The sequence below is a fragment of the Cebus imitator genome, unplaced genomic scaffold, assembly GCF_001604975.1.
Source record: "Cebus imitator isolate Cc_AM_T3 unplaced genomic scaffold, Cebus_imitator-1.0 Scaffold38, whole genome shotgun sequence".
Taxonomy (NCBI): Eukaryota; Metazoa; Chordata; class Mammalia; order Primates; family Cebidae; genus Cebus; species Cebus imitator.
The window spans coordinates 5,057,448-5,129,536 of NW_016107353.1; the positions used below are offsets into that span (position 1 = coordinate 5,057,448).

At 38.8% G+C, this 72,089-nt stretch overlaps 2 protein-coding genes across 3 annotated transcripts in view; both read left to right on the forward strand.

Annotated features, from left to right (window-relative positions):
- The first annotated feature begins 21,194 nt into the window (after positions 1–21,194).
- On the forward strand, positions 21,195–57,423 carry CR2 (complement C3d receptor 2). Of its 2 annotated transcripts, XM_017525517.1 has the most exons (20): positions 21,195–21,438; positions 36,305–36,697; positions 38,283–38,471; positions 38,556–38,655; positions 38,906–38,988; positions 39,454–39,861; positions 40,498–40,674; positions 40,754–40,844; positions 41,149–41,225; positions 42,199–42,606; positions 42,975–43,151; positions 43,231–43,315; positions 43,659–43,741; positions 44,530–44,910; positions 45,923–46,108; positions 47,528–47,713; positions 48,830–48,853; positions 49,542–49,617; positions 54,060–54,168; positions 56,677–57,423. In XM_017525517.1, the coding sequence occupies exons 1-19, from the start codon at positions 21,381–21,383 to the stop codon at positions 54,148–54,150; spliced, it is 3,273 nt and encodes a 1,090-aa protein (XP_017381006.1). In that variant the 5' UTR covers positions 21,195–21,380; the 3' UTR covers positions 54,151–54,168; positions 56,677–57,423. The 2 variants fall into 2 exon arrangements, with proteins under 2 accessions (XP_017381006.1, XP_017381007.1); XM_017525518.2 differs by lacking the exon at positions 42,975–43,151 and having other exon boundaries at positions 56,677–57,419.
- Positions 57,424–63,055: 5,632 nt separating this feature from the next.
- The window catches only part of CR1 (complement C3b/C4b receptor 1 (Knops blood group)), a 182,812-nt gene continuing 173,778 nt past the window's right edge, over positions 63,056–72,089 (forward strand). The window contains exon 1 of the mRNA XM_037737442.1: positions 63,056–63,339. Coding sequence (XP_037593370.1) covers positions 63,204–63,339 — 136 coding nt within the window. The 5' untranslated portion in view covers positions 63,056–63,203. The remainder of the gene's footprint in view (positions 63,340–72,089) is intronic.

Sequence of the window (72,089 nt, forward strand, 5' to 3'; positions counted from 1 at the left end):
AGGGTTACAGGCATGAGCCACACTGTGCCTGGCCTTAGAAACACTCTTGTATGGATAGGAAATGGATGACTCTTCATCTGGACTGAATAATGCAGTAGAGGAGAAATATCCAGTCCGATAGGTAGAAATGTGACTGCATACTTGTAGCATCCACTGTGCACTCCCTTCTAGCTCCAATAATAGTTCAATCAGTTAAGTAGTAAAAGCACTAATCTAGCCTTGGGGAGTAGAGAAGCATCCCCAGGAAATGTGAGATCCAAACTGAGACCTGATGAATTCAGAATCTGTCCAAAAGAGCAGTGGTGATGGTAGTAGCAGAAAAGGAGGCGGCAGACTATCCCAGGCAAGGAAACAACTCATTCAAGAGTGAAAGCTCAGAGACTTGGCAAGTCCAGGTGACAATGCAAGAAAATCAGTACTTCAGCAGGGAAGATGAGGGAAGCTGAAGGATCCTGATCATTAGTCTTTCAGGTCATGTTACAATATTTGGGGTACATGGAGTGATGGGATTGGGTAGAAGAAAGGGTAAGATGGTGAGAAAACCAGGCTGGCTCATCACCCACGCAAGATTTCTCAAGGTTAACATATGTGTCCCCATGTTCCAAGCCTCATCCCTGACTTCACAATTTCAGAAAGTGGTTTCCATCAGCCTAAGGACTATGGATTGTTTCCTAGCGGAGAGATTCACAGAAAGAGAACTCCCAAGCAGCTGTTTTTATAAACTGTATGGCTTTTCCAGTGACCAGGACATTCATGTCTCCTATGGAGACTCTCCTCTCTTTTCCTAACCAGCATCTAGACATCAGAAGACTACTTCTCAAGTTGGAATCAAAGAAAAGATACATGGAAAGTATATTGAGTACATTCATAGAAAGGACACTAATACATAGAAAGCCACTGATCTCACCAGCAAAACCCCAGGTTACACCAGGGCCCAGATCAGTGGCCAAGCATTAGAATCATGAAGGAAGCTTACAAAAATAAACTGAGGCTCACTCTCAGACATTTTGATCTATCAGGTTGGTGCAAAAGTAATTGCGGTTTGTGCAGTTACTTTTAATTAAAACCTCAATTACTTTTGCACCAACCTGGTAATTGGTCTCAGTGGGGAATCGGTAACTTTAAAAAGCTCCCCAAGTGATTCTAATGTACAGCCAGGGTTAAGAGTCACAGCCTTGCATGACATTGGGCAAAATCTCTCTCAACAGACTTTCCTTCTATCTTTTCTTTGATTACAATTTGAGAAGTAGTCTTCTGATGTCTAGACGCTGGTTAGGAAAAGAGAGGAGAGCTTCCATGTAGGAGACGTGAATGTCCTGGTCACTGGAAAAGCCATACTGTTTATAAAAACGATTACTTGGGAGTTCTGTTTCTGTGAGTCTCTCCACCAGAAAACAATCCATGGTCCTTATGCTGATGGAAACCACTTTCTGAAGCTGTGAAGTCAGGGATGAGGCTTGGAACATGGGGACACATATGTTAACCTTGAGAAATCTTGCGTGGGTGACTAGCCAGCCTGGATACACAATGCCAGCTTTCTTGTCTCTGGCCCTAGGTTTTCTAGTTTCTGTTGCAAACCACCTCTATTCTATTGAAAAATTTTTTAAATAAAATATTTCAAATATACGGGAAAATCAGAAGAACAATGACCGACTATAAGCCCAATACCAAATGTTGCCATATCTCACCATTTTGAACATTTGCTTTGAATTTTTAAAATAAAATAACAGCCATGAAGCCCTTTGTCCAATCCAAGTTCCCTCCTTCTACACTTGGAGGTAAGCACTATCCATAAAGTGGCACTTATCCTTTCTATGAATATTTTATCCTTTTACCAAAAACAGATACATTTTAAAACAAATGTATTTTGTTAAAAAAAATGTTTGCAAAACAGTACTGCTTTGTATAGCTGTGACTTTTATATAAATGGCACCATCCTTTATGTATCCTCCAATTTGCCATCTTTGCTTCAGTATGCCTTTGAGCTCCATGCTAATACATGTAGCTTTAATTTAATTATTTTCACTGATGTATAAATCATTAAAAATTGTATAAATGCTTGAATTTCTCTTGAGTGTGTATAGAAGTATAATTGGGTCAATACAGATAGACATCTTTAACTTTACTAGATATGAAAAAATTATTTTCCAGAGTAGGTCTAATTTTATGAAACTCCTTGATAATTCTCAAATTCTACAAGACTTTCCCTTATACAATATATGAGTGCTGGCAGAAATCGTTTATAAAGCAGCATATACAGACACAATATTGAGATGAGGAAAGGGGCTAAAAGTAAGTTAGCCATTAAGGAAGATGCTGTGCTAGGATAAATGGTGTAATACGCCATTGCATGTTGAAACTGGAAACTGTCTTTCAACTCAGTGGAAGCATCCTTATTTTTTGAAACAGACTTCAGCAAAGAGAAGTGGAAGAATTATGATGAAATTTACTGACAATTTAATGAATTTTCAACAGTTTAAAATTAAACTGAAATCAGAGAGTGATACGATGTGAGAGTAAATAATAATGAAGGAGAAGAGAGAAATAAACAAACAACAACAATAAAATATTTTACTGAGCCCTGAAGCAGAGCTTCTTTGTGTGATTATGCCCTTTTGTTTTGCCCAAAAGCTAAAGTAGAGACTGAAGTCCAATACAAATTAGATTTCCCAGTACTGGGCTCTTTCTGCCTGGAGTTGGGGCCCTGTTCTGGAAGTTATTACAAGGTGCTACAAAGTACACTGACAAGTTTTCATAACTGCTATTAAGCTTTCAAAACCACCAGACAAAGAAATAGCAATGGATTGTAAATATCCTAGAAAAAAATTGCATGTCTAACTCCTTCGAGCAAATCCACATTTTATTACTTATATTACTTTTTATACAAAATACTTTGGAGAAATAAAATTGTCAGGATGTATAATAGACAATATACTAGAGAATTATTACCTGTAATTTAGGAGGGCTGAAAACATTTACTATGTTAAAAGAGAAATAGTTACTAATAGAAGTAGTTAATATCTTTAGATACAATGGTTTCTTATTATTTTCATGCATTATTAATCTTTGACGTATGAACTGTTTAACACTTAGGAAGGAAGAAAGATCTTCTTTCCTTTGATTGGCTATATACTGGTAGTGGAACTTGAAATTACTTCTAATTACCACTTTACAAGTTATCTGGCAAGAATTTCTAGACTTTCTTGGAGGTTAACAGTTGGGGAATGAAACTGATTTTATGTATCTTTGCTCCCTATTAACTGGAATTAAAAGCGAGATTGAATGTGTGTAAACGTATTTCAGTATATTGACTCACTATTGTCTTGTGACTATAAGTTACAGACCTTTCTGAACTTTGACCTTTTCATATATTTGCTATATATCCAAATATTAGCTGTTATTGTTCTACTTCCACCATATATATGGTATTTTTATATAAATGGCACACACACACACACACACAGAGAGAGAGAGAGAGAGAGAGAGAGAGAGAAATCAAAATTGCAAAGTATTTTGTGTTACCAGTGATCTAGAAAGTTTGCAAGGGGATCTTTGGAACTGTTGGTAAAACAAAGGTTTTATTAGGTATATTGTTGTGTTGTTTTTATTGCTTTTGAGTTTAGAAAAAAAATTTTTTTAATCTTCAGATCATGTAAGCCAAAGTGAACATACTCATTTGGAGCCTTTCCCAATGTGTTAAACTTGTTTTAATAAGTTTATCAACTTTCAAGGTATATTGTTAATCCTGTAACAAACAAACTATATTTTTAGCTTGGTTAGTTGTGTTATTTGTCACATATTAATATGTAACTTTACAGCTTATTAATTTTGAAGAAATTCAAAAGTACTTCACTTGATTACGCTATCTTATTTCCAGTATTGAGAATAATTATTTCTAATGCCTCTTAATTCCCAAATCGAACTCCAACATATGAAAATCATTTTGCTTCCTATCAAAATACCAAACACTCTTGTGCTTTAAAAATGCCTTTTCAAGTTCCCACTTTGGACTGGGCATGATGGCATGAGTTTGAGACCAGCCTGAACAATATAGCAAGATCCCATCTCTAAAAAAATTAAATTAATTTAAAAAATAATAAGATAAAATTTGACTTTGTAAAATTGTAAAATTTTGCTTGGTAAACTTATATGTATATTTCAGTTAACTACCAATTATCTGTGTATCTTGGCAGTGTCTTTTATCAGTCTTCAAACCTTCAGTAAAAACGTTTTTAAAAACTTGGCTGATGATAAATCAGGGAAGGGAAAGTAATTTATTTTTAATAAAATACTATTCTAAGTGTTTCATATTGAGTTTAGTGTCATCACTAAATTAAATTAAATTATATCACTAAAGTAAATTAGTTTATTAAAGTTGTTTTTAAACTGAATTCTAGGTAAAGAAGATCAGCTATAGGACTTCACATGTCAGGGAGAAGTAGAAATAAAGATCATGAGACATGACTAATCCTGTGTCTTCTTGAAGCCAAAGATATTTGTTTAAATGAAGATTTGTATAAACTCCAAGAGAAACAAAAGAGCTATTAAGAAAAGGTAGGGAAGTCTGGAAGGAGTGTGAAAGGACACCCTCTTCCACTACTTACTGGCCCCTCACTGTTCTGCAGAATCATGGCCACCTCTGGAGGCAGACATAGGATGCCCAATGACAGCAATCAGTCGCTGTTCCCATAGGGGATTCTGCATCCCCGAAAATTGTGATGGGTCAAGCCTTTGTTTCAATGCCTCATAAACACAAGATTGGAAATAGGTAAAACACAGTTAAAGATGATATGCAAATCCATAAGTTTGCAGGAAGGCAGGTCCAAATGGCAGGAAAATCTCTTTCTGCTTTGACTGGAAGTAATGAAAACAGAAATGGTGATGAAATGCCTGCAAAGCATTAAGCAGTCTGGAAAGTCCCTGCAAAAACTGTCCCTGTACCCCATCCTCCAGACCACCCCACACCATTATCACCACTACAGCACTACCAGGTCACATAGATGTTTGACCACTTTTGTAGACTGTTCATTGATTAGCATTATGTGGCAGAAGCATTCTGAGTCAGCTTACTGCTTACTGTAGAGGGGCTGGTTTTCAACGAAGTCAGTCAAATGGTTTGGGAGGGAAAGGAATTATCCTAGCTGGGATCCAGACACTAATTCTGCTCATTCTGATACCACATTAATTCTGCTTTGCAAAGGTGAAAGGACATCCCTTCTTATGTGACTCCTGAATGAACTTCTTTCACTAGTGAGGGCCCAACATCCCACACACCCCAGGCCAGTGCGGAAACCCCCCAAAGGGAGTAGTTCCTCTTCTGCTTTTTGGATAACTGACCAGATTTTTTTTTCCAGGAAATCCCTAGAATTAATTTTGTTTGTTTACATATGACCTTTGTGTTGTATTAAAGATACCCACATTCTAAGTAATATAAGTTTAATTACATTGCAAAACATTGCAACTGTTTTAAAACTCCACGTTAGTGTCATGACAGGAAACTGTAACTGGTTTTTACAATACTTGAACTGGGAAAAATTAAGTCTCATGGAGAGTGACTCTCTTCTCTTGCAGCCACCTACATGGTCTCTACCATCCCGCTACACCTGCTATGTGTTCTTGGCAATACCCCAGGAGGTTCAGGCAATAGCTCATCAACACTGAGAACCACAACTTGCAGATGTGTTCACCGCATTTACACAATGGCAATTGCTTTGTGCTGGAGCAAGGATCCCATCCGCAACCTAGGGTCTAAGGGTAACCTGTGGATAAACAGAATTCTGCTATAAGGCAGGAGGACTAGAAAGAGATAGTTTAGGATGGCTTGATATCAATATCTTTTATAACTCACCAGAAGCTAGGAAGTTCCAAAACTGATCATAGCAACAGACAGTATCTTTGGATAAATCAGACTGGGAAACATTTGACTAAGGACTTCTGGTTGGTTCATTCTGGTTGCTGTTGACAGCAAACATACCATGTCTTCTGGATCCATCTGCAGTAATGACCCCTTATACCTTTCTAATAGTCATCATTACTTTTATTTTTATCCTTCTCTTTATTCTTGATTATTCTCACTAGTCATTTGCCAAATTAATTAGACTTTTTAAGAACCCAACTTGGCTCTTGTTTGTTTTCGATTTCACTGATTTTTCATATTAATTTTAATATCTCCTTTCTTCTACTTTCTTTGGATTTTCTTTTCTGACCTCTTAAGACAAGTGCTTTTCAGATTTTCTTTTTTTCAAATAATCTAATATCTCTTTCTAAAACCTGCATTAGCTATATCCCATAAATTTTAATATGTTATTTTTTCTGATGGCTCAGTTTGAAAAACACACTGATATATGTTCATTTCTATTATGATTTTTTTTCTGGCCTATGTATAATTTAGACATGTCTATCTTAATTTTGAAACATACAGACTTTTAAAAGTATCTATTAATTATTAATTTCTAGCTCTACGGCATTGAGATCAGAGAACATATTCTGCATGATTTCAACCTTTGAAGTTTTTTGAGACTTGCTTTATGACTTAGCTTGCAATCAATTTTTGTGCATTAGCTTTCTGTACCTGAAGAAAAGGTGTTTTCTGCATTTATCAGCTACAGTGTTCCTTAAGCTCCCTATGCCTTGCACGTTAATCATGTTGTACAAATTCTCAATTTATTTGCTAATTTTGTCAACTTATTCTATCAGTTATCAACAGATAAACTAAAATGTGTCTGTGAATTTAAATTTGCATTGTAAATTTGTCTGTGTCTTCTTGTAGTTCTGTTGAACTTGCCTTAAATGTTTTGAAGATGCGCTATTATATGCAGAAAAAGACTTATTGTATCATCTGAGTGAATTGTTCTTAAATTCTATTTTGTCAACAATCAATATAATTACATATATCTTTTACTACTGTTTACATAATATATCTTTTTCCATTACTGATTTTCAAATTTTCTGTATCTTTAGGATTTTTAATACAATTTTATTAAACCATAATTCATACACCATACAATTCATCCATTTAAAGTGTACAATTCAATGGCTTTTAGTATATTTATAAATATATTTAGCCATCACCAGAGTCCATTTTAAAACATTTTCATCACCTGAAGATGACTTTTCAGTGTCACCCTCTATTCACTCCCTATTTTCCATCCTCCCATTGTCTTCCCTCCACTGCTAAGCAATCACTTATCTATTTCCTGTCTCTATAGATTTTCCTGTTGTGGACTTTCACATGAATGGAATCATACAATGTGTGGATTTTTGTGACTGGCTTCCTCCACATAGCTTAATGTTTTCATGGATCATCCAAGTTGTAACATGTCAGTACATTATTCCTTTTTGTAGTTGTTTCCGTTATATGGATGTACCACACTTTGTTTATTCGTCAATCAGTTGATCAACATTTGAGTTATCTCTACTTTTGGCTGTTATAAATAATGCTGCTATGAACACTTACATACAAGTTTTTGTGCAAACATATGCTTTCATTTCTCTTGGGTATATACCTAGGAGAGGAATTGATGGGTTTAATCATTTAAGAAACTATCAGATTGCTTTCCAAAATAACCTGCACCATTTGACATTCCCACCAGCAGTGTATGAGGTTTCCTATTTCGCTACCTCCTCATCAGCACTTTTTATTATCTGATTGTTTAATTTTAGTTATCCTAGTGAGCTTTGATCTTCGTTTCTAGTGGCCTAAAATTCTACAAGAATCAAAGCTCAAGTTCTCACATACCTCTAAAATGCCCTAGTGGATTTCCACTTTCTCTTTTATGTTACCCTATAATTTCATGTATACATCCTGTTTATATATATTTATAGGGCTATTTAGATAGATGATAGATAGATAGGCAGGATGGATAGATAGATACATTAGACAGATACACAGATGCATAGACAGATCCAAAACACACACACACACACACACACACACACACACATACACACACTTCAGCCCTTACGGTTGTTTTCAGTGGAATAATTCATCCAGTTAACCTAGGACATAATATTACTGAAAATAGAATTCCATTCTTTTGCCCATTCTAATTGGTTTATCATTCCTATTGATATGTAGTAGTTCTTTCTATGTTCTACATAACAATCTCTTTTTTAGTTATATATGTTGCAGATGACTTATATCTTATGCAGGTTATGTCGTTGTGCTCTTGCAATAATGTATTTTAACAAATGAAGCTTTTCGTGTTAATATACTTGAATTCATCAATCTTTTCCTTTATCATTTGCATTTTTATGTCTATTATAATAAATATTTCCTTACCCAAGGTCATAAAAACATTCATGTACAGGTTTTTCTACATTTTTTAATGTCTCACCTTTCATATTTAAGCCATCATCCATTGGGAATAGAATTCATATGTATGAGGTTGGGATTGATTTTATTATTCCATTATATGTAATGAGTTGTCCCCAAATTATTTGTTGAATAGTCTCATCTTTCACCAGCAATCTTCAGCGCTATCCATGCCATGAAGCTAGTTTCTCTATATAAAGTCTTTCCCTTTTTTCTTATTAATTTATTTTTCTACTCATTCATAAATACCACACTATCCTAAATACTAAGAATTTAGGTCTTGATATCTACTAGAACAAGTATCACCAACTGTCACTTTGCCTGTTTGTGTCCCTTTGCTATGGTGTATTTTAGAATGACATTGTCAGTTTCCTTTAAAAACATTATTAAATTTTGACTAAAATTATATTTGATCAGTTTGTAGAGAGCTCATATATTTTTGAATCAAGTCATCCTATAAATAAATGTGCTTATTTATTATTTTCTTAGGTCATATTTAGTTTATCTGAATAAAATGTTATAATTTTCTCCATAAAGATTCCTCAATTATTTTGTTAGATTTATTCCTATTCTGCATTTTAAGTAAGCATCCTAACTTCTTCAGATTTAAAATGAGCTCATTCCAAAGGATTATAAATCATTCTATTATAAAGAAACATGCACATGTATGTTTATTGTGGCTGTTCACAATAGCAAAGACTTGGAACCAACCCAAATGCCCATCAATGATAGCTGGATAAAGAAAATACACCATGCAGTACTACGCAGCCATTAAAAAGATGAGTTCATGTCCTTTGCAGGGACATGTATGAAACTGAAAACCACCATTCTCAGCAAACTGACACAAGAACAGAAAACCAAACACTGAATGTTCTCACTCATAAGTGAGTGTTGAACAATGAGAACACATGGACTCAGGGAGGGGAACATCACACACCAGGGCCTGTTGGGAGGTGGGGAGCTAGGGGAGAGATAGCAGAGAGTGGGAGAATAAAGGAGGGATAGCATTAGGAGAAATACCTAATGTAGATGACGGAATGATGGATGCAGTAAAACACCATGGCACATGTATACCTATGTAGCAAACCTGCATGTTCTGCACATGTACCTCAGAACTTAAAGTATAATTTAAAAAGTAAATCAAAAGAATGAGCTCAGTTGAAAATAGAATGCTTCTAATATTCTACCATAAAGAAAGATATTTTCTCTAAGTATTTTTTTGCAAATATCGTTATAAGGCTAAGGGTCCCCTTTTCTATTTCTCTTTAGTTAAAAGGGCTTTTAAAAATTGACTAAATGTTATTAAATCTTTTGTGAGTTTATGTTTGTGGTAGATTTTAATCTGTGAAAAATCTGTGTTTTTAGTCCCAGCACTTTGGGAGGCCATGGCAGGAGGACTGCTTGAGACCAGGAGTTTGAGACCAGTCTGGGAAACCAGTGAAACCCTGTCTCTGCAGAAATCTTTAAAAATAGCCAACTGACAGGAGGTTGGGGAGGATCCACATGGCCAAATAGGAACAGCTCTGGAGTGTAGTTCCCAGCAAGAACAACACAGAGGGTGAGTGCCCACTGCATTTCCAAACAAATTTTCACTGCCCACAGACCAGGAGATTCCCGGGCTGAAAAGCGCCACGAGTTTTCAGCCTGGCAGTTCAGCTGGTGCTGGGTTGGTGCACAGCAACTCACACAAATCTGGGCAGCTGTTTCAACTGGCACCTGGAACGCCTAGGAGACAGAGCCACCCATTCAACTGAAAGGGAGGGGGCAGACGCAGGGAGCCAGGTGACCTGGCTTGGCAGGTAACACCCCCACAAAACAAGCAATCTGAAACACTCTGGATTGAAAGTTTTGCAGCACAGCTGGACCCAGGATGGTCCAGCTCACTGGGGGGAAGGGCAACCACCACTACTGAGGCAGTTCCCATAGTAGCGGGGCAGAGCCTACAGCAGCTCAGCAAAGCCTCAGCTGGCAGACTGTGGCTAGACTACTCCGTGTGGGACAGGGCATCTATGAAAAAAGGCAGCAGCATGACAAGAACTTATAAATAAAGCTGACCTTCCTAGGACAGAGCACCTGGGAAAAGAGATAGTTATGAGTTATGCTGCAACAGACTTAAAAGTACCTGCCCATCAGCTCTGCATGCAACAACAGAGCTCCCAGCACAGCACTTGAGCTCCTATAAGGGACAGACTGTCTCCTTAAACAGCTCCCAGACCTTGTATACCCAAAGAGACGCCTCATAAAGGAGAGCTCAGGCTGACATGTGGCAGGTACCCTTCTGGGAAGAAGGTAAGAGAAGAAGAAACTGACAGCAACACTTACTGTTCAGCAGCCCCCGTGGGTGATCCCCAGGCAAGCAGGGTCTGGAGTGGACCTCCAGTCCTGCAGCAGAGGGGCCTGACTGTTCGAAGGAAAACTAAGAAACCGAAAGAAATAACTTCATCGTCAACAAAAAGGACATCCACTCAGAGACCTCATCCGAAAGTCACCAGCTACAAAGACCATGGGTAGATAAAGCCACTAAGATGGGAAGAAACCAGTGCAAAAAGTATGAAAACACCAAAAACCAGAATGCCTCACCTCCTCCAAAGGATCACAACTCCTCACCAGCTAGGGATCAAAGATGGATGGAGAATGAATCCAATAAATTGACAGAAATAGGCTTCAGAAGGTGGGTAATAACAAACTTCTCAGAGCTAAAAGAACATGTGCGAACCCAATGCAAAGAAACTAAGAACGTAGAAAAAAGGTTAGATGAGATGCTAACTAGAATAAACAGCTTAGAGAAGAATATAAACAACTTGATGGAGCTGAAAAACACAGCACAAGAACTTCGTGAAGCACACAAAAGTTTCCATAGCCAAATCAACAAAGCAGAAGAAAGGTTATCAGAGATTGAAGATCAACTCAATGAAATAAAATGAGAAGGCAAGAATAGAGAAAAAATAGTGAAAAGAAATGAACAAATCCTCCAAGAAATATGGGATTATGTGAAAAGACCTACTCTATGTTTTATAGGCGTACCTGAATGTGACAGGGAGAATGAATCCAAGCTTGAAAACACCCTTCAGGATATTATCCAGGAGAACTTCCCCAATCTAGCAGGCCAGACCTACATTCAAGTCCAGGAAATACAGAGAACACCACAAAGATATTCCACAAGAAGAGCAACCCCAAGGCATATAATTATCAGATTCACCAGGGTTGAAATGAAAGAAAAAATACTAAGGGCAGCCAGAGAGAAAGATCGGGTTACCCACAAAGGGATGCCCATCAGACTCACAGTGGATCTCTCTGCAGAAACCCTACAAGCCAGAGAAAGTGGGTGCCAATATTCAACATCCTTAAAGAAAAGAACTTTCAACCTAGAATTTCATATCCAGCCAAACCAAGCTTCATAAATGAAGGAGAAAGAAAATCCTTTATGGACAAGCAATTGCTGAGAGACCAGCAGGCCTGCCTTACAAGAGCTCCTGAAAGAAGCACTAAACAAGGAAAGGAACAACTAGTACCAGCCACTCCGAAAATGTACCAAATGGTAAAGAGCATCAACACAATGAAAAAAATGTGTCAACTAACCGGCAAAACATCCAGCTAGCATCAAAATGGCAGGATCATATTCACACATAACAATATTAACCTTAAATGTAAATGGGCTAAATGCCCCAATCAAAAGACACAAACTGGCAAATTGGATAAAAAGTCAAGACCCATTGGTGTGCTGTATTCAGGAAACCCATCTCACATGCAAGGACACACATAGGCTCAAAATAAAGGGATGGAGGAAGATTCATCAAGCAAATGGAGAGCAAAAAAAGTAGGAGTTGCAATCCTAGTCTCTGATAAAATGGACTTTGAACCAACAAAGATCAAAAGAGACAAAGAAAGGCATTACATAATGGTAAAAGGATCAGTGCATCGAGAAGAGCTAACGATCCTAAATATATATGCACCCAGTACAGGAGCACCCAGGTACATAAAGCAAGTTCTTAATGACCTGTGAAGAGACTTAGACTCCCATACAATAATAGTGGGAGACTTTAGCACTACACTGTCAATATTAGACAGATCAACGAGACAGAAAATTAACAAGGATATCCAGGACTTAAACTCAGATCTGGATCAAGTGGACCTAATAGACATCTACAGAAATCTCCACCCCAAATCCACAGAATATATATTCTTCTCATCACCGCATTGCACCTACTCTAAAATTGACCACATAATTGGAAATAAATCACTCCTCAGCAAATGCAAAAGAATGGAAATCACAACAAACAGTCTCTCAGAACACAGAGCAATCAAATTAGAACTCAGAATTAAGAAACTAACTCAGAACCGCACAGCTTCATGGAAACTGAACAACTGGCTCCTGAATGTCGACTGGATAAACAATGAAATGAAGGCAGAAATAAATATGTTATTTGAAACCAACGAGAATGAAGACACAACGTAACAGAATCTCTGAGACACATTTAAAGCAGTGTCTAGAGGGAAATTTGTAGCAATAAATGCCCACATGAGACGTGAGGAAAGATCTAAAATTGACACCCTATCATCAAAATTGAAAGAACTAGAGATGCAAGATCAAAAATCTCAAAAGCTAGCAGAATACAAGCAATAACTAAGATCAGAGCAGAACAGAAGTAGAAAGAGACACAAATAACCCTTCAAAAAATCAATAAATCCGGGAGCTGTTTTTTTAAAAAAGATCAACAAAATCGACAGATGGCTAGCCAGATGAATAAAAAAAGAAAAAGGGAGAAGAATCAAATAGATGCAATAAAAAACGGTAAAGTGGATATCACCACTGATTCCACAAAAATACAAACTACAATCAGAGATTACTACTACAGACAACTCTATGGACATAAATCAGTAAACCTGGAAGAAATGGATAAATTCCTGGACACATGCACCCTTCCAAGCCTAAACCAGGAAGAAGTTGAAACCTTGAATAGACCAATAACAAGGGCTGAAGTTGAGGCAGCAATTAATAGCCTACCAATCAAAAAAAGTCCAGGTCCATATGGGTTCACAGCTGAATTCTACCAGACATACAAAGAGGAGCTGGTAACATTCCTTCTGAAACTATTCCAAACAATACAAAAAGAGGGAATCCTTCCCAAATCATTTTATGAGACCAACATCATCCTGATACCAAAACCAGGCAGAGACTCAACCAAAAAAGAAAACTTCAGGCCAACATCCATGATGAACATAGATGCAAAAATCTTCAATAAAATACTAGCAAACCGATTGCAACAGCATATCAAAAATCTTATCCATCACAATCAAGCAGGCTTCATCTCGGGAATGCAAGGCTGGTTCAACATACATAAATCTATAAACGTAATCCACCACATAAACAGAACCAAAGACAAAAACCACGATTATGTCAATAGATACAGAGAAGGCCTTCAACAAAATTCAACAGCACTTCATGCTAAAAACTCTCAATACACTAGGTATCGAAGGAACATATCTCAAAACAATAAATGCTATTTACAACAAACCTACAGCCAATGTCATACTGAATGGGCAAAAACTGGAAGCATTCTCTTTGAAATCCAGCACTAGACAAGGATGCCCTCTCTCACCACTCCTATTCAATATAGTATTGGAAGTTCTAGCCAGGGCAATTAGGCAAGGAAAAAAAAATGGTGTTCAATTAGGAAAAGAGGAAGTCAAGTTGTCTCTATTTGCAGATGACATGATTGTATATTTAGAAGACCCCATTGTGTCAGCCCAAAATCTCCTTAAACTGATAAGCAACTTCAGCAGAGTCTCAGGATACAAAATCAATGTGCAGAAATCACAAGCATTTCTATACACCAATAACAGCCTAACAGAGAGCCAAATCATGAGCAAACTCCCATTCACAATTGCTACAAAGAGAATAAAATACCTAGGAATACAACTAACAAAGGATGTAAAGGACCTCTTCAAGGAGAACTACAAACCAGTGCTCAAGGAAATAAGAGAGGACACAAACAGATGGAGAAACATTCCATGCTCATGGTTAGGAAGAATCAATATCATGAAAATGTCAATACTGCCCAAAGGAATTTATAAATTCAACACTATCCCCATCAAGCTACCAATGACCTTTTTCACAAAACTGGAAAAAAACACCTTAAACTTCATATGGAACCAAAAGAGAGCCCACATAGCCAAGACAATCCTAATCAAAAAGAACAAAGCTGGAGGCATCACGCTACCTGACTTCAAACTATACCACAAGGCTACAGTAATCGAAACAGCATGGTACTGGTACCAAAACAGAGATATAGACCAATGCAACAGAATAGAGGCCTCAGAAGTAACGCCACACATCTACAACCATCTGATCTTTGACAAACCTGACAAAAACAAGCAATGGGGAAAGAACTCTCTGTTTAATAAATAGTGTTGGGAAAACTGGCTAACCATGTGCAGAAAGCAGAAACTGGACCCCTTCCTGACACCTTACACTAAAATTAACTCCAGATGGATTAAAGACTTATACATAAGACCTAACACCATGGAAACCCTAAAAGAAAACCTAGGCAAAACCATTCAGGACACAGGCTTAGGCAAGAACTTCATGACTAAAACACCAAAAGCATTGGCAACAAAAGCCAAAATAGACAAATGGGACCCAATTAAACTCCAGAACTTTTGTACAGCAAAAGAAACAATCATTAGAGTGGACCAGCAACCAACAGAATGGGAAAAAATTTTTGGAATATCTGCCCATCTGACAAAGGACTAATATCCAGAATCTACCAGGAACTAAAACAGGTTTACAAGAAAAAAACAAACAAACCCATCCAAAAGTCAGTGAAGGATATGAACAGACACTTTTCAAAAGAAGACATATATGAGGTTAACAAAAATATGAAAAAATGCTCATCATCACTGATTATTAGAGCAATGCAAATCAAAACCACATTGAGATACCACCTCATGCCAGTTAGAATGGCGATCATTAAAAAATCTGGAGACAACAGATTCTAGAGAGGATGTGGGGAAACAGGAACACTTTTATGCTGTTGGTGGGAATGTAAACTAGTTTAACCATTGTGGAAGACAGTGTGACACTTCCTCAAGGACCTAGAATTAGAAATTCCATTTGACCCAGCAATCCCATTACTGGGTATATATAAAAAGGATTATAAATCATTCTATTATAAAGACACATGCACACATATGTTCATTGCGGCACTCTTTACAATAGCAAAGACCTGGAATCAATCCAAATGTCCATCGATGATAGACTGGACAAGGAAAATGTGGCACATATCCACCATGGAGTACTATGCAGCCATAAAAAATGAGTTTTTGTCCTCTGTATGGACGTGGATGAATCCGGAAACCGTAATTCTCAGCAAACTGACATAAGAACAGAAAATCAAACACCACATGTTCTCACTCACAGGCGGGTGATGAACAATGAGAACACATGGACACAGGGAGGGGATCATCACACACTGGGGTCTGTTGCAGGGGGCAAGGGATGGACAGTGGGGAGTGGGGAGGTTGGGGAGGGACAACATGGGGAGAAATGCCAGATGTAGGTGATGGAGGGATGGAGGCAGCAAACCACATTGCCACATGTGTACCTATGCAACAATCCTACATGATCTGTACATGTGCCCCAGAACCTAAAGTACAATTTTAAAAAATAGCCAACCATGTTCATATCCTTTGCCCACTTTTGGATGGGGTTGTTTTTCTCTTGCAAATTTGCTTAAGTTCTTTGTAGATTCTGGATATTCGCCCTTTGTCTGATGGGTAGACTGCAAATTTTTTTCCCATTCTGTTGGTTGCAAATTCACTCGAATGATAGTTTCTTTTGCTGTGTAGAAACTCTTTAGTTTAATTAGATCCCATGTGTCTATTTTGGCTTTTGTTGCCATTGCCTTTAGTGTTTTAGTCATGAAGTCATTGCCCATGCCTATGTCCTGAATAGTATTGCCTAGATTTTCTTCTAGGGTTTTTATGGTGTTCAGTCTTATGTTTAAATCTTCAGTCAATCTGGAGTTAATTTTTGTATAAGGTGTAAGGAAGGGATCCAGTTTCAGCTTTCTGCATATGGCTAGCCAGTTTTCCCAACACCAGTTATTAAATAGGGAATCCTTACCCCATTGCTTGTTTTTGTCAGGTTTGTCAAAGATCAGATGGTTGTAGATGTGTGGCATTATTTCCAAGGCCTCTGTTCTGTTCCATTGGTCTACATCTCTGTTTTGGTACCAGTACCTTGCTGTTTTGATTACTGTAGACTTGTAGTATAGTTTGAAGTCAGGTAGCGTGATGCAGCTCTGTTTTTGTTTGTTTGTTTGTTTTGTTTTGTTTTTGTCTTAGCTATGCAGGCTCTTTTTTGGTTCCATATGAAGTTTAAGGTGGTTTTTTCCAATTCTATGAAGAAAGTCAATGGTAGCTTGATGGGGATAGCATTGAACCTACAAATTATTTTGGGCATTGTGGCCATTTTCATGATATTGACTCTTCCTAACCATGAGCATGTTTTACCATCTGTTTGTGTCCTCTCTTATTTCTTTGAGCAGTGGTTTGTAGTTCTCCTTGAAGAGGTCCTTTACAATGTTTACAATGCTATAAACAAAGTCAAAAGACAACTGACAAACTGGAAAGAAATATTTGCAAAATACATCCAGAATAACAATCTTAATATATATATAAATAAGTATCAAACATTGAGAGAGGAAAAGGCAAATATCATGATAGGAAATATATTTTAGAAATGTTCAGACTTACTCATAATAAGCAACACATATTAAAAATACACTGAGATAAAATGTCTCATTTATTAGATTGGCTAAAATTTAAAACCATGATGACAGCACATTAGATTAATGAGGTGCTTTAACACAGTCTTGTAGGAATGTAAATGGTACAACTCTTATTGAGGAAACTTGGCAATATCTAGCAAACCTACATATGTGTTTACCATTTGACCCAGAAGTCCCACTTCTAGGAATTTGAACTGAAGACATGCTTTCAACAATAGAAAAATAAAATGCACAAGGTTACTCTTCAGAGCGTTAAAAACAACCAAACTGTCCATACATAGGAGATGGTTGAATTAACTATGGTATATCCACACAATGAAGTAGCATGCAACTATAAAAATGAATGAGGAATATTTGAATTTGTATGGAGGACAGGATTCCAGCATATTTGTTAAGTTAAAAAAGTAAAGTGCAAAAGAGTATCTATAGCATGCTTTTCAAAATGTAATAAAAAAGGAGAACTAAGAAGACGAGTGTAGCGGCTCATTTGAGCAAAACTAAAGACAAACCAGAAACTACTGAAATTGAGTACCTATGGTGGGGAGGATAGAAGTGATGGAGAGAAGTGACATGTCTTTTATTGTATCTTTTTATATCAATATGACATTTGGAACTGTTAATGTTTCACTTAAGCAAAAAAAAAAATCAAAAGCAGTGGGGGTGAAACTAAAATAGAATACAAAGAGAAACAAATTAACAGTATTTTGAATGAATAACAATCAGACTGAAGAGGAAGAATAATTAATCTGAGTAACTTTTGAACACAGTGATGCTGTTTTTATGCTTTCAGGCTATAAACAAAATAAAACATTAAAAATGAGTAGATTTTACTTCCACCATGGTATAGAGTTCGCAATTTTAAACTTCTTTCTGTATTTTCTAGGATTGAGCAAATAAGTAAATATACTGTGGATCTAGGTGTCTCACTGTTGAAGATAGGAGTTACACATATGAAAATAGGGAAGGATAGAATGAACTCTATGCTAATGAACTGAAATTGGAAGAATTGCTATGAACTCATGACATATATAAATATAGATATGGGAATGGATATACATACATATAATACATATCCTTGCAGTGTCTGCTGAAGGGGTGCAGAAGCAATGATACTCCAGTGAAAATGAACACACTTAGCATCTAATCCTAGCATCTAAATGCCATTCTGTGCCAGAAAGAACCAGCATTCCTTGGAGAAATGACAAATTCCAGTGTCAGGTCTAGAAAAGTACAAGATGAGTCTAGAGCGTCTTTCTTTCTTTCTATTTTTTTTTTTTTTTTTTTGGTGCCAGAAAGTAAGGAAGTGCTCAAAGAACAATAAGAATAAGTCAAAATGACACAGGAACTATTTCTGAGGACTCCCACTGGCCCAATCAAGGAGAATTTGAGCATCAAAATAAATAATGGTAGTCATGAATTATGACCCACTGAGTAAATAAATAAAATTCATATTGATATAGATTGTGCTGATATAGATAAATGAATAAATAGAGAAGGTAAAGCTTTTATTAACAGTAAAATGCCAATGGATGAATATAAAAGCAATTATTAAATTACAAAAAACATCCTTTGACAACCATCATAGTAAAAATTAAGTCAAGAAAGGGTCATCAATGGCTACTAAAATTTTGGGGTAAAAATGTGATGAAAAAATGAGGAATTTACATAGTTTTAAAGTATATCCCTACAAAATGCTTACTAATTACAAAGGGAAAAATACTAAGTCTACACTAAGAAACATGGCAGACACCATCTTAACTGAGTGATCAAAGTTACCACCATAATTGGACAATTAGACAACATATGCCTCTCCATAAGGATACAACATCCTTTTCTGGTATTCCTGTCAAATAATTAGATTCAATAATCTGAATCTATCATGGAGAAATGATAGACAAAAATTGTGCGGTGTGATTCTGTCTCCTGATATTCCCATCCACATATACTGCCCTCCTACATTGAAAACGGCTGATCTGTATAATCAATAGGATATTCTGGAGATAATATATTGTGATTTCTGAGAACAAAGGACATTGTAGCTTCTGCCTTTCTTGTTCTTGAGAAGCTAGCTGCCATGTCACAAGGACACTCAACACACAAGCATCAAGCCCTATGGAAAAATCCACGTGGTGAAGAATGAAGCATCCAGCCACGGGCCTGGTAAGTGAGCCATCTTAGATAGGGATTCACCTGTCCCAGTTAACCCTTCAGATGCACCTCTAGTTGATGTCTTAACTGCGATCTCCTGAGAGATTCCAAGCCAGAACCGCCTAACCAACCCACAGAAACTCTGAGATCATAAATGTTTCTTCTTGCTTTACACCACTAAATTCAGGGTAATTTGTTTTTATAATAGATAATGGACTTAAAAGTCATTCTCCAAAAATAACTGCTGTATATTCTTCAAAAATGTCAAAGTCATGCAATACAAAAAAGGCTGAGGACATTTTCCCAGATTAAAGAAGTGGGGGGAAAGACAAGATGATCAAACACAATCCATGATCCTGAAATGATTCTGGACCAGAAAAAACAAAGGATAGCTATTATTGTCATTGTTTTTACTTTAACAGATTATTGAGATGACTGTCAAAAGTTGAATACAGATGGTAGCTTATAAAATAGCATTGTGTCTGGCAATCATTAAAAAATCAGGAAACAACAAATTTGCTGTTGTTTCTCTACATCCTGGAGAGGATGTGGAGAAATAGAAACACTTTTACACTGTTGGTGGGAGCGTAAATTAGTTCAACCATTGTGGAAGACAGAGTGGTGATTCCTCAAGGATCTAGAAATAGAAATGCTATTTGACCCAGCAATCCCATTACTGGGTATATACCCAAAGGATTATAAATCATTCTATTATAAAGACACATGCACACGTATGTTTATTGAGGCACTGTTTACAGTAGCAAAGACTTGGAACCAACCCAAATGACCATCAAAGATAGACTGGATAAGGAAAATGTGGCACATATACACCATGGAATACTACACAGCCATAAAAAAGGATGGGTTCATGTCCTTTGCAGGGAAATGGATGAAGCTGGAAACCATTATTCTCAGCAAACTGATACAAGAACAGAAAACCAAACCCGCATGTTCTCACTCATAAGTGGGTGTTGGACGATGAGAACACATGGACACAGGGAGGAGAACATCTCACACTGGGGCCTGTCAGAGGGTAGGGGGGCTAGGGGACGGATAGCAGGGGGTGGGGGATTGGGGAGGGATAAAATTAGGAGAAATAGCTAATGTAGATAACAGGGGGTGGGGGGATGGATGTAGCTAACTGCCAAGGCATGTGTATGCCTATGTAACAAACCTGCAGGCTCTGCATATGTACCCCAAAACTTAAAGTATAAAAAAAAGTAAAATAAAATAGCATTGTGTCAATGTTAAGTTCTTATTTTTGATCACTGTACTCTAGTTATAGAACAGAAAGTCCCTGCTTTTAGGAACTACACAGTGACGCATTTAGACGAGGGATAAATGCCAGATGGTTCCAAAGTAATAGTTACATTATTATAATTATATAATCACATATATGTACATGTATATGTCTATAGAGAAAGAAGAGAGAATGGTAAAGAAAATACAGTAAAATGCTAACATGTTAACATGCAGAGAATCTGGATGACAAGAATATGGGAATTATTTGCAGTATCCTTGAAACTTTTCTGCAGAAATTACTTCAAAATAAAAAGAACTCAATAGCAGAAGTGGCTGCTGTTCCTAAATTTCCTAAGTGAACTTACACTGTTTTTTCAAACTGGGGGATGAATCCACTAATAGGTTTTGAAATGAGTTTGGTGGATTTCTAATAGGAATTTCTAATAAGAATAGGAGAGCCTAGCCTAGGATAGCGTAACACAACATAGCACAGAAGACAAACATTGTAGATCACTAAGGGTGAGTACTATTTTGTGAAAGTTTCAAGATCTAGAAAGAGAAACAAGCGAGTGTAGTGGGTTGCGTGGTCAAAAGAGTGGGGAAGCCACCGCACCCAGAGGCGAGTCAGCCAAAGAGGGGTTCCGAGCTCCCCGCCCACCTCGTGCCGGGCCGCCCCTCTCGCCTGTCTCACCCGCTCCGGCGCCGCATCCGCCCCCAGAACGCCTGCAGGTGTGCGCGGAAAACCAGCACATGTGCGCGACACTATTTAAGGGCCCGCCTCTCCTGGCCCGCAGCTGCATGCTGCTCCAGCCCTGCCCTCCCGGAGCTGCCAGACTCTCGTGGGTCTTGGAAAGCATCCCGCCGCGGGGGGCTGCGGCCGTGGCATGGGCGCCGCGGGCCTGCTCTGGGTTTTCTTGGCTTTCGTCGCACCGGGGGTCCTCGGTGAGCTGGGAGAGGGAGCACGGAGGTGGGGACACGTCCCGGGCAGGGACGGCTTCTGTGCCGCGATGCAAAGCGGGGGCCAAAAGCGAGACGGTGGAGGCAGCGCTCGACGCTTGTCCGCCTCTCGCCAGCTTTGAGGGACCCCTGCACTTAGACCCCTGCAATTAGACCCTGGTCCTGATTGTCCCCACTGGCTCCTCCGGGAGCGGGGACCTCCGGCACTGGAGGCTGCGCCACAGAGGGGCGCTGTCTGGTCGGCCTGGTGCGGCGGGCGCGTGCTGGTGCTCGCGGTCTCCGGGATTCTGCAGGTGCGCACCGCGCTGGCTGAAGGTCTGCGGGCGCCGCCGCTCGCCACCGGAAACCTACCCACTGCATGGGGCACCAGATCCCCGCGTGAGGCTGTTTCTGTGCCTCCGAACTGCGCTCCTGCCCCGAAAAAGCGGCAGAGCTTCGACTCCCTTCCCTAAATAAGAGAGTAAGACCTGGTTCCCAAGCATGGGTCTCAGATTTTCTGAACTCTGATGTGATACTGGTAAAGAGATCTTAAACGTTAACCATCTGTAGTTATTTTTATAAGTTGAGGCGTGGATTAAAATTGTTGTTTTCTTCTTGTTATTAACCTTCTTTAATAGTGTGGGCGTCCACAAAGGCCTCATTCGGCGTTTATTGTACCTTATTTTCCTCCAGATTGGCTTGATTTTAAAGAAATATAATTTGTTAAGATTAGAGTTTCTTGGCTACAGGATGGGTCTAAGTTTCTATATCTCCAGGGTACAGTGCATTCCTAGTTTATAAGATGTTCACTGCATGCAGACCTCAGTAACTGGGTGACTTTTGGCAAGTCATTTAGCTACCTGATCTTCAGTTTCTTCATCTGTAAAATGAAACTAGTAATAAACTGGCCTTCCACCTCACTGAGCTGCCCTGGGTACAGATGAAACTAAGCAAAGAAAGCTAGATGTTAGTCATTACTACTAAATACCAGTAATAAGCCTTCTGTATAGACTTGTCTTTATGGAGCCAGCATTTAAGCTAACAAGCTGGGTGTCCACTTGTTTTTATGGACACCTAGCTTGTTAAGGTGTCTGGAATTATTGCACCTTTCGGTTTATTACAACTTACTGTTTGCTTTCCTGGCATTTTACTGTCTCCTGACCTTTAAACCTTTATCAAAACCTTTATCTTCAAATCGCTTTGCTTTTTCTACATATTAACTCCCTTTGAATGAATGCACATTCACTTTTTCTAAGAGCAGAGTGCAGTCCCTGACTTCTCACATATTTCTAAATTTCAGAGAGGATATTATCAACTGAATATCAAATTCTTCACCAGCCCTGCCAACTCAATCATCTAGGTCACTTAACTGGAGACCTGTGAAAAACCAGGTCTACCTATCTGCCAACCTTCCAAGCTACTGTGCTTCCACTGTTTGTCCATTTATCATTCTTGTTCCAGTATTCCCATCCTAAGCATTATAATTACTTGTGTAACAACCTCATCTCTTTTAAGAGATTTTGGTTCTTATGATTGGAAAGGTTAAAGGGTGACCTATAGATCACTTTCCAATTATGAAAACAAAACTTTAAGAAATATATATTTTTTCATTACTTTAGCCCCTTGTTCAAAAATCTAAAAGGCCTCCAGTGGAAGAAAATCTAATCTATTCAGCCTTCCTAACCCTTTGGAAGGGGATCTCACTGAAGTTCGCACCCCCTAATTTCTCCTGCTCCCTGTCATGTATGCACTGCTCATTGTCTTCCCCACCTGTCTCCCATGGCGCATGTCTTGCCCACTCCCCCTGCTGACTTTTACTGCTGCTGTGTGCTCGCCACAGATCATCTCTTGGCTTTTGGCCAGTTCCTGCACTTGAGTGCGCTTAAGAAACGATTACAGTACCTTTATAAAATGTAGGTTCCTGGTTCCATGTCCCGTTCCAAAGCTTCATAGGTTTGGAGTTAGCACAGGAAAGCTGAGGTTTAACAATCACTCTAGAAGATTCTGCAGCAAATATCTATAGGGCACACTGCTATAAGCAAAGTCAATGGGAAGCAAATTTCCTTTTTAGTGTTTTCCCATCTTTTCCTTTTGTCTATTTGCATAAACAGATTCAAGTTTCCTACACTTCTAGATTTTACCCAAGCCTTCACTGGCCACCTAACTTTTTCCTGTGCTGAGAAAACAAAACCATGAAACAGGAATGCTCTCATTTTCTAATCAGCTACAAACCTACCAACTTACAAACTTACTTCCCTCTGGGATCAGATCCTGTTCTCCACTGCAGAAAACCTGCTGAGGCCTTCTCATCACATTAGAATAAAATCCATGCCCCTTAGTCTCCGATCTGAGGCCTTCTCCCTCTCCCTGAAATTCTGTACACCCTGCTCACTCTCTCTGCTCCAGCCACACTGGCCTTCTCTTTATTCTTTGAGCACAGTTGCACTAGGTATTCTCTCTTTTCAAATGCTCTTCCTACAAATTATTGCCTAGCTCCTTGCCTTGCCTAGCTCCTTCTTGACATTCAAGGCTCAGCCCCCTGTTGTGCTTCTCTGACTCTTGTCTGAAATATTCGCCTCCCAGGTCCCTCTCCAATACAAAATCGTGTTCTACTTTCCACAGATGACCTCTCACCATCTGAAACCTTCTTGCTTATTTATTTACCTGTTTGTTTGTTGTTTGTTCCCTCACTAGAATACAAGTTCTATGAGTGCAAGACCTTAATCTGTCTTATTTCCTGATTTGAGTTCCTATCAATATCCTGTAACTTGGAATTCAATAATTATGAATTGAAATATTGGTATGTTTCCTCCTATAACAATGAAAGAAATATCCTTTCTGCTGACAAATTCAGTTCTTCTTCCTGTTTTCATGATCATGTTCCATCCCCTCTTACCTTTGCAAGGACTTTACTTCTGCAGATATCTCCTGCTTTGTATCATCCATGTGCCTCTTTTTAAACAATCATCACCACTAGCATTTAAGTATGCCACAGGAAATCCTTTATGAACCTTCTTACAGCCCACTGGAACTCCATTTTCCTGTCCCTCTTCTTGTCCTTCTCAGCAAAATTTCTCCTTGACTGCTTGCTCAGATTTCCTTATCTCCTTCTCCACTTCAGACAGGTTTCTTCCCTACCAGTCTCCTGAAGCTGCTTCTTGAAACGTCACTACTTACCCTTATGCTGATAAATCCAATGGTCATTTTTCTATCTTATTCTTTCTCAGTCTTTCAGCAAGAGCTAACTACTTCCTTTCTCTTGAAACTGTTTTCATTCTCATCTTCCAAACCAGGACAGTCTTACCTGTTTTTTCCATACTTCTTTGGTGATGTTTAGTCTTTTTTGTTCTATCTCTAAATATTAGAGTGTGTTGGAGCTCAACCCTAAGCCTCTTCTGTCTTTCTTCATTTCTTCTTCCTAAAATACCTCATCTCATCTTTTAAAAATATATATACTTTAAGTTCTGGGGTACGTGTGCAGAATGTGCTCATTTGTTACAGAGGTATACACATACCATGGTGGTTTGCTGCATCCATCGCCCCATCGTCTGCATTAGGTATTACTCCTAATGCTATCCTATCCCCTTACCCCCTCTTTTCCCTCCCTTAGTCCCCTCCCACCAACAGGTCCTGGTGTGTGATGTTCCCCTCCCTGTGTCCATGTGTTCTCATTGTTCAGCACCCATTTATGATGAGAACATGCAATGTTTGGTTTTTTGTTCTTGTATCAGTTTGCTGAGAATGATGGTTTCCAGTTTCATCCATGTCCCTGCAAAGGACATGAACTCATTCTTTTTTAACCTCATCTCATTTTATCCCATGACTTTGAATATTATTTATATGTTGATGACTCATATTTATTATCTATAGTTCTAGCCTCTCTCCTGAGCTGCAGACTTGTACATCCAACTGCATACTTGGCATCTTCATGTGGATGCCTAGGGGGTATATTAGATATACCAAGTCTGAATGGAAATGATTCTGAACACAACTCCCCACCCCAAGGCCACAACACACACACACACACACACACACACACGCACACACACACGCACACACACATTCCTTTTTCAGGCTTTCCATCCTCAGTACAAGGTAATTCCATCAATTGTGTAGCTCAAGTCAGAAGTCTAGAAGTCATGAATCCTCCCGTTTCCTCAGCCCCACAAGTAAAACAACAAAAAGTCTTACCAATTCTAAATATATATTTCTAAATATATCCACTTGCCGATTTCTAAAATATATCCACTGCTCACTCCTTTGGTCCTCATTTTTTTTTTTTTTTTTGGCCATAAACTGCCCTTTGCTTCTCAAAGTAGCAGTTTGACCCACTCTCCACCCAATTGCCAGACTATTCTTTTAAAAAAGTAAATCAGGCCATGTGATTCTCCTGCTTGAATTCTCTCTCAATGACTTCCACTCAGGATAATTTACACACATCTGTGGCCTAAGAAGTCCTGCATGATCCCTCCTACTGAGTGTTCTGACTTGATCATGTGCCACTCTGCTTTGCTCATTGCGTCCCAGCCACATTTGCCTTCTGTCTGTCCCTGGAGCATACCAAATCCATTTCTCCTGTTAGGCCTCTGCCTAAAATACCTGTACCCAGCAATTTGCCTGGCTGCTTCCTTCTTCCTGCTTGTCCTTCAGTCACAACTTAAATGTTGCCTTTCACAGGCCTTCCTTAACCATCATAACTGAAGTTGTATGCCACCCTGTCCCATCTCCTTCCAGTGCATTACACTGTGACATATCACTCTATTTCCTGTTCAGCACCTTTTTATTTATTTCCGGGTATGTATTTACAGTCTGTCTCTTTCTGTTGTATTATAAATTCTATGAGGGTGGGAACCTTGTCTCCAATTATCACAGATACATCTCCTCTACTTAGGACTGTACCTTGGTTAATATGCCTATTGTTAAACTATATAACAAACAGAAAGACTCTCTAAAAGAAAAAGGTATTTGTTTGGGAATAGAACATTGCAATGGGAATATGTGTGAGATCCTGACTGTGTGTATATTCAAGGAAGTAAAAGAAGACAAAGGTTTTTAAAGGAAAAATATAAGGATTGTATAATTGTTTTAGAATAATTATCCTTGGCTACAAAGAACAATAACAAGAGTGATGCCAGTTTGAGGTTATATAGGCAGATGCTAGAAGGATGTTCTTGTAGGGTTGCAGTGGCCTTTGTGCACAGTTGTGGTTTTTTTAGCCTTTTATGTTAGTTTGGGTTAACAGGCATACAAGCATGAGAACGCTGTTTCCATAACCTTCCCTGGCTTTATTTTTCAAGGTGTGTATTTTTGTTCTGTTTTTTTTTTTTACATTAATGACTCTATTTTGATTCTGACAACTTTCGCACCATCATTCAAAACTTGCTTATCACATAGCCAGGAAACCCAGTATTAAGGTATTTGATTCTATGAATTATCATTTTCAATACTGATTTCCCCTCCTGCCTGCTTTCTGACTAAAATTTCAGTTTTATTTTTATTATCCTATGTGTTTGTTCTTCATTCACTTCAAATGGATTTCCAAGCCATTCCAGGTAAAGTCCCTGGGCCCAAGTAATTAAATATATCCCTGTTGTTTGAACTCAGAAACTGGTAATTTTTAACATGGTTTGCCGGATGTGTGTCTGAATGTCAAGTCACCATCTTCCATTTTTCATCCAGTCGTGATCTCCTCTGATTTTTACTCCTGGTTGCAGAAAGATGTGAAGAGGGTACAGTGACCCTCAAGAAAATTCATAGTTTTTGATGGCCCATGGATTAACCTTCCCTTTTCTGATATGGAAGAGAAATTCTGACTTGTGGCCTGGGATTTTGGCTTTCATTACTAATGAGAATTAATGTCCCCAAAGGAAGACAGCCCTTAAATGGAAATGAGATTTTCCCATTTTTTCTCATCCAGAAAGTGTGATCCTTATCTCCTTTCACTGTAGAAAGTTAGACTGTGAAGCATACTTCTGCTTTTGCTGTTTCCAGATCTTCATTCCATCTTGGTCCATATCATTGCTACTGATTAACTCTTGTAAATTTAAATTAGTCTTCCAGCTTGTGGAGGATAATTTGATGTTGTCCTTATTTACATTTGATAATTACAAATTAAGCCACTTGACTAGAGTCACTAATATAAGCAGTATCAGGATCATGAAGTTTGTCTTCATTGAGGTCAAACCTTGATATTCCTTATAGAATCTTGCTATTTTGCACAGAGTAAGCCCTTGGAGACTTTTGTAGTTTTAATGGAGAAAACTAACTGAGGAAATAAATTGAAGGGTACCTATAGTTATATCTGGGTCCCAACAATGATGCCTATTCTTAGAACCAGTCTTTGTGACTTCTCCAGTAGCATTGTGGGGTCATAGGTAAGGCCTGGCTGTATCTTGGGAGCTCTGTGTGTGACCTTGTGTCAATTGCTCCATGTTTATGCTTTGACTTTCACCTGTACCTGATATTGAGAAAGACGACCTGTTTGAGAAAGAAGGAGATCTATAGATTTGATATTTAAATATACTGCTATTCTAGGAGCGCCTCACAGCTGGGCACTTTTTTTTGACTGGACTACCATCTGATCTGGAAGAAGAGTTAACTTCTTCTGCTTATCAGTTTAGGGAGTTGAAACTTGAGCTCATTCTCATACCTAGAAAAATGACTTTTCCAGGTATATCCCTAAGCATATCATTGCTATAGTTTCTTACCTCTCTCCTAGAATAATTTCTGTTCCATTATTAAGAATAATATTGTTATTTTAAGTCACAGGAAACTGTCTTGAAATGACTGTATCCCTTTATCTAGTTCCCATCAGAAAGTATTTACTAAGTTCTCTTTGGGGGCATATTACTCTACTAGACTAACAGAATAAAATAAGAATAATAAACATAGTTTCCTCTCTCTAGGCATTAAAGGTTTAATAGCTAAGATCGTTATGTAAATTTATTAAAGTAATTTTACAGGATCATATATGTACTGAGGTTTTACAAGATCTCTTGTATACTTTAGTTTCTTATGCTATCCTGGGAAAGTTTTTGTTCAAAGATTTTTTTACTTTTTTTGTTTCACAAACTCACCAAATGGTGTACATTAGTTGCGTGCAGTTGTTGTGCAGTTGTTTTGCGTACAAATAATACCTCAATGAATCTGGGAAAAATATTAATACCCATTCCCCCAATAACCTCAATAAAAAAAAAAATCAAAACGTGTACTCATCCTTCAAGGCCCTTGCACATGCCTTTCCTGATTTTCCCAGACTCTGACCTCACTGTGAAAAAACAAGCAAACAAACTAAAACCACGAATGTTTACTTGTAAAGGGGAAGGAGATGGAACAATTCTGAGGTTTTCTGAAATTTTATGAGAAATTATTTTCTCCCTCTGTTCCACTGAAGTATACTCTAAAAATTCTCTGAATCTCTGAGCTTATTTCTCTGTATATGCATCCATACTGCAATGATATACGTTCTTCATTCCACAAAATAGTGCCCCATTTTCTACTTGCATTCTAAAGATCAGAGGTTTCAGGATAATTGGTAACAAGACAGAAGCAGAGGAGAGGTTTTAGCCTCTCTTGGTTTTGATGTTCCTGTGGCCTTTGTCTCTAGGTCAGGGTAAGTTTCTGCCTTTTGCTAAGCCTAAAATTCAGAGTAACCAGTCTTAAGTTTGCTGTTGGGATGTCTTGTGAATAAAATGCTTTATTGGGTATATGAAGAGGCATTCTTTATCACCTCCCTAGAGATCTTCAAGTGGTCAGATGCTCAGCGGTTCTGTAAACATGAGCAATCCTGTAATAGAGCTATCTTTGGGTCTGTCGCTGCATCTGGATGAGATAACCTATTATGTTTAGCATAAAAGACCAGTAAATTTGCATGTTATTGCAAGTGTAGGGGACTCCTGGTTGCTCCATGCTTCCTTTTACTCCTGGGGCACTGGGAATGAGGGTTAAGTCATAATACCTGATTGAACCTATTTATCCTGTGATATTTATGACTTTGATTGATGGTCTCCATGCTGTATCAGGGAGAGGTTAAGAGTACAAGGAATCTTAACTTTACCTCATCCTCATCCCATTCAATTAAAAAAATAATTTTGAGTAACTACTAGATATGAAGCTCTAGACCAGACATTGGGGCTTGGGAGTGACATAAAAATTAATCTGATAGTCTTTGCCTTTGATAAACTCCTGCACTAGTAATAAAGACTGACTCTTAAATATATACTGTACTATAATGTAGTTCTCTTATTTATGATGTGCTATGAGGTCATAGAGAAATCAATCATAAATGCTACCTAGACGAATTAGAGAACTATAGGTGTTTGGAGCAGAGGCTTTTGGGGCATTGGCAAAAGCATAAATGTACAAGAACATGATGTCTTTGGAAAAAATCGTTGGAGTATGAGGAATGGTAATTAATTAAATGGATTGGAGCTTACTTGTAAAATATCCGTGCATTTTTGCATATAAAAATGGCAAGCAATAGTAAGTTCTTCAATGTGAGGAGTGGGATGACAACATTTGTGCTTTAGAATGATTTGTGCAGCAGTATAGAAGATGTACCAACTCAAGGGAGAACAATTAGAAAGGTAAATTATGTCACTCGATGCAGTGAGAGACTACTGCAGTGACAAAATAGTTGGTTTGTAGAGAGATTTCTGGAATCTGGTCACTAAACTTTGGTAACTAATTGAATGAAGAGCAGAGAGTAGAAAATGAATTACAAAAAAGGAATGGTCACTGTGAGGTTTTTTAAGGCAGAAGACTTGGTAGATGATACCATCAATTAACAGAATATATATAAAAATGGAAAATGAAGATTATAAGTTATAATTGACCACAAATAAAGTTGGCATCCACATGCAGAAATACAGACTATGTGCATTAAACAAATAGTGTTGACTGATCCTTTGGAAAATTTTGTAAATGTAAAGATTTCTTTGAGTAATCATAAGCAGGCCTGTCAGCAAGTCCAGTCAGGCTGGGATTTAATACAAAATACAAAAAATCTCCAAAAAGTCTCCTGAATCCCAGCCCCAAATTCTGTTCGTTTTAGTTTACTTTTGTAGGTAAATCATATATGAATCGTAGAGCACTCCTTCAGGACTCTGTGATGACACTCATGGTGTTGCATTTGGGCCAACAATTACATATTCTTGTAATAAAGAGTGAGTTGGCAGGAGACATCTCCAGGGTACATGGATACTAGAACAGCAGTTCCAACCAGAAACCATTACTCTTCCAAAAGAGATCTGAGTAATTGCTACCTACTTTTTAAAATAAATAAACAATCAGGAATCACTTCCCTGATCCATTCCAGAAACACTGCTTCAAGATTATCAGCTAGAGAGCACCCTTAGAAGATAAAAAAGTTTTGGCGACTCTCTTCCAATTTTAAATCTCCAGTGCTATTGACCAGGAGGCTGAATTTCATTTGGCGCTTTTTTTTTTTTTTTTTTTTTTTTTTTTTTTTTTTTTTTTTTTTTTTTTTTTTTTTTTTTTTTTTTTNTTGCCCAGGCTGAAGTGCAGTGAGGCAATCTTGGCTCACTGTAACTTCTGCCTCCCAGGTTCAAGCGATTCTCCTGCCTCAGCCTCCCGAGTAGCTGGGACTACAAGCATGTGCCACCACTCTCGGCTAATTTTTTGTATTTTTGGTAGAGATGGGGTTTCACTGTGTTGGCCAGGATGGTCTTGATCTCCTGACCTCCTGATCCACCCGCCTCAGCTTCCCAAAGTGCTGGGTTACAGGCGTGAGCCACCGTACCCAGCCCATTTGGCTTTAAATTGTATGAGTCCTTAATCTACCACCCCTACTTGTCATAAATGATATTCTGTTCTTTGCTAGTCTTTCAATAAAGAACTAAGATTTTCTGCAATGTAAGTCTAGCTGGGAAATGATCACTCATCTCTTTTTTTAAATTTTTATTTTACGTTCTGGGGTACACGTGCGGGATGTGCAGGTTTCTTACATAAGTAAACGTATACCATGGGATCTCTCATCTCTTTGTCTTTAGATATCCACTCCTTGGTGGCTCATCTGCTACATGTATTATCTCAGACAAAATTGTAGTGACATGGCTTTCTACAAATGTAAAGTAAAATAATCTCTTTATTTCACCTTATTTAATTCCTCTTGTCCCCTTCCAGAGGGAAATTGGGCATCTGCACATCAAAGTGAGTACCCAGGAGGGTTACACTTGCTTTGAGTAGCTGTAGGCACACAGCTATGACTTACCCATCTTCCTCGTGGCCCCCAATCCTACCATAGTTTCCTTTGGTTGCTGTCCTTTGATTGTAAGTTATTTCATAGCGAATGAATGCTTATAATCTAAAACATTCCAGATTACTCACTTACGACTTTATTCTATGCAAAAAGTAAGCCATCCTAGGTGCCTTTTATAACAATTTATCTGTGGTCTGGGTGGGGACTGGTGACCAGCTCATAGCTTTTCAGTTTTTATCAGCTAGTTCCATATATCTTTCAACCTTGCTACTTCCTATTTAGAATCATCTTTGAGATTAGGATACAGAATTTCAACAAAATGGGTAAATTATAGGCTGATTTGCAGTTTGGGTTCATAAGAATGAACACAAAATTCTCAGAAAGTATAATATTCTCTCTTTCCCCACCTGCTCCTCAAAAAGCTATTTCTTGTAAGTCACTCCCAGCCATCCCCAATGAAACTTTGACAACAGCAGCAGAGAGGGTTTGCTATGAAATCATCAGTGCCATATTGGATATAATAGGGAAAAGCTGTCTGACCTCTTGGGTCAGAAGTCAATGCATTGTACCAGCAAAGATAATCAAGTTGGCATCTGGAGCAAGTCTCCCCTTCAGTGTATCACCCTTACTTGAATGCCCAATTACAGAAGTTGAAAATGGAGTTGTGGAATCTGGGTTATGCTAACTTTTTGAAAATGATTCAGTGATATTTAAGTGTAAGCTTGTTCTACCATGACAGGCAGCAACATAATATGGTGTCAACTAAACAGCAAACAGAATCCTCTACTGCCAAAGTGCTTTAGGGGTGAGTTAGGTTGAAACTTCAGGATCTAGAAATAAAACGAGGTTTTTTTGGGAAACATATATATGGTACCTATGGGGAGAGCAGAAGGAAGATAGTATATGTGGTTGAGTTTTCTAGTTAAAGAGGTTTTTTTATTGTTGTTTGGTTGGTTTTTGTTTTTGTTTTTTCAAGATAGAATCTCGCTCAGTTGCCCAGGCTGGAGTGTAACGATGTGATCTCAGCTCACTGCAATCTCCACCTCCCAGGTTCAGGGGATTCTCCTGTCTCAGCCTCCAGAGTAGCTGGGATTACAGGCACCTGCCATCATGCCTGGCTAATTTTTGTATTTTTGTAGAGATGGGGTTTCACCATGTTGGCCAGTCTGGTCTTGACCTCCTGACCTCAGGTGATCCACCCACCTCCGCCTCTCAAAGTGCTGGGATTGCAGATGTGAGCCACCACACCTGTTCTAGTTAAAGAGTTTAAAAGTAAACTTTGAAAGTAATATATAAATGTTGCAGATGTAGAATTTTTTAAATGTATTTTTGGGCAGTGCTAGATCTGTGTTAATGTAGGAGAAATTAAAAGATACCTTTTTAAAAAGTAGATAGCACCAAAGTGAATGATTAGAGATTTTTTCCAATATATATATATGGCTAGATTTTATTTAAATGAAGATATATCTATCTATCTATATATATAGATACATATGTGACTAGATTTTATTTAAACATATATATATATTTATATATGACTAGATTTTATTTAAATGAAGATAAGATGAACTCTTAATTCCATTGGCTGAACTCTCAATCCCATTGACCACACCAATGGGGGGAAATTGGCTGAGATCAGAATTTCATTCAAAATACTGTAGATGGGCACATGTCTCAGGACTTCCTGAGGCTGTGTCACAGGCACAAAATTAAAAATTAAAAAAATATTGTAGACATTATACATTTTCATACTGAAAAAATGAACCCTATATGAAAGAAGGCCAATAGTCAGGTTGAGTCTGCACCCTCCATTCTCCCCTTCTCCTTTACTTCACTGAGAAGTGTCTGACTCTACAAACCTGGCAACATTAGAAGCTTTGTCCCCAAAGCTCAGAAACCTCATCAGCCTTGTTTTTGGAGCAGGAAGGAAGAGGTAGATTTTGGTGGTGAAATTGTGTTGCGGAAGTTTGGTTTCACTGACTACAATATTGGTGAGAGAATGGCTCAGACCCTTTGAATTGAATGAAATGGAAAATGATGAGTGGGGTAATGTTTCCTGGCATAAATCAAGATAAAGAAAACAGAGAGTTGCGAAGCTCATCATTTCTGAAAAAAAGAATGCATTTCAGCTCTGCTCTATCTCACCCAAAGGACTCTGCCTTACATTTAAGAGAGCTTATGTAAACACCTTCATCCCACACCTACTAACCCCAAGCTGGTGGTGGAGAAGACTGCCCTTCTTTTATAAAAAGCATTAGAAAGAGATTCTCTATGCAACAGAGAAGAATGCTCTTAATTTAGAAATAAAAGGCTCTCTGGTCTTATTTTCTCAGGGAGTCTGCCTTCTCCTCATATCTACCATGATAATTATAACAAAAAAGATAAGGAAGTGACCTACAGATGTAAGCCTGGCTACACTCTCATTGGAACTAACACTGTGCAGTGTATGTCCTTGGAAACCTGGGGGCAGGTGGCACCAAAATGTGCAGGTGTCCAAAGCTCTACTCCATTTAAAGAAAACTCAACTGTTCCTTGCTTGTCTCTCTTTTCCGGGTGAAATCATGGGATGCCATTCCAAACCAACTTCTCAATGGTTACGTAGCTCATTCTCCTAATCTTTAACATGGGGCAGAGGTTTCCTTTGTTGAAGGGTGAGTGTGAGGTGATGGGGCCTGAACTGAGACCTAGAACCCATAAACACTGCAAAGTGTGATCTCTAAAGACAGTTATTTTTTTCTCTTTTTCTCTCTTGTTCTTTACCCTTTATGACTAAAATCTGTCATTAACCAAGCCCTCTTCCTTGTCTGCAAATGTATGTATTATGCATGGCTAGCCAAAGCTGGGAATTGTCCTTTCCGCAGTTGAAAGAGCAAAGCTTTGGATTAGAAGTTAAGGCTCCAAATATGAAGAATGAATAGGTGATTCAGGGTTCAATAAGAGGGACTGTCTGGGATAAACTTGTGGAACAAGGTCTTTGATGTTTTCTTCACTAGAAAAGGAGGCTTTTTTCTTCTAGATTGTCACAAGAATCTTGACATTTGGATGCGAAAGAGGAAAGGAAGAATATTAAAAGGAATGTTATTTTTAGGATTCTTTATTCTATATGTTTTTACCTAGTCTGAAGTTATCATGTAGTTGGGCTGAGTCACAATTAACCTTAGACTTTTTCCCTGAAGCCAGAACTCTTAAAAAATATAGATCCCATTATTACCATCAACTTGAGAGAAGTGATTAATTTGACTTAGAACTGGTTTGTTCTGGTGATGATTTGTTACCCTTTATTGTTTAATGTTCCAGTTAAATGGCAAATCTTCTAGTCAGTGTGTCCCAGAAGGAGTGACAACACTCTGGAATAATAAGTTTCCTGTCTGGGAAGCGTACAACAAAAACAACCAAGTATGGATCTTGTCTTTTGATTTTGGGTGTGTTCCCATGCATGTATCAATTATCGCATCTTATCTACACATGTACTTTGAACATATATATGCCACTCTTCTCTGTGTTCTGCAATGCAGACCAAAGATGGCAAATTGATTCAGTTGAGTATATATTACATTGCAGCTTCTAGATGTATAAAGATAACAGTTCTCTAAAGTTACCCTTACTGAAACCAGTTCCTCTCACTGAAGACCTCCTCTTTGAGCCAATGGGAAGGGAACTAGAAGTTTTAGAGGCTGGCAATTTTCCCTTTATTCTGAGACTCCCTCAGAAAAGATATGCATATACAAAGTAACTGTAAACAATATCTTTCATGGTTATTAAGACAAGTAAATGAAGAATATGAGGTCATTATTCAAAACCTCTGTTCATTTCCTGTGGCTTTTTCCGAGTGTTCCAGCATCAAGGCATGACAAATCACCTGTAGTGAGGCCATAGCATCTTTAGCCGCAGGACCAAACGTGGTCATGCCAGCCTGTACCCCCAGTTGTGTGTTTGAAACAGCCATTGAATTATTAGTATGTTCCAGGTGTTATACTTTCTCTGTTTATGTACTTTTAGCCCTGGATTCTCACTACACCTTATGAAGTAGTTTGCATTATACTTTAGACTAGGAAACTGAAGCTTAAAGAGGGTAAGATTTGCCTGAGGTCACACAGCTACTGAATGACAGTGGGGATTTTAAACTAGGTTTGCTGAGCTCAAATTCCCCTAATCCATGGTACCTCCTCATATGTAACTAATGTGCCACTAATATGTTATTTTCATGTGCTATTGTTTCATTATTAAAATTGATTAGACTCAGAACTTTTTAAAAATATATACATTTTATTGCACTTTAGGTTCTGGGGTACATTTGCAGATCATGCAGGATTGTTGCATAGGTACATATATGGCAATGTGGTTTGCTGCCTCCATCCCCCCATCACCTATATCTGGCATTTCTCCCCATGTTATCCCTCCCCAACCTCAGAACTTTTGGATACATTCTTTTCATTATTATTGTTTGATCGAAGTGATGTATGTTGATCTGTTTGCTGAGGATCAAGAGAAAGGCAAGAATTTAGGAGCTGGGGACTAAGCAGGGAAGAAACAAACTACACAAATTTCTGTTTCTGAAAATGTTATATGATCTATATTTGGACCTTTTAGCTACATTTGAATATGTTATTGCCATGATCCGTATGCCTACAGAGTTCCTGTTCTACTTTTCAGGGATTTCTTGTGGCCCTCCTCCTCCTATCAGAAATGGCCGGATTAGTGCTCATTCTACCCCTGTCAGTGTTGGTACTGTGGTAAGGTACACTTGTTCAACTTCTGCCTTCCGCCTCATTGGGGAAAAAACTATGTTTTGCATAACTAAAGACAAAGTGACTGGAACCTGGGATAAACCTGCTCCTATATGTGAATATTACAATAAATATTCTACTTGCCCTGAGCCCATAGTACCAGGAGGATACAAAAGTAAAGGCTTTAGACCATCCTACCACCATGGTGATTTTGTGACATTCACCTGTAAAGCCAACTTCTCCATGAATGGAAACAAAACTGTTTGGTGTCAAGCAAATAAAAAGTGGGGGCCGACACGACTGCCTACCTGTGAGAGTGGTGAGTATGAAAACAAAGCTGAATGGGGAGGTTGGGGTCTTGCCTTTCTGTGCAGACCATGTTTTGTACCCTTCTGAAGGACGAACAAGGTGAACATGTAATGATGGGGGTGAAAGAAGGAAGCAAAGGTAAAAGGTAAAAGTTATGGCTTCCTAGTTTTTCTTCATAGAGGAATATAACTGCTCACTCAAAAAACATCAGTTGAGCAAGGGAGTTTAAAGTAGAATGGAGAAATGTAATTGAACATACCTAATCATTGAGCAAGGTAAATTTTGCAAGAGGCCAGTTCGTTGGGGATGTGGGAATGGGATGGTTTTAAACTGTACATCTACTATTAAAATGAGAAGGAAGGTGGGATTTAATGACAAAAATACACCCAATGGATTTGAAATTAATGTATAAGTAGCTGCTAATACAGCTTGGCACAGGTGATACCCTGCTCTCTGTGGTCTGTTTTGAAGTTATCCACTATTTCCCCAAGTCATCTTCTGAGCCATCACATTTCAAATAAATGCCTTTAAAAATAGAGACCTACTGTAAAATCTTCATTCCTTTTCTTTTGGTTTGGTTTATGTTGCTGCTGAAATCTAAATCTGAATCTCAATTCCACAATTACAAGAATTGGCAATATTTGACAAAAATTATACTGTCAAATTGGGTATTCCTTTTCTTAATAAAGAACAATGTTGACAAATTTTAAGCATATTAAAAGCTGACAAAGCTATTAAATTAGTATAAAATGGGATTCTATTGATTGATTGATTGATAAATAGTCTTGGAGGAAGGCGATCTTATGATAGCCACAAAACGTAATGGCTGTTGAAAACAAGCTTTTGTAACACTCTAGACAGACACATATGTATGGGCATGGAAGGATATCATAGACGTTGCTAAGTAGAGGAAGCAAAGCATAGAATATGTATTAGTTATACACACACACATAATATAGGTGTATATATGTATCATATATAGGATCCCAATAAACTATATTACTAATATCTACCAGAATAACTCTTGAAATTATAGCATGCTACTTTTGGAACAGAGAATAAGTTTAAGGATAGGGTGAGAATATAGGTGAAAACTGATTTTTTTTTTTGGTGATTGAAATTTTTCACAAGGCAGTTGTAATGCATGTAGTGTAACTAAAAATGAAAAATAATATACTATTTGTGGCATAAAATGGATACACTTAAGCCATACCTGTTTGATCTTTGAAAGACTTGATTGAAAGTTAATAACAACTGGCTACCATAGATATTGTGTTATTTATTTGGATCTATATCCTAAATTAGCATCTAGATCAAGCTTGCCCAGCTCATGACCTGTGGACAGCATGTGGCCCAGGATGGCTTTGAATATGGCCCAACACAAATTCCTAAGCTTTCTTAAGCCATTATGAGATTTTTTTGGCAATTTTTTTTTTTTAGCTCATCAGGTGTCATTAGTCTTAGTGTATTTTATGTGTGTCCAAAGAATTTTTCTTCTTCCAATGTGGCCCAAGGAAGCCAGAAGATTGGACCCCCTTGATTCTAGATTGTGAAGGATACATCATCTGATGGCTTTTTTCCTGGTATATGTAAAGATTTCCCTCTGGAGTGTCCAGCACTTCCCATGATCCGCAATGGACATCACACACGCGAGAATGTCAGCTCCATTGCTCCAGGATTGTCTGTGACTTACAGCTGTGAATCTGGTTACTTCCTCATTGGAGAAAAGACCATTAACTGTTTGTCTTCGGGAGAATGGAGTGCTGTACCCCCAACATGTGAAGGTACCCTACATTTACAATCTATTTTAAGAATCTGGCCTGTTCTGTTATCTGCCATGCATTTCTCATCTTTGGTTTGTTTTTTAGAGGCACGCTGTAAACCTCTAGGACGATTTCCCAATGGAAAGGTAAAGGAGCCTCCAATTCTCCGGGTTGGTGTAACTGCAAACTTTTTCTGTGATGAAGGGTGAGTGTCAGGGTGATCTATGAGATTTAATTCATTTGGCTTGTTGTGTGCATGGGGTGGACTGTGAAACCTGCAGAAGGCTCCTCTGTGAAGATCTCTGGGCAGCCTGGGGTGGAGTTGTGAGAGGTAATGCTGATAAAAGGAGTAGGTGCACACCAATTAAATGAACTTGTCTTAGATTGTAAATAAAGGCTGCTGTTCTTTAGCAAAAACTGCCTAATAGTTCTGAATGACAATCTTCTGTCTCCAGGTATCAACTGCAAGGCCCACCTTCTAGTCAGTGTGTAATTGCTGGACAGGGAGCTGCTTGGACCAAAATGCCAGTATGTGAAGGTAGGTTAGGCCACTGTGATCTGACAGCACTGCATTCTCAGCTTAACTAAAAGCTTTTGGTTTAGTCATTATCTTAAAGACTATTACAGAACACAGAACTCCTAGAAATCTTAAGGATATGGTCTTCACTAAAGCATCCTTATTTTTTGTTTCCTCAAGTGAAACGAGGTTCCTAGGCTTTCCCTCCTCTGAAAGCTACGTAGACCTTCTAAGTAGGTAACCAGACCATGTACGTAAAGAAGATTGTATATTTGGTAAAAGAAATCAAAGGATCAGCAGAGTACATATACTCAGGAATGAAGCTTAAGAATAGTACTTTTAAATTATGTTGCTTTAGTTGCCTTGATTGATTCATTATAGATTCAGATATCACTGTCCTAGGGTAGTGGTGTCAGGCAGCATCTGGGGCATGCTTTGTTTTCAGTACAGCTATGATCTTGTCATTTCTTTCTGTAATTTCCCTAGAAATTTTTTGCCCATCACCTCCTCCTATTCTCAATGGAAGACATACAGGCAACTCTCTAGTGAACATCTCATATGGAAGCATAGTGACTTACACTTGTGACCCGGATCCAGAGGAAGGAGTGAACTTCATCCTTATTGGGGAGAACACTCTCCGTTGTACAGTTGGTAGTCAGAAGACTGGGACCTGGAGTGGCCCTGCCCCACGCTGTGAACTTTCTACTTCTGCGGTGCAGTGTCCACATCCCCAGATCCTAAGAGGCCGAATGTTATCGGTGCAGAAAGATCAATATACCTATAATGACACTGTGATATTTGCTTGCATGTTTGGTTTCACCTTGAAGGGCAGCAAGCAAATCCGATGCAGTGCCCAAGGCACATGGAAACCATCCCCACCAGTCTGTGAAAAGAGTAAGTGTTTTAGTACTCAGAAAAGGTACTACTGATTCATTTTCTTGAAAAATTAGAAGAAAGCATTATGGGCTTTAAGTAGGTCCTTGTCCAGTTTATACTCCCCTCAACTCTACTAACTGTAATCAATATAAATTTTATAGAGGACATTCTTATCACTATCACCCCACCATTGTTTTATTTTGTGGGAATATGCTTTGGAAAAAAATGTTAGGAATCACTCAGTTTTCCATTTCTTTAGAGGAAAAAATGAGGATAAAAATGTTTGTTTTTCTTAATAGTTGACTTCTTAAAAGAGAAGTCGTTCAAGCCCTCATCCTAGGGCTATATCAGCATCTGCCATAGAAACATACGAGACAATTCTTTATGAGGGGAAGAGACAGGAGAGGAGCTGCAGCACCCAGTGGGAACTGAGCAACATCTGCAGAAGCCTAAGTGCAGAAAACAACAGCAGCAAAAGATTGGGAAATGGTGATCTAAAATTACCCAGAGCTGGTCTGCAACATGCCTTCTGTATCATACAGCTGCCACCAGAGTGGAATTGTAGCATGAATGTCAATTTCTTTGGCTCAGTTTCTTCCTGTGGCTGTTTACTTAAGAAGTTATGTTTTGTTTTGTTTTTGTACTTTCATTTAGAATGTCAGGCCCCTCCTAACATCCTCAATGGGCAGAAGGAAGATAGACACCTGGTCCTCTTTGACCCTGGAACATCCATAAAATACAGCTGTAACCCTGGCTACGTGCTGGTGGGAGAAGAATCCATACGTTGTACCTCTGAGGGGGTGTGGACGACCCCTGCACCCCGATGCAAAGGTGCCGGGCCTCAAATGTAGATGTTTTGTTGATTTTAAGATTGCCTTAATCAAATTCTCATTCTAGTCTCTTTTCTTAGTGGCAGAGTGTGAAGCTACAGAAAAGCAACTCTTGACAAAACCCCAGCACCAATTTGTTAGACAAGATGTTAATTCTTCTTGCGATGAAGGGTGAGCAAAGGAAGGCTGACTCAGCCTGACTCAAGTCTAGCATATCAGTACACACTGCAAGCTCTACGTAAGAGTTTGTCTCATAAGTGCTTGCCTGTCACACATTCATGGAAGTGTCTATCATACTATATTTCTATACATGGAAACTATACCTGTGCAATGAGAAGTTGGTGCTGATGTTGACTACATTTTTGTTCCTATTGCTTCTTGGCCTGAAAGTAGTGAGTCTGCTTGAGTGCCCATGCCTCTTGCTTGGCTTATTGGTCACCTGATGGCAAAATGACATACTTGACTCTGTCTCTAGGTACAAGTTAAGTGAGAGTGTTTATCAGGAGTGTCAAGGCACAATTCCTTGGTTTATGGAGATTCGTCTTTGTAAAGGTGAGTAGCAAAAATGACATAGGAGCTGAAATAATGTGAGATGTATACATTTCCTGGGATATTTCTGTTTGGGGACGTGTTATGGTAATTAGAGTATTAGATTATGTTTTATTAATTTTGCCAATAGTTATGGTTGCACAGTTTTGCCATGTCTTTCTTTTGCTACCTTTTTCTTCATCAGTAAATCAAATGTACTTGGTTTCTGATTCTATTTTGTGATTTATGATTATGGGAATAATGACAGCAGTGAGTACATGAGCCACCATCTTAATTTTGGGTATACCATAGTTTAGTGGAGAGATTAAGGGATTGGTGTCAGATCTGAACTCACATTCTGCCTCTACTGCTTAATAGTGTGAGACTTTGGACCACTTGGACAGCTCCTCTGAAACTCGAGCTTGTCTTCTGTAAAGTTTGCATAAGACTACAGACTAGGAAGTCCAGAGAATGTAAATAAAAAGTAAAAAGAAATCTTAAAAATTTAGAACTTTAAAAAAGACTACCGACTTCAAATTATTCAAATTAAATTGTACTATTGCTGCTTTCTAGACGAGGAAACTGCCTATCACAAAGTAGGTGTTCATTCAACAATAAATTTTCTCAGCTAACTGTATAAATTATCATATCACCTCAGCACAAAGAGAGTACTCAAAACACAATTCTATTCCTGTGTGTCTTTTATTTGCCTATTGCCTAGTTTAAAAGGATTCTTCTTTTAATTATCAATTTACTACTAGGTCTAACTAACTCATAATGTGATATTGATCAACCACATTTACTTTTAATAAAAATTTTCTTTCCTATGAAATGTGTTTAAATTGAATTTTACATACTTAATGAGCTTTCACATAACTCACATCATGAAAATGTACCCATGCCATCCAGGTAAAAACAGGGTCATAACCAGCTTCATTTCTTTTGTTCAGTGTCTAATACAGGAACTCAATTCTACAGTATCTTTTCATCTCTCTAGAAATCACCTGCCCACCACCCCCTGTTATCTACAATGGGGCACACACTGGGAGTTCCTTAGAAGATTTTCCATATGGAACCACGGTCACTTATAGATGTAACCCCGGGCCAGAAAGAGGAGTGGAATTCAGCCTCATTGGAGAGAGCACCATCCGTTGCATGAGCAATGATCAAGAAAGAGGCATCTGGAGTGGCCCTCCTCCTCTATGTAAACTTTCCCTCCCTGCTGTCCAATGTTCAAATGTCCACGTGGCAAATGGATACAGGATATCTGGCAAGGAAGCCCCATATTTCTACAATGACAGTGTGACATTCAAGTGTAATAATGGATTTACTTTGAAGGGCAGTAGTCAGATTCGTTGCAAAGCTGACAACACCTGGGATCCTGAAATACCAGTTTGTGAAAAAGGTAAGAACCCAATAAGGGGAGAAAAAGGAGAGATTTACTTAATTACCCTTGTCTATTATCTCCCACCAAAAACCCCATCATGGAAAGAGGCAAGAGGGGCACAGATTACTTTCCATTTCATCCATCCTGTAATAGATGTTCTCTGTGTTGTGTGTGTTCATGCAAATGCCCCCTTACATCTGGGATCTAGTCAGGGTAGATAAAGAGAGAGCCTTTTTAAAGAGCAAACAACATTCAGTGGTGAATTTAAGCTTCATGAATCTTTGGTGTCAGAGTTTCAGATTGTCTACTGTCCAATGTTGTACACTCAGTGTTCTTGAGTAGAAACTCCTCTGTCTCGGTATTTATGTAGGGAGTTTTCTCCTCAGGCTGCCAACCACCTCCTGGGCTCCGCCATGGTCAGCATACAGGTGGAAATATGGTCTTCTTTGTCTCTGGGATGACTGTAGACTACACTTGTGACCCTGGCTACTTGCTTGTGGGAAACAAATCCATTCACTGTATGCCTTCAGGAAATTGGAGTCCTTCTGCCCCACGGTGTGAAGGTACTTTCAGTTCCAGAGTAGTCCTTCCCTTTGATATGAGACATCTATAAATACTGTAATTCTATCCTTGCTCCTCCAGAAATCTGCCAGCCTGTGAGAGAGGATCTCCAAAAGCTTCCAGTTGGTTCACGTGTGGAGCTAGTTAATACATCCTGCCAAGATGGGTGAGTATGAAATGGTCTATTCTGAGAAAAGGTCTCCATCTTGTTTTGTGCATTATCTAGCCCTTCAGCTTGTCTTGGTGGTGCCCTTTAGAGGCTCCTAATTGTGATGTGCACAGAGAGTGAGGTTCCAATGGCCTAACTAGCAACTCTGACTCTTCAGTCCTCTCTTGACATGAAAAGGGCTTTGCTTAACTCTAAATTAGTTTTTTTTTTTTTTACTTGGAGGACCAAGAATTTCAACTCCTCTCTGCCAAAGTTCTTCTTTAGAAGGTCTTGTGTGTGTGCAGTTTGAAGAGATGTGATATTGGGAACAGGAAATGCATTATAACCTGTCTCTCTGTAGGTACCAGTTGACTGGATATGCTTATCAGACATGTCAAGATGCTGAGAATGGAATTTGGTTCAAAAAGATTCCACTTTGTAAAGGTAAGTTAGAAAAAATAAAAGCCTGACAGTGGTAAAGGAGAACTGGACAGGGCAGGCCACTGAAGAACTAGCATACCGCTGCTTCTGCAGTCTTAGGGGTCTCCCTCCATGGAGGTTAGATAAGAAATATCTCACGATGTTGGTCAGTGCTGACACTGAGAAACAACATTGTCAGGTAGGAACTATTTTCCATGCACCTGGTAATTTTGCTAACAATAACAAAATATATAGTCCCTATTCCTGGGTCATGGGAACGTAGCTGTATTTTTTCCTTAATACTTTACTGTATTTTCTGAATTTTTACGAATTATATAGTGCTCATATAATCACACTTGATAAAGCTGATTTTTTTTTTTTTTTTTTGAGACGGAGTTTTGCTCTTGTTACCCAGGCTGGAGTGCAATGGCGCAATCTCGGCCCACCGCAACCTCTGCCTCCTGGGTTCAGGCAATTCTCCTGCCTCAGCCTCCTGAGTAGCTGGAATTACAGGCACGCGCCACCATGCCCAGCTAATTTTTTATATTTTTAGTAGAGACGGGGTTTCACCATGTTGACCAGGATGGTCTCGATCTCTTGACCTCGTGATCCACCCGCCTCGGCCTCCCAAAGTGCTGGGATTACAGGCAAAGCTGATTTTTAAATAAGCATAATCCATGTTCCAAAATTTAAGTTATTTTCTAGTTATGTGAACTGTATTCAGTTAGTTGTATATCGTCATTTGTTCCTGAATCAAGACCGCTCACCTTGAGGTACTAGCTAAAGTAGAACTCCCTAAATCTCTTCTGCAGTTATTCGCTGTCACCCTCCACCAGTGATTCTCAATGGGAAGCACACAGGCATGATGGCAGAAAACTTTCTATACAGAAGTGAAGTCTCTTATGAATGTGACCCAGGATTCTATCTCCTGGGAGAGAAAAAATTGCAGTGCAGAAGTGATGGATCTTGGAGTGGGTCACCTCCACGATGTTTACAATCTGCTCCTGTGACTCACTGCCCTAACCCAGAAGTCAAACATGGATACAAGCTCAATAAGACGCATTCTCCTTATTCCCACAATGACATAGTATATGTTGCCTGCAATTCCGGCTTCATCATGAATGGTAGTCGTGTGATTAGGTGTCATACTGATAACACGTGGGTGCCAGGTGTGCCAACTTGTATCAAAAAGGGTAAGACACTTGAAGGGATGAATTACGAGATGTTGTACAGGATAAAGAAAATGGGTTTTGAATCTGCACTTGACAGTCTGCCTAAAGAAAAGCTAAAGCAATTATATTGTTTTACAAGATATCTGCCTTTTCTTATCTTCTCGCTTGATTGTTTTATCTTTCCTTTCTCAGTGTATTGAGCAATAAATAGTACGTAAAAGGATAATGGCTAACTTCCAAACTGATGGAGTCTCCAAAATTGTTATGAATTTAGAGTAAGAAAAGCACACATACATTTTTGGCAAATTTTTGGGAGTAATATTGCTAATAATTTGATATTTAAGGCTGTGCTGCCAGCCAGAAAGAGAACTTTGGGTGTTCTGGAGAATTAATTAGCCCTCCAACCCATTGAGTTGTCTTTCTTGTAATTCTAGTTATCATTTGGCAGCATTATTCCTGTCCATGACTATCTACAGCAGAGGCTGCTGATTGGTGACCCAAGACCTGGAATTCAGCTCCACAGAACGGTTGTCTTTGGCCAGCACAGTAATCTTAAGTAAAACCCATCTTCAGTTTAAGATAAACAGTGAAATTGTGAACCATGAGAGCCCCCTTTACTTCCCAGATAGGCACCAGTAACTTGAGCTGAGCAGTGGCTGACACTTAGGACAGGGGCTCTCTGACTTGTCATATCTGGTGGCTTCACTTCCTAGATCCTGTAGACATTTGAAGGTGTGATCCTGTCTGCTATTTAAAGGGAAAAGAAAGCTGTTGGCTGATGGATTACCATTGTGAACTGTATCCATTAATGTTTCATTATCTTACTTTTTGATACTTTTTTCAAATCATATCAACATAGGAAATGCAGATCTCCATCCAGTGTTGCTGGTCGGGGTGAAATGAATGAGTGTTTCTGGATACCAGTTAGTTGGCTTGTTGCCTCTGGCCTTCCTGTATCGCTGTTACCCAGAGATAGTGCAGGCTATGTATTACTCTGTGTTGAGTTAAAGATCCTTTCTTATTGCTGTCTAAGCCTTCTTAGGGTGTCAGCCTCCGCCTAAGACCCCCAACGGGAGCCATACTGGTGGAAACATAACTCGGTTTTCCCCCGGAATGTCAATCCTGTACAGCTGTGACCAAGGCTACCTGCTGGTGGGAGAGGCACTCCTTCTTTGCACACATGAGGGAACCTGGAGCCAACCTGCCCCTCATTGTAAAGGTGCTTTGTCTATTTTTTGTTCTTATTTTTATATCAAATTTGTGCCAAATAGATATATTCAATTGGGTACTTTCAACTTAAAATAGCCAAAGAAATGCATTAATTAACTCATTAAATTAAATGCTTTAATTAGATTAATACATTCATTAATCTAAATATCTCAAAATAAGAAAAATATCTCAGGCTGTAGTATATCAGGTGAATGACTATTTACATATAGAAAGTTGGAGTATGTCTGTAAATTAAACAGTTAAAGCACAGACTGTATTTACACACTGGGGCTACAGTTACGGTAAGTGTGTATTTTATAAAGTACCAATAGAAACACAGCAATCTTTTGAGAATACTTAGTGTTGTGGGATTATGGGTACATTTTTATAAAAGTTTCAGAAAGTCATTTTCATTATCATAAACAGTACATATGAAATATGACCAGTAAAGTAATATCTAGTATTTTTTGAACACTTTTTACTCTATGCGAGACACTCTGCACAGCACCTTACATGCATTATTTCATTTAGTCTTCATAAGAGCCACATGAGGTTGGTACCATGATTATTCCTGTTTTATAGACGAGGTTTCGGTAGCATGGAGAGATTTGTAACTTACCCAAAGTCACACATCTAGGAAGTACTAGAGCCAGGCTTCAGATCCAAGATCTCACTGTATTAGTCCATTCTCACACTGCTAATAAAGACATGCCCAAAACTGGGTAATTTATAAAGAAAGAGGTTTAATTGATTCATAGTTCCACATGGGTGAGGAGGCCTCACAAGCATGGCAGACAGCAAAGGAGGAACAAAGGCACATCTTACAAGGTGGCAGGCAAGAGAGCACATGCAGAAGAACTGTCCTTTATAAGCCATCAGATCACATGAAACTTATTCACTATCAAAAAAACAGCACAGGAAAACCCACCCCCATGATCCAATTACCTCTCACCAGGTCCCTCCCATGACACATGGGGATTATGGGAGCTACAATTCAACATGAGATTTGGATGGGGACACAGCCAAATCATATCACTTACACTGCTGATGACTACACTGAAAAGATGAAAGAAGAAAGAAGAAAGCATGCATGTGTATGAAGAATTAGAAAAAATTGAAGCAGAAAAAAAATTCAGAATACTTAATAATATTACCCATTCAACTTTCACCATTTCTCCAAGAATACATTAAAATTATACATCACTGTTAGCACAGAAACTGAAGCAAAAAAAAATAAAAACATAATCTGGTTTAAATTACCCAGAGGTAATTGAGATAGAGGGCTGACAGTAAAAGATTGGATCTAGGATATTGTCTTATTCTGTTTCAGTGCAGCTTTCCTTACTGAGAGTGAAACAGAGGAAATTTCTGCTTACTTGGTAAAAGGCCAAAATATGACTGTGCTTGAATCCAATTTCTTTAATTTCAGAGGTAAACTGTGGCTCACCAGAAGATATAGATGGAATCCAGAAGGGGCTGGAGCCAAGGAAAATGTATCAGTATGGAGCTGTTGTAACTCTGGAGTGTGAAGATGGGTATACGCTAGAAGGCAGTCCCCAGAGCCAGTGCCAGGGAGATCACCAATGGGACCCTCCCCTGGCAGTTTGCAGATCTCGTACGTACCAAGGGCTTCACTGACACTTGTAACTGGCCAATGGAGAGAAGAGAATAAGGGTTTCCCTCAATGTGGAGAGTCTTGGGTTTTAAATTGACATATGTTTGTGACCAGCGGTATAATTACAGATGAACTTGAAGCCAGTGGTCTATTCTAGAAAAAGTACATGTTGGCTGGGTGTGCAACTCATTCCCATAATATCAGAACTTTGGGAGGCTGAGGCAGGGGGATTTCTTGAGCCTAGGAGTTTAAGACCATCCTAGGCAAGGTAGTGAGACCTGATCTCTTAAAAGAAAAATAATTAGCCAGGTATGGAAGTGTGTACCTATAGTCTCAGGTACTCAGGTAGCTGGGGTGGGAGGATCACTTGAGCCTAGGAGGTCAAGGCTGCAGTGTGCCATGACTGAGCCACTGTACTCTAGCCTGGGCAACAGAGTTAGACCCTGTCTGAAAAAAAAACAAAACAAAACAAAAAGTAAAAGGAAAAGAAAAAAATACAGCTTTCTGAGGAAGGGGAAAGTAAAGAAAAGAAAATAGAAACACTAATTTAAAAGGAGCAAAAATGTAAAACAACCTGACATTTTGAAAAGAGTTGCTGCATAGACCACACCTATTTGCTGAATCTTGGTTTATAAGTGCTTATCAGTTTGACAGGGAGCTCCAGAAATAGGTTAAATAACTAGTTGTTACAGTTAATATTTGCATTCTAACCTGAGAAATCTCTGATTATAAAGTTGAGTATATTGATTTTGTCATTGGTGAACTCCCCCAACCTACTTAAAGTGAAGAAAAAGGCCAGTGAGATGTTACATAAGAAACAAGCGAGTATAACTCAAGATTCCAATACACCTTTTCTACCTGTTTGCTTTTTGCAAAAGTAGAGACAAGCTCTCACTATGTTGCCCAGGTTGGTCTCAAACTCCTAAGCTCAGGTGATCCTCCCGCCTTGGCCTCTCAAAGTGCTAGTATTATAGGTGTGCGCCACTGTCCCTGGCCCCAATACATCTTTTAAATGGAATTGGAAGGGAGCTATTTTTGGGACATTGCCATGAGACGTGGGACTATATTGAATTATGACACTAGAGTGATATTTTCATGATTTTGTATTCTCTTTAGATTCACTTACTCCTGTCCTTTGTGGTAAGTCTTTTTAAATACTTAAAGAGAAGCTCTTATAATGTTTTATAAAAATATGTAATGCTAGAGGTCCTATAACCTATCTGATGATGACATTTAACTCATAGGAAATGATCTTTTTTGGTGTTTTAAGGACATTTCAATGTACATGTCACATTACAAATTGTCACTTTGAGATAGAGTTGGATAAATTATTTGAACAGCCAGCCCTTTCTTCTTTTTAAATTGATGTTTTAGTTTTCATTAACTCTTGATCTTTGGCTTGATTTAGTCTATTGAAATAGGCTGGCTTCTGCTGTAGCAAAATATATTTCACAGCTGAGAGTTAAATGTTGTTATGCAAAATTATAAGAAGCTGGTGTCCTGTGCTCCTAATTTCTATTCTTGAGATTTCTCTCTTGTCACCTCAGTGACAAGATTGTTACTAATAAAACTAAAAGGAACAGAAAAACTCAATGAAAAGTTGACTGGAACTTTGTGGTCATGTGCTTAGTGCTTTAGATTAAATATTAACTGGATCAAATCAGAAAAACCTGAAGCTCAACTATGATTATTCAGGAATTCAGTGTTTATGGCCAAGAATGATTCACATAACATTTTCCTTGCCACTAGCAATAGGCCCCACAATCAGTTCAGAACAATGTAGGTGATAGTCTTCTGGTATTTGATACTTGCTGGATTTTTCTTCTAGGTATTGCTACAGGTTTGATACTTCTTACCTTCTTGATTGTTGTTACCTTATGCATGATATCAAAACACAGAGAACGGTAAGTTCAAATGCAAATACATGCTTGACCAATATGCACAAATGGTTTTGGCTTCTTGTCTAAAACTAAACATAGAAGCACAAGTTATGTAAAATAAATACTGCAACGTGATAACTAAATGAAGTACCTTGTGCCATACAAAAGGAAGCCCTTTCTGGGAGACTTAAAAGTTATCAAACACTTAGCATATTTTATTGAATGATGTTTATTCAGATAGTACATTGTAAAAAAAAAACCAAGAGAACAAGAAAAAATTCCAGTGGGAACAACTGCAAATATTTTGATATATTCCTACCTGATCTTTTTCTTATATTTTTTTCTCTCTTTAAACTGAAATTTTGTCATTTTCATCTTCTGTCTTGATTTTTTTCATTTAGACTCATGTTCATATTTTTGTGTCTTTAAATCATGTTTTCCTTTTAGTTACTAAATAGAATATTATTCTACTCTATTTATATATGTATTTATGTGTCTTAAGTTGCTTCTGAATTTGCATTGATAATATATAAAGATATGAGTAACACTTTTGGCTAAACTTTTTTCCATAGCCACTTATTTCCTTAGATTTCTAGAATTACCAAGAATAAGTGCATGAGCATTTAATGTACTTAATACTTATCATTAGATAACTGGCCAGAAAGTTTGTTCTTGGTAATAATGTACCTGAATATGTCGTGTTTCTCATCCTTTTTTCCTGCTTCATTAATTTGCCTATTCTTTCATTACAAACCACTTTATGTTTAATTAATAGCTTTATGTTATTATAATATCTGGTAGGGCAAGAATTCACACAACAGTTTTATAGGACTTTTCTCTCTATTCTCTTCTGTTTGTTCCTAATAGCTTTTCAGTAAGTTACCCAATCATCTAAGTGAAACACTTTTTTCTACCAATTATTATTATTATGGTACCTCATTTCTAATGATTATACATTTTTATTTATTTGTTTTTGTCTCATTTTACTGAGAAGAATTTTAAGGAAAATCTTCAATAATATTAGGGAATATTGGCATATTTTAACCTTTATTTTTAATATAAAGCCTGTTGTGTTTTATCACTTCAATGATACTGCATCCTTTTTTCTAAGTTACAAAAGAAGTGTATTTCTAGTCACAAAAGTTGTTTTGCCCTATTTTAAATCACTGAAAAATCTTGTTTCCCTTTTTAAAATATATCTTTTATATCACTATAAATATTTTTATAAGTTTTTAAAGTACAAAAGTAAATATGCTTGTTGTAACGAATTAAACAGTTTATAAAGAAACTGAATAGTCTCTTCCACTGCACAACTGCTGCTGCCTTCAATCCCAACATATTAAGTTGATGGATGTAAGATATTTGCTTTCATATGTTGCTCTATCTAGTATATACATGGATGGCTTTTAAAACATTTGAGCAGTAATGTTAGAGAACTAGAAGTCATGTGAAAAGAGTTCGTGACCATGTCCATTCATTCTTTTCTTATACAATAACTGCTGAGTGCCTACTATGTCTTAGCACTATACTAGGCTAGAATCACAGAGCCTAGTAGCATGTGGCCTCTGTCATTAAGGAGGTCACAGCCTGGTAAAGGAGGACAAGCATGTCACCAAACAGGTATCATAAAATAATGTTGCCCGGTGGATTATATGATATTTGGTGGGGATGCAAAGCAAGTGGTCAATATTTGGGAGTTTTAATCAGGAAAAGTTTCAAAGCGGAAGAGATGTTTCAGGTGAGCCTCCAGAGAGTATAAACAAAGAGAGAAAGGCATTCCAGACAGAGCAGTTTGAACAAAGGCCCAGAGGCTTGACTTTCCATTATGTACTGTGAAAACTACATAGCCTATTTGAAATGGCTAGGAAACTGTGTGTGTGTGATGGGGACTGAAAGCGAAAGTGGCATAGCTTTAGGTGGAGGCATGCCATTTAAAAACAAAACAAAACAAAAAAAAAAACCCTGACGCATAAATCTTGTGGAAGCTACAGAATACTGATATGTATAAAGGATACATTTTTAGCAAAGCATACTGTCAGGTGTTGGCTTTTAAAACATTTGAGCAGTAACGTGAGTAGAATATCATGTGTGCATAGGTTCATGAGTCTTTGTACATGCTAGTGTTAGGGCGGATATCCAATGGAGTCTTACCAACTCCAGGTAACTCTGAGTAGGGGAATGACCAAGTCATGCCATCTAAAACATGTTACCAAAAAGCTCCAGCAAAATTTCTTTAGCGTGCCAAGTCCCCTGGATCTATCATTTACCCTGCCACCAGTGCCATCTGATGCCATGGCTCAGTTATGTAATGCCTAGCCTAGGCTCAGACGTGAAGGGATTGCACTGAAACTATGTACTGAGGGTATCTATGAACCTGGGCAGTTTGTTCTAGGCTGTGGGCGGGAGAGTGGGGGCTGCCTATGGGGTTCTGGCTGTGCTGTACTGTTGGCATATACTTAGAGTGTAGAGTTTACCAGAGTGTGTGCCACAAACCCTGTTTTCATGAATGACTTCAGGAAAAAGTCTGTTCTATGGCCAAATAAGATTTGGACATACTACATACTGTATTTTTTTTCTTGTGGAGATTCACAAAGGCCATGAGAAGATTTAATAAGTGGTTCTTTGCTATCAAGAGGACAGGATTTCCGTAACTTGGTGACATTCTGGATGTGGGGAGAAGGAGGCACGTAGAATGGCTCACAGGAGGGCAATGAGGTGGACTCCCTGACTCACTAAAAGTGAAGAGGGGCAGGTTTGTAGGGGAGGATGAGGAGTCCCCTTCTCACCTGTTACTTTGAAGTACTCATGATTTACAACTTGAAAGATGGGGCTGGACTCAGCTGGGTGACAGTTAAATCACAGTGGAAGCTGTGGGACCAAAAAGAATGGAATAGATAAAAATTGAGATGAGAACAGACCTCAGAGGAACAGTAATGTTCAAAGGGCAGAAAGTAAAGGAAGAGAGGCAAGAGGAAAACGAGAAGAGAGCAGTGTCACAGAATTCAAGGATAAAAGAGTCTCAAGAAAAAAAAAATAGAGATGTCATTTGCAGGGCCTTCCTCATAGGAAGTCAGAAGATAATTTCAGCTAAGAGTAATTAGAAATGTAAATACATGGAAAATATAATGTCTCTTTCCTTCATGCTACTAAGTTTGCTATCAGAGCATTGCATGTGCACAAAAATTTGCAAATTTGGGGAATGCTTACAAGTGCAAATTATTTATAATGTTCCAGTCTGATTATTATTTTAACATGATAACATCATATACTATATTTAAGTGCCTCAGCTGATATGAGCCAAACATATCTGTTTAACTGGATTCCTAGGTGTCATTCATTTGTTTTATTTCCATTTGCTAACCCACCTCAATTGATTTTCCAATAATTGGTATAGACATTTGAACTGCCTTAACTGCTTTCTGTAAATGAGATGAGTAATCATTTAAAAATGAATGTCTAGTGATGAAATTCAATATTTTTAAAAAGCTGTCCAAGTATTTGAAAGGGACTATGCTATTCTTTTCTAGTCATCTAAAATATTTTAACAAAGCTTAAATCTCACATTGACCTAAAAATTACTGTTTTGTAATCTTAACATATCTCCTATATGTGGAACTCTTCAATATTGTAGTGAGTGACCTGCTGTCAGTGACCTTAGCAGTATCCTTTCTCCCCCAGTGATTTTGTAATACCTTATTTCAGAGCTCTATGTCATAGTTTAATCACATTTTGTTGTCTTTTACTAATTCTGGCAAAGTTGTTTTAGAAGCACAATGAAATGTGTGTGCTTTCAAAGAAAGAAAGTAAAAACATTCTCTTGAAACTTGTTTAAAGCTTTTCAGTTGAACTAAAAGATTGGTTCCCAAAAGGGTAAAGTTATGACCATATTCTAAAATAAAACTTCTTTTCTTCAATTTGGAAGTTGTAGTTGTTAGTCATTAAGCATCCTGGATCTAGGGTAAAGCTGCCTTGTGTCAGCCTCTGACTAGGACATTTACAAGCCTAGAACATTATTTTTTTTATGTGCCTATCCAAACAGTGGAGTTACAGTGTTTACACTTCATAGGATAAAGACAGTAAAAATGAAATCATCACAGAAAACCAAACACTGCATGTTCTCACTCGTAAGTGGGAGTTTAACAACGAGAACATATGGGCACAGGGAGGGAAACATCACACACTGGGGCCTGTCAGGATAAGGGGCAAGGAGAGGGATAGCATTGGGAGAAATACCCAATGTAGATGACAGATTGATTGGTGCAGCAAACCACCATGGCACATGTATACCTATGTAACAAACCTGCACGGTCTGCACATGCATCCCAGAAGCTAAAGTATAATTAAAAAAAAAAAAATCATCCACAAAAAGTACTTACCACGTGTTGGGAATTATTGAAAGCAAACAACTGCTACATTGAATCATGATCAATGTGTAAAGATATTACTTTTTTCTCCCTTCTGTTTAGCAATTATTATACAAATACAAACCAGAAAGAATCTTTTCATTTAGAAACACGAGAAGTATATTCTATTGATCCATACAATCCAGCAAGCTGATCAGAAGACAAACTGGTGGTATGTAATGAAATGGAAATATTCTTATTAATTTACATGTAAAATTTCCTTCAACTTGTATTTATCAATAAGCATAGCATAGCACTCATGGTGTGTATATATATATATATATATATATATATATATATATGGTTCTTACTATTGCACAAGTCTTTAGTCGTCGTGCATAGCAGTTGTTCATTTACCTACTTCATATTGCCAACTAATGTTCCTAGTTTTTTAAATCTGTTCATCCATTCAACAAATACTAAATAGCAAAACAACTAAGAATAAAATAAATAAAATGATAAGCATTGTAAAGAGAAATAATGAAGTAGGCAAGAGGGATAAAGAGAGCAGGGTGGTTGCAAGGGAAGTCGTCACTAAGAGAATGGCATTTGGGCAAAGACTCAAGAAAAGTAAAGAGCCAGGGCCGGGCATGGTGGTTCATGCCTATAATCCCAGCACTTTGGGAGGCTGATGAGGGCAGGTCACTTGAGGTCAGGAGTTTGAGACCAGCCTGTCTAACACAGTGAAACCCTGTAAGTAGCAGGTATGGTGGTACGCGCTTGTGGTCCCAGCTACTGAGGAGGCTGAGGCAGGAGGATCATTTGAGCCTAGGATGTGGAGGTTGCAGTGAGCCAAGACTGTGCTACAGAACCCCAGCCTGTACAACAGAGCAAGACTACCTCTCAAAAAGAAAAAAAAAAAAAAAAGCCATGCGGCCATACGGGGGAGAAGCATTCCAGAAAGTAGCCTCAGATACTATCCGGAGAAGAATCTCAAAGTCAGGTGAAGAAAGAATTTTAAGGAGGAGGGAGTGATCAACTCTGTCCAGTGCTGCTGGTAGACAAAGAAAGATGAGCCCTGCAAACTGACCATTGAAATTCAGCAGCACACACACACACACACACACACACACACACACACACACATATATATATTTTGAGACAGGGTCTTGTCTCAAATATACATATATATTTAAGACAGGGTCTCGCTCTATCGCCCAGGCCAGAGTGCAGTGATGTGATCTTGGCTCACTGCAGCCTCTACCTTCCAGTTTCAAGTGATTCTTAAGCCTCAGCCTCTTAAGTAGCTGGGATTACAGGTAAGCAACACAAAGTTTGCTGGTGAACTTGACAAGACAGTTTTGGAAGAGAAGAAGGAGACAGGAGCCTGGCTGGACTGAGCTTAAGAGAGAATGAAAGGAGAGAAAGTGCAGCTATCAACTACAGACAACTTTTCAGGGACTTTTTCTATAAAGAGGAGCAAATAAAGTGCGAGCAAAAGTGAAATGTAAAGCCTACAGAAGTATTTTTTAAGATTGGAGAAATAGAAGCTATGCTCTATTTCAACAGGCTGATAGGAATGATCTAGTAGAAAGGGAAAGAGTGATGGCAGGAAAAAGAGGGAAGAATTTCTGGAGCAAGGTCTGGGTAAGCTAGGAGGAGTTGACCTTAGTTGTGTGGGCTTAGTAATAGGAGTGAGGGCAGAATCTGCAGGTGTGGATGAAAGCAGGTTGGGAGCTGTGGCAGGGAGTGAATGTGGGGAAATTCCCTTCTGATGATTCGGCCTTCTCAGTGAATAAAAAGCAAATTGATCAGCTGAGAGAGAGGCTGGGAAAGGAGATATGAGAGAGTTAAGAAGAAAAAGGAGGGCATTAAATCATAAACTAAGAATTGAAGACTGAATGATAGATAGTACAGAAAGGTGGACAGGCAACATGAGATGTGCACCTGAGGTTCCCACGAGAAAATGGGGATGAACATTTGAAGGTGTACTCTGTCCAGGCATTATGTGATGGACTTTCATGCCCTCTCTTATTTAGCCATCAGTACCACTTTGAAAAGTGGGTGTTCTCTCAGGATAATACCAAGATGAGGAAATAACATCTAAGAAAACCTAGTCTAAAAGATTCTCTTGGGCAAGGTCTCAGGACCAGTCATTGGCAAAGGTGGAATGCAAGCTCACGTCTGACTTTAAACTGCTTTCTCCTACATAATCTATAAAATAAAGATACTAACTCTGTCCTCTTAGAACTTATTTTAATAAGACGAATAAGACTCATACATATCATAGGTAATAATATGTACCATAAACAAGGTATAGAAAATCTGTTATGGCAGTTGAGGATGAAGAGGTAGCTGCTGATGAGTCATGAAAAAGAAAGATAAATCAGGAGGACCATGCTAGTGACCTCTAAATCCAAACCAGTGGGGGTACAGAGTACAGCTAGCACATAAATATTTGTTGAATGAATACATGAATGAGAAAGATTATTGCTTTCATTTCTCACTCATTTAGTTTAATTCACATTTATACGAATGTACGTAAAATGTAGTTATTTGTTCCAGATCATGTTATACGGAAAAAGACCTTTCAATAGAATATCTTCTAATAGACTTGATGTTTTGTTGGTTATAACAGTTGTAACTGGTATGTTAAAAGAATGATGCTAGCATTATTTAAACTTTGAGTTGCACCGCTGCTATTCTTGCTGCCTCCTAAACAGAAATGATCTATTTTCAGTGTGCCTTGTTGCTTGGAATTCAATGGAACATTGATTAGGAAGAAACTGCTCTATTATCAGCAAGTCTCTTTATATGGTCTCAAGATCAATGAAATGATTTTGTAAGCTGTCACTTCCTATATGCACTTAATCTCAAGAAGAACATCTTTATGTTAAAGAAGGGAGCCCAGTTTCACTGCCATATGCTCTCCAGGGACTTTCTGAAGCCTCACTTGTGAGATGCCTGAAGCCAGACCATGGCTATAAACAATTACATGGCTCTAAAAGTTTCACCCTTTTTAAGGAAGGCACAAAAAGAGCTGTCCTGGTATCTAGACCCATCTTTTTGTAGACAGCATACTCAATGTTACTATGTTCTTTTGGTTGTAATGTGGTTTTAATTATCCAAGTAAACGATGAAGCATTTTCTGGGGTTATGATGGGTGTACCTTTATTGAGAAGTATGGTTTTATTTTGATAGTATCTTTATGGTATTGTTAACTATTTCATTATTATCCTCACTTGGTTTGAGTTTTTCTCCCAATACTGTATATACTTTGCCTTTCCATAATCACTCAGTGATTCCAATTTGCACAGGTTTTTTTAAATTTAAGAATCAAGTTTTAATCCTAAAGATGTAGTGTACAATTCAAGCTTTGGATGTTTCCTTCGCATTTCTGTGATAAGCTCCACTTGCCTGTAAATTTTCCCTTAATAATGTGTACATTAGCCATTCAAATAAATTGTAATTATAAAAAACACACACACACAACACTTGCCTTATTTGAAATCTTGAATAACAGACTTAGGGATCTTAGAGTTCATAATTTAACAGTTACTCATTCAGGATCCCTTCACTTGGTCATTTTAGCCAAACTTTCAACCCACAAATTCAATTTCCTCACCCTCAAGACTTTCTCTTATATTTGTCCAGCCAATACCTTCCCCAGCTCACTCATCCTCTCCCACCACACCCTCAATATAGATAGAGATGTTAATTTTCTCCATTCCTACATTTAAACTATTGAGAAAATAAAACCTTGCTCATTGGTGACCACATGTTTTACTCTCTCTACCTTCCCCTAGACTAGTTATGCTGTTCAGCATCTTTTTTTATTCCTGTTTTTTAAAATTCTGATTAAAAACACAACATAAAATTTATCATCTTCACCATTTTTAAGTGTACAGTTCAGTAGCGTTAGATAGATTCACATTGTTGTAAAGCAGATCTTCACAACTCTTTTTCATTTATAAAACCAAGACTCTATATCCATTATATAATAACTCTGCATTCCCCATCCCTTCAGCCCCTGGCAAACACCATTCTGTTTTCCGGTGCAATGAATTTGAGTACTCTCAGAACCTCATATAAGTGAAATCGCATATATATGTCCTTTTGTGACTGACTTATTTCACTTAGCATAATACCTTCAATGTTCATTCACATTGTGGCATATGTCAGAATTTCTTTTTTTTTTTAAGGTTAATAGTTCATTGTGCATACATGCAATTTTGTTTATACATTTTGTTTATACATTTTTCTGTCAATAGACATTGGGTTAGGTATTCGTTTATTCTTACATTGCAATATAGAAATACCTGAGACTGAGTAATTTATTTAAAAAAAAGTTTTAATTGGCTCATGATTCCACAGGCTGTACAAGAAACATGATATTAGCATCTGCCCAGCTTCTGGGGAGGCCCCCAGGAAACTGACAATTATGGCAGAAAGTGAAGGGGGAAGCCAGGCATGTTTTAGATGGCAGAAGCAGGAGCAAGGGAGGGAGAGGGGAGGTGCCACACACTAGAACAGCACCAAAGTGATGGTGCTAAACCATTCATGAAGGATCCACCCCTGTGATCCAATCACCTCCCACCAGTTTCCACCTCCAAAAACTGGGGATTACAATTCGACGTGAGATTTGGATGGGAATACAGCGTTCTTCTGAGCCCTCCATATTTTTTCAGCCTTTGCCTGTTACCCAATTCCAAAGTTGCTGCCACATTTTCAGGTATCTTTATAGCAATGACTCACTCCTGGGTACCAATGTTCTGTATTAGTTTCTTCCCACATTGCTGTAAAGGAACATCTGAGGCTGGGCAATTTATATAAAGAGTTTTAATTGGCTTATGGTTCCAGGATCTGTACAGGAAGCATGATGCTGACTTCTGCCCACCTTCTGGGGAGGCCTTTGGAAACTCACAACCATGGAGGAAAGCAAAGGGGGAGCAAGGCATCTCATACAGTGGGAGCAAGAGGAAGAGAGAGATGGGGCAGGTGCTACACACTTTTAAACTACTAGATTCGGTGAGAACTCGCTCCCTATACAGTACCAAGCTAAACCTTTGGTGAGAAATCCACCTTCATGATCCAATTATCTCCCACTGGCCCCTCTCCACTGCTGAAGATTACAATTCATAATGAGATTTGGTGAGGGGACAGATCCAAACCGTATCAGCTTGTTTCCACCTCTTTACTATTGTGAATAGTGCTACTATGAGCGTGGGTGTGCAGACACCTTTTCAGACATTGTTTTCAATTCTTTTGGATCCGTATTTAGAAGTGGGATGCTCTCCAGCATCTTTTATTCATGTACAGTCAGCAACACTTTCATTTCCCCACGTTGTCTGTTCACTCACCTCAAACCATCTATTCTACAGTCATCCCTTCTTCCATTAGGGGATGATGAAAACATCCGGGGGTAATTCTCTCAACTTCCTCTCCCCCACACCTTCCATTATATCTACATCCACTCACCCTTACCTTCATTTCCATCTTCCACACATTACAGCCTATATCTTTCTCTTCTCAGCCCTTTCTGTCTCTTCCATGACAACTGTCCCTTCATTTAGACCTTCTCTCATCCCTGGCTCCTTTGTTCCACCTACAAACATCCTGAAGCCAAGACCTGCTGAGCTGCATATGATAGAAATCCATCTCACACTGGCTTAAACCAAAATGAATTTTACTATATCACATGACAGAAAAGGCTTTTGTCGAAACAGGAATAGTCAAAGCAGTCCTTCAGAAATATCTTCTTCTTCTTCTTTGCCTTGCTGGCTTCATTCTCTGGATGAAACTCCCTGAAAATTGGCAAAATATTTGCTGACAATACCAAGTGCACATCCCATCAGCTTAGAATTCCAGTGCAAAGAGTGTCTCTTGTCCAATAAGTCATTCAAAAGTCCCTTCAGTAGCTCTCATTGTCCAAATAGGGTCACATGTACCCAAAGGAACTAATAACTAGGAGTAGGACAGTGAAATAAACAGAGGGCAAGGCCTGAGTTGCCTCCCAGCCTTGGAGACGGGGGTAGGGTTGGACTACCTCAGTGGTTCTCAGGTGGGATGATTTTGCCCTCCCAATGACATTTGGCAGTGTCTAGAGACATTTTTGGTTACTACAACTGGAGAAGGGAAGTGCTACTGGGCTCTAGTGGGTAGGGGCCAGGGTTACCACTAAACATCCCCCAAGGCACAAGACAGACCTCCAGAACAAAGAATTATCCTGTCCAGGATGTCAATAATATTGAGGTTGAGAAACCATAGCCTTCCTGAATCACATTGAACTATAGGAAAGAGGGAATTTCCCAATGGAAAAATCTAGGGGCAAATCCCAGAAGAATGGACCCATTTAGAGCAACAGATATCCACCTTCCCCTCCATCTAAAAACAAATCTTCCCCAAAACCACCTATGTTTCTCTTTTAAACTGTCTCTCCACCACCAAATTTTCTGAAAGACTGGTTGACCTTAGCTGTCTCAACCATTGTGGTCACTCATTCAAGAAGTAATTATGGAACCCCTTCTCTGTGTTAAGCATCGATTTAGGTCATGAGATTTGGCAGTGATGAACTGACATGTCCTCAAGCAGCTTTTATTCTAGTGGGAGAAACACGCAATAAGCAGATTTTCAGATGGTAATAAAATGAAAAAATGACAAGTATAATTTTTCATCTATATAAAATATGCAAAAAGGCAAGGAAGTTCTGAAGTAATTGCAATTTTAAATAGTGGTCAAGGAAGGCTCCTTCAAGAAGGTCTCATTTGAGCCAAAGAATCAAGGAGAAGAGGTAGTACCCATGCAGAGAGATACCTACGCAAAGAGCATTCTAAGCAAAAGGAGTATTAAATGGGAGGGGAAAACTGAAGAGAAAAATATACCTGCTGTACTTGGAGAAATAATTTGTTTGCATGCTGATGGTAAAATCTAGCAGAAAGAGGGGTATGATAATCCTGGAGAAAGTGAGAATTGCTGGTTTCCTTGAGTGAGTGAGAGCAAATTGAATCTAGGGCACAGTGGAGAGATCACCCTTAGACAGGACTTTAAACAGTATATACTAACAGGAGAGAAGGAGCTTACATAGGCCAAATACAAGAATTTGGGTGGAGTGATGGTAGAAAATTGTAGATCTCTTTGATTGTTTCTATTTTCTTAATTAAAAAAAAGAAGCAAAGCTATTCACAGAGATTAAGAATGTTGGAGAGGGTGTCAGAAATAGATGTCAACATAAAAATATGCAATAGTCATTTAGGAGAATGGGAGAAAAAATGGGATTAGACAAACAATAGTGGGAATGTCAGGCAGAAGTATAATCGTCCATTTGAAATTATTTGTCACTAAAGTAAGGCTAGTCATGGTGGATATGTGTCTTCTCCAGCCACATTCAGTTTCACGGGTAAGGGAGCAAAATAATGGAGAATTTATTCTCACCGGGATTGTTTTGTCTAATACCTGTAATAAAGCAAGAGAGGGGTGAGGGAGCTGACTGTGGATGTAAGATGGTGATTATAATGACAGAGTATGGAATTTAACCTGGCAGGGATGAAATTGAAGACACAAAGGGAATGAAAGGCTGGGAGAGAGAGCATTAGGATCAATGGTCTGCAGACACTGGGAAAGACAAAGATTACTGGATTCAGTTGAATGGCACTGGGGTAAAAGACAAGAGTAGGATTGGTGGTTAGAGAGTGGGATCATTGAAATCATCGAGGGTCGCAGTGAAGGTGACAAGTTTCAGAGCATGCACATGAGCATTAGTGTCAGAGGAGAGTGGAGGACAAGACCATAGACAGAGAAGAGGTCAAGGCACTGGAAGGCCAGGGATTTGAAAATACTATTGCTGTGAATATTGAAATGACCGGGAACTGTGGCAGGAGTAATAGTGGAGAAGGTGACCATGAGCTGGGAGCTAAAACCTTCAAGGAATAAGGGGAGAGAGTAGATACTAGAAGATGGATACCAGCAGAATTGGTAAGGATTGACACCTTCTGATAGCATGTGATGTAAAACTAGGCAACTGAGCCTTCTCTTATTCTCTTTTCCTCAGCCTACTACAATCTGGCTTCTTCTCCCATTAATCTGTTGACAATAACTTGAAAGGATGATAGCAAATCCCTAAGAGAATGGCACTAGTTGCATTAAAAAGTGTGATAAGTGATATTCAAAGTAGACGTTTCTTCCAATAGAATCTTGGGGAAAAGCCTAATGGAAACCAATGTGCACAAAAAGGCAAATCTTGTATGATAGCAATCATATGTGGAATCCAAAAAAGGTCATCTTAGGGAAGTCGAGAGTAGAATACTGGCTACTAGAGGCTGGGGAAGGGAGGGACAATCGGAGATGGAGAAAGATTAGTTAAAGGGAACAGAACACAGAGAGACAGGAGGAATAAAGGCATCCTTCATTTTAACCTCCACCCTAAATCTGTCACTCCTCCATCCATATTTCTTGTTACAATAAGCAGCACCACCATTCATTTCTAATCCAGGGGCTAACTCTTGATTGCTTTCTTCTCACCACCAACCTTAAGAAAGGAAGAAACCAAAATCCAACACATGAGCGACTATTCATTCCGTCTCCAATATCTTTGTTAATTGTCCACTTTATCAATTCAGTCAGGGCTGTCATCAAACCTCACTTGGATGTCAGCAAAAGTCCCCTGACTAGTCTCCCCTGTCCATTATTGCCCTAATCTAGTCTCCATAGTATACACAGATTTATATGTTTAAAATGTGATTGTCATTCCCCTCTAAAAAATCTTACAATGGCGTAACATCTCAATTCAAGATAAGGAAATGAGTTCTTCACATTCCCTGTACACGGTACACATCGCCTGCAATTTCTTCGACACAGAGAGAGAGCAGGCATTTCATTAGCTGACCGTCCCACACACATTCTTGCAAAGAGGAAACGTCAAGCAGGGTGTTTGGAGCTGTTACACGATGTAACAGCTGCCGTCATCCACAGCCTTTGTCTGGAAGCGCAGGGACTCGCACGTGGGATCCGTTGGAAGCCCAAGCAGTGTCCAGCTCTGCTGCCGCACCTGGGTCCGCAAGGTGGGCTCTGCGAGCGAAACTCGCTAGAAACAATGCAAATGGGAGTAAACATGACCTCGCCCATTAAGGGGAAGCTGTGGTCAAAAGCATTTTGTCCCGGAACCCCGCAGTCCTCCCCATATTCTGGGCGCGGAGCACAGCGATTGGTCACTCCTATTTTCGCTGAGCTTCTCCTATTTCAATTTTCTTCGAGATCAAATCTGCTTTCTAGATGTGCTTGGAGAGGATGGGTGCCTCTTCTCCGAGAAGCCCAGAGCCTGTGGAGCCGCCGGCGCCCCGTCTCCCCTTCTGCTGCAGAGGAACCCCGCTGGCGGTTGTGGTGCTGCTCGCGCTGCCGGTGGCCTGGGGTGAGACGCGGGCGGGCGTGGGGAGGCACTCGGGCGGACCAGGCACCCGGGGCGCCACAGGGAACTCGCGCTCTGCGCTGTGCGCCCGGGTCCGAAGGCAGCGCGATGGGTGGGCTGAGCGCGCGACCAGGCAGGGCGGCGGGTCTGGGATCCTTCTGCACACTGGAGACTCTCGCTGCTTCTGGGTAAGCGTGGAGTTCCCATGTGCAGGGACTTAAGTCGTGCCCAGCGCAGAGGAAGGCGCAGATGCTGAGCGCGTGCGGCACGGAGGTCCTTGCCTTTGCGTATTCACAGCCTAGGCTGTTTATAGCCGAGTATGGCATTGATCCTAGCGAAAGGGGACGTGGGGATCCGACAAACCTGACTTCTGGTCCTAGAAACTTAACTGTGCGGCAAGTCAGCACACCTAAGCCTGTTTGCTCTCCTGTAAAATGGGGACACTGATATCTCTACATTGCGGAGTTGCTGCCTCAATGACATAAAGTCTGTCGAGTGTCTAACTCAGGGCCTTGCCCGAGTCCATTTCTCTCCTCCGACCATTACCTCTTCACTTTGCTTCCAATGGTGTTCAGACAAGGAGTCCTAGGGATACAGGTATTACCTGAAAAATGGCCTGCATGGGACTGTCCTCATCACTCACCCCAAGCCAGCACCGCCAACATCACCATGCACCTGACTGACAGCCTACTTTAAGACAGAGCCATGCCCGGCACTTGGGAGTTAGAAGAGCAAGGGAAGCCCCGGAACACACAATGTAACAGCTGCAGTTAGAAGGGAACAATAGATATGTTTACAGTTTACATTTTTAGTGATGTGTTTAGTACAAAATAAAGCCTATTATAACTACTATGGAAATTCTGAAACCACATCTCTTCCTTTTTCTTAACTTCAGGTAGGTAAACATCTTCAATTTGAACCCTTCTATTGTTATTTTGGGGGCTCCCCAGAAGTCTTCTTGGTTGCTTAGACTCACTGGAAACATGTCATTTGAAAGGACAGTATTGTCTGTTTTTGTCTAGCCTCTTCCTGACAACTCAGCGTTCACCCTTCTCTGCCATTAGACGTTTTGCATTTATTATTTGAGTGTTCCTTCTTCTCTAAAAGAGTAAGGAAAAAAGAAAACCAAATTTCCCAGAAGAGTTGTTATTAATATTTGATCTCCTTAGACACCAGAAAGTACCCTGTCCGGTGAAGAGATATGATAAAGCTTATAATTTTATTTTTAGGAGAGAAGCAGGCCCAGTAAGTTAAGCAATCGGTTGTCGATGCTTAGGAATTTGTATCATCCTTGTGAGTACTGGCCCTCTTCTTACTAGAATTTTGTTTCAGTTTGCTTATGATGATTAAGTTACCATTATAAACAATCCCAGACACTGTTAATTGCAAACAAAAAAATTTACTGAGGCTATCACAATAACCTCCAGATGTGAAACAGCCTAAACTACCTATATATTTTGTTGCTGAAGTAATTTAAATTTTAAAATGCTGATGGATGCGTCCATTGTGCACGTCCTTTGGAATTTAAAAGAAGTGTAAGAGAAAGAGCTATGCACCCAATGTGTATCCATATAGAAATAGGTGGTGGAGTTTTATGAAATCTACTTATTAGGAAGCCAACATTCTAGTTTTTCCAGACTCTGTTACTTACCAACTGGGATCTTGGATCCAGCAAGTTAAGTCACATGACTGACCTTCAGTGTCCGTGTGTATAAAATGAGCATAACTGACAGCCTGATATCTGAGAGGGGTATTGTGAAAATCAGGTGGGGAGTGCATGTGACAGTGTTTTGTAATCTGAAAACCCCATGCATGTCTGAGAAGCGATGACTAAGAAATCATGCAAGACCGCAGGATCACTGAAAAGAGAGAAATCTCAGCTCCTATGATCAGAAAAGGGTGAGGGAAAGGTGTATGGCTTTACTAGTGCTTAAAGATTGAATCCAGAATCAGGTCGCAAAGGACAGTTCATGGGGATATTTATTTCTGTATAAAAATAGCAGAGGAATTAGGATAGTTTTGTTATTATAAGTTACACTACTCATGAAGTGGCATAGGCTATTTGAAAGAGGACTTAGATTAGCTGCAAATAGATATGCAAATGTGAGACAACCAATGGAAAAAGTGGGAAAAAAGTACAATTTATATGCTACTAAGGAAGAGAAAATTGTATCATATAAAATGCTCAGTTAAAATAATAAGAGGGTCAGGTATGGTGGCTCACGCCCATAATCCCCAGCACTTTGGAAGGCTGAAGTGGGAGGATCACCTGAGGTCAGGAGTTCAAGACCAGCCGGACCAATGTAGTGAAATCCTGTCTCCACAAAAATACAAAAATTAGCCAGGCATGATGGCAGGTGCCTTTAATCCCAGCTACTCAGGAGGCTGAGACAGGAGAATCACTTGAACCTAGGAGGCAGAGGTGGTAGTAAGCCAAGATCACACCATTGCACTCCAGCCTCGGCAACAGAGCGAGACTCTATCTCAAAAAAAAAGAAAGAAACAAACAAACAAACAAAACAAAAATAAATAAATAAAGGACAGGAAAAGAATGAAAGACAAAAAAATAGGAACAGAGAACAAGAGAACAAAGTCAACAAATAGAAATCAGTAACAAACCAACCATATCAGCAATCATTTTGAGTGTCAATGATCTAAATGCACCAATTGAAACAGATCATCAGAGTGAATTAAGAAACAAGACCCAACTGTATATTGTATACAATAAGCCCATTTTAAATATAGCCAATATATATATAAAGTAAATGGGTAGACAAAGATACATGATGCTAATACTAGTCACAGAAAGCAGGCATAGCTGTGTTTATTTCAAGCACAGCAGACTTCAGATCAAGGAAAATTATTAGGGATAAAGAGGGGCATCATATAATGATAAAGGGGCCAAGAAAACCTGACAATATCTAATATGTTTGCACCTGACAAAGAAACAAAATATGTGAGGCAAAACCGATGGAATTTCAAGGAGAAATAGATAAATTTACTAATCATAATTCTACATCTAGATTTTTTGGTTTCATCAAGTTCTATTATATCTTTCTAATATCAGAAAAGATAAAGGTGCTGGAGTTTCTTTATCAGAAATGGGCAGATTCAGCAGGCAGAAAATCAGTAAGGACATACTTGAACTCAACAGCACCATCAATCCACTTGGATATAATTGACGTATATAGATGACTTCATCCAACAACAGCAGAAGACATATTCTCCAGCTCACCTTCATGTGGATAGAGCGCATTCTGAGCCATAAAAATAGTACACTAAGCTTTACCAGGCAGTGTTTAACATAGGGTGGACTCTGGCGCCCTCACCTGGTCCTCATGTAGGGTCTCGTTTGGTTATCCCTGCAAGGTAAAGGTGCAAGATAAAAGAAGGGAAGTTCCAATTTGCTTTCCCTGCTTTGTGATGTATTTTGGTTTACATGTGCTCAGATGAATAGATGCTTTATTTGTATTATCTATTTTTATCTAAAATAAGGTTCACATTTGAATCGTTAACATTAAAATTGTCCTACACAAAAATACTGGGTGGAGATCACTATAATAAAACCAAGTCCAGAAAACAAGAAAATGGCAGAGTTGACCATCCCTCTCACCCTCCCTGCAAAGACACATGTATATACATTTTTTGTCAGAGGCATTAAGAGGAAGAAATGCTGTCAATGTAATCACAACCGATCAAAACTTGACAAAACCAAAAAATCTAGAAAGTATCATGAAGACAGTTGAAATAAGCTTTACATTCACTGTTGTGAACACAGAAACTCACTGTGACTGTTCCTTGTCCCTTTATATGTTAGATGTTGTGTTGTCAAGATGATTAACAAAGCACTTAAAATGTTTATTATATTTCAAAAATTTATATTGAGGCATATAATTTATATATTTATGTGCATATAAATTTATAACTTTATATTTTTTGAAAGTGCATGCTCTTTTTTTTTTTTTTTTTTTTTTGAGACAGAGTCTTGCTCTATCTCCAGGCTGGAGTGCAGTGGCGCAATCCGCCTCACTGCAACTTCCGTTTTCTGGCTTCAAGCGCTTCTCCTGCCTCAGCCTCCCGAGTAGCTGGGACAACAGGCACGCACCACCACTCCCGGCTAAGTTTTTGTACTTTTAGTAGAGACGAGTTTTCACCAATTTTGGGCAGGATGGTCTCGATCTCCTGACCTTGTGATCCTCCCGCCTCGGCCTCCCAAAGTGCTGGGATTACAGGCGTGAGACACCGCACCTGGCCATGCATGCTCTTTTTTTAGACTGATAGAGGAGACTAAGCAAAGCAAGTTCAAGTATATTTCTTAAAGAATATGCAGAATGGAGAGCAGAGTGTATTTCAAGTTGACAGCTCATACTTGAACAAATATGAAAGTGATGATGTGTTAATCGTGCATATAACACAGAATAAATTAACTTGCTTTGAATGAAAGATCTGAAACCAGAATGCATGAAAGTGGGCTGAGTCATACACGACAAAGCCCAAAATGAGATAACAATATAAACCCTCTAAAAAGGCTAAAATGGAAAAGATTGACCAAGCCAAGTGTTGGTGATAAGGTAGAGTGACTGGAATTATAATATATTGCTATTTGGCAGGTAAAATTATAACATTAACTTTAGGAAGTTCAACAGTTTCTTAAAACCTTAGACACACACCTGTCATATTACTCAGCATTTTACTCTTAGGTTTTTACCCAAGAGAAATGAAGTCATATATCCACACAAAAACTTGCACATGAATATTCATAGCAGTTTAGTTTGTAATCATTAACAGTGGAAACAATCCAAATGTCCCTCAACAACTGAATGGATAAAGTAAATTAAAATATATTTATACAATTGAATATTACTCAGCAACAAAAGGAAACCATTTCTATACGCGCAGCAAAACCTAGATGGATCTCTAATTATGCTGTGTGAAGGCTAAACCATAAAAAACCCACCTGAGTTATTTCACTTACACGATAGGATATAAAGGAAGTGATTTAGGTTATATGAAATTTTAGAAAGTTAAATCAATCTGTAGGAAGAAAAAATAGGATGGAGGTTGCCTAGAGAAGGAAGTGGACGTTTGGATGGATTACAGAAGGACATGAGGGAATTCTGTGGAAGTGAAAAGTATGATGGAAATGTTTGTTGTCTTCATTTTGGCGATGGTTTCACAGTACATATATGTGTTATAAGTAATCAAATTGTACACTTAGATACTCATCAATCATTGTATGTGATATATCTTAATAAAACTATAAAAACTTTTAAAAATCATGGTAGGTCTTGAGTTTATGGAGTTTATATGAATACATTTATCGCAGGAACTAGCCTCAAATTGAGGGATTGGTAATAAAGGAGGGAAAGGAAACTAGATCAAGCTTTCTTTGTTGAAGTCTCATATATTCCTTTTTTGAGCTGTTATATAACTTTGCATTTTATTATTACCTATACTGTTCTTTTACTACTATGTAAGTAAGAATATAAGTTAATTAAAGGGAAGGAATTTCTTTCCAAGAATGGTTCATCCAGTTTGCTTTGTTGCTTTAGATCTCGTTCTATCCTCTTGCTGTGAGCTTTGCTGTGATGTTTACCCTTTCTCAATACAACTTTTGGCACCGGGAGCTCCACTTGGAATCTCTTCATTGTCCATCATCAATGGATAAGACAAATGTCAAAACTGTTTCATCCCACATATCAACTCTAAGAAAGGCGAATGCATTCATACCACTGAAAATCACAGGAACTATTCTATTCAGTGTTTCTTTTTTTTCCCCAGTGGTCCTCAAAGTGCTGTTATCTATCAAAATCAACTGTGAAAAATTTTAAAAATATAAACTCCTGGGCTCTAACACAGACCCACTAAATCAGAGATTCTGGTGACATAGCTTTGATTCTTGTTGTTTTTTTTTTTTTTAAGATTTATACGTAATTCTTCTTTGGTTGTTCATTACAACAAATATGCATTAAGTGCTTATAATTGAGTGGACTAGGTATTAATTTAGAGGTACAACAAATGTGTCATCTCTTGCCCTTAAATTATGCATATATCTATTGAGAAAAATACAAACTTCTAAAAGCACACAAAGTTAAAGAAGCACAAATTATAATAACAAACTATTGATATGAAAGGAAAAGCAAAGGGTCTGACTAGAAATTATTATAGGGTGGGGTAGAGGGAAGTAGTTTAGATTCCAAATCCCTAAGAGGGTCGGGGAAGGCTTCAGACAAGATTGGGCACATTCAGAGTGGCATGGCCATAGGCAGGCCAGGGAAGGCTTTGATAAGAAAGTGGTATTTTAGCAGACACCTGGAGGAAAAATAGAAGTCAGAGTAAAGATAAAAGTTCATCACACACAAAGGAATGTCATAGACAGGGGAAAATGTGTGTCTTCAGGAAACTGAAAAAGGGGAAAGGGCCACACCTTGGTGAGGGGACTGAGTGGCACTACATGAAGCAAGAAACATAGACAAGGGCATCCTTGCTTAGCAACTGCTGGCTTAAGAAAGCAAATGTGCAATGACAGATACAGGCTGTCTGAGGGAAAAATAAGTAAGAAATAGGAGCTTTCTTGGAGCATCATCCTTTGCTTCAGTAGAAAGCGCAGAGTAGACTTCCAATTCTGATGAAAGCTATTGTCAACAGGGAAAAGGCAACCTTAGGAAGCCTCTGTCAGGGGTTCCGTGGACACTATGATAGAGCTCATGAGATGCAGACAGCAAGTGCTAGGCTGAATTGGGGGCACATTCACTCCAGAGAGCTATGAGGTCACCAGTCACTGAGGTCATCCAGTACATTTCCAACAAAATAGGCTCATTCCAAACTAGCTCTGCAAATGAGCAGAAAATAAACTCTTGGAAGCAAAGCAAGCACACCCACTTTAGCAGAATAATTGAATTTAACACTTAGCATTCCTCTTCTTTTCTAAAAGTAATAATCATAAGTACAATTTATGAAGTGCTTTCTGTGTATGTGAGAGCATATACTACCTTTGACCCTCCCTGCAAATCTGTTAGGAAAATATTATCATTCCCTTTGTGAAGATGAAATGGAGGCTCAGCAAGATTAAGCAGGTTGCTTAAGATCTCATAGCCACTAAGTAGTCAACATTGGGTTCAAGGCCAGGCATCTATGAACCCAACATTTTTAACACTATATATCATTCTCTTTTTGTATAAATTTTATATTGCTGCTGTAACAAATTTCCACAAACTGAATGACTTAAGACAACAAAAATGTATTCTCTTACAGTTCTGGAGGCCAAGACCTAAAATAGATCCATAGGGCTGTGTTCCTTCTGGAGGCTCCAGGGGCTTTCTTTCTCTTTCCAGCTTCCAGGGGCTGCCTCCATCCTTTGGCTCATGGCCTCCTTCCTCTACCTTCCAGGCCAACAGCGTAGCATTTTCAAATATCCTTCTTCTGTCTGCTTTAACCCTCTTGTCCCCCTTTTATAAGGACCTTATAAAGACCCACCTAAATAAGGCCCACCTAGATAACCCAGGATAATCTGCCCATTTCAAGATTCTTAATCACATCTGCAAAGCCCTTTTACCATTACAGGCAACATTCACAGGCTTCAGGGATCAGGACATGGATATCTTTGAGAGGTCATTACCCAGCCTACCACACCTTTCCACATAGATTCTCAAAGTTTTAGCTGAGCCTAGTGACGGAGTTCATTACCATTAGGGTCCAGTTGTGTAGCAAGTGCTTCCTTTAAGAGAAAAGGTGAAAGTTGTCCACTTAATAAAGAAAGAAAAAAATTGTATGTTGAAGTTGCTAAGATCCAAGGTAAGAAGGAACCTTCTGTCAATGAAATTGTGAAGAAGGAAAAAGAAATCTGTGCTAGTTTTGCTGTCACACTTCAAACTGCAAAAGTTACAACCACAGTGCATGTTAAGTGCTTAGTTAAGAGGGGAAAGGCATTAAATTTGTGGGTGGAAGATGTGAACAGAAATGTGTTCTAATTGATAGTGATCAGGTTTGGTACTATCTGAGATTTCAGGTATCCATGATGTCTTGGAACATGTCCCCCACAGATGAGGGGGTGACTACTGTACATTTAAAATAAGCATTTATATATTGGTGATTGAATCTCCCATCTTATTATTGGTTTTTTATTTGTCCCACAAATAAAGCAAACAAAGTAAAGTTTTAGGCAAGATTCATTTCTGGAGCTAGAGATATTCTATTATGGAAAAGAAGATTGCTCTACCATAAAATATAGCAATTTAAAGTTTTATAATCCCAATAACCTCAAAATATATAAAGTAAAAGATGGACATTATAAAAAGAAATAGACAAATGTACAATGAATAAAATATTTTAACACAACTCACTTAGTATCTGGTAAAACAAGTAGTCCCCCCAAAATCAGTAAGTATCTAGAAGATCTGAATAAATACGAACTGATTGGATTCACTGACAGATGTGTTTGGCTTTCTGTCCCCACCCAAATCTTATGTTGAATTGTAATCCCCAGTGTTTGAGGCAGGGCCTCGCAGGAGGGGCCTGGATCAAGGGGGTGGTTTCTAATGTTTTAGCACCACCCAGCTTGTGCCGTCTGGTGATAGAGTTCTTATCAGAGCTGGCTGCTTAAAAGTATGTGGCACCTTCCTCTTCACTCTTTTACTCTGCTTTGGCCATGTTAAGACCATGCTTGCTTCCCCTTCACCTTCCCATGATTGTAAGTTTCCTGAGGCCTCCCTTGTCATGCTTCCTGTATGGCCTGCAGAACTGTGAGTCAATTA

Bases quoted from the DNA above. Each gene is read 5' to 3' on its own strand.
- CR2 (XM_017525517.1), top strand. From the start codon at position 21,381: ATGGGCGCCGCGGGCCTGCTCTGGGTTTTCTTGGCTTTCGTCGCACCG. The intron at 40,845-41,148 runs GTGAGCAAAGGA...CTCTGTCTCTAG, and splicing joins AATTCTTCTTGCGATGAAGG to GTACAAGTTAAGTGAGAGTG. The intron at 43,152-43,230 runs GTACTTTCAGTT...TTGCTCCTCCAG, and splicing joins TTCTGCCCCACGGTGTGAAG to AAATCTGCCAGCCTGTGAGA.